The following is a 72089-nucleotide window of genomic DNA, read 5'->3' as shown; positions in this document are numbered from 1 at the left end:
GAGGAGTCTGGGCTTTGCCTCCCATGGTGACAGGAGCTGTGCTGGGTGTGCATGGTGGGTGCTGTCATCACCCTTTAATGCGAGCCGAGGGAGTCTGCACGTAAGATGACCGGGTGGATTTGAGTCATTGCTGACCTCTCAGCCACCGGTGTCTCGACACAGGTCGGTCATCCCCGGCTCCCTTGACAGCTGACGGAGGGGATGGGGCTTTTCCGGGAGGGGATTCACCCCCCCTCTCTGGGAAGGGATTGTGACACAGAGCAGATGAATCATGGGCTAGCAGGCGGCATCGGGTGATTAAAGACTTATCCGTGCCTATTTTAGGCTTGAGGAATTCCCCCGGTGGCACTGGCTCCCCACACGCGGCCTCCTGCAGCCGCTTTGCCCCCCCACTCGTGGCAGTGCATGACATACCCACCTTGCCGTTTTGCAGAGGGGAGAGCCTGCGCCGTCGTGTTCGACTGCAAGTTCATCGAGACCTCGGCAGCCGTGCAGCACAACGTGAAAGAGCTGTTTGAAGGCATCGTGCGGCAAGTCCGGCTCCGGAGGGACAGCAAGGAAAAGAACGAGAAGCGGCTGGCCTACCAGAAACGGAGAGAGAGCATCCCCAAGAAAGCCAGGCGGTTCTGGGGGAAAATAGTTGCCAAGAACAACAAGAACATGGCCTTCAAACTCAAGTCCAAGTCTTGCCATGACCTATCGGTACTTTAAGAATGCTGGACTCTGCCAGAGCTCGTGGCATTTCGTGGACATTATCTAACTATGTTGTGGGACAATCAATCAATCTATATTAGATTGGGCTATCAAAGTGACTTAGGTTCACAGCTGTGATTGTGATGATACGTGCTGGCATATGAACAGCACAGTGCATGGAAATATCTCTCTTCCTTAATTTTTGACAATAGTTTTAAAAGTATAGACCAGAATGACCCAAAGTTATGCTGGGAAGTGTTCTGGAATATACCCCTTCTTTCTCCTCTTCCCTTCCCGTAATAGTGTAAGAACCTTGAAAGATCCTGACTTGACAAGTGAATACTACATCCCTTACTCTTTCTCCTTGTTATTATTATTTCTGTTTTAAAATTGTGTAAAGAATTGAGGAACTGACTGGGAATTGTCCTTTGCCAGTTGGCTGGTCAGGCTTGAGCACCCACAGCTGAAAAACCTGCATTTTTGTAGAATAGCCACCAAGACACTTGTTTGGTAATTTTTATTTTATTTAAAGGATGGGTTGCAATGAGTTTACACATCTCTTATTTTGGAAATATTTAAAGGAAGAATCCTATAATCGAACAAATTTTCCTCTCATATTTTCATTTTATGGGACTGTTTAAAAATCATAGTAAAATTAAAATTACCATTCAAGTTGTATCAAAGTGCATCAAGTGCAGGATGCCAAACCTTTATAACTCACTTGAGCTTTTTTAAGAAACCATATGGACTTGTTTTATCCAGCCTTGGACTTCTTCTATGCCAGAGCTATGCTGTATTTATTGTTGTGCAGAATAATAAGCATTTTAATGTTGAGGGGAAATATATTTATTACCAAGTTTCTTAAAAGAACAATGTTAATTTTATTACTGTTTTCTATCTAATATCTTTTTTCAGATATGCAAGTTTTTACTTATATGCCTTGTAATAAAATAAATAAAAATATGACTGCCTTTGAGCCTCAGTGGGAAATCCCTAAGAATGTTTTCAAGTTGAGACAATATTTGGAATGCTGGGCAAGATTGCTACATGACAAGTACAGCAAGGATTCCTTACATCTCTGAACACAGGCTACTTAGCAACTTGAGATCACAAAGCAAGAATCATCCACAGCTCCAGAGCTATGAGGGCACCATACCCCTCATGTGCAAGTGGGGTTGCAGTGAAAGAGTTAAAAATAATTTGTTCCTAAAAGAGGTATTTGGCCCTAAGTCTGAAAACACTTTAGTAAATGAGTACCATTATCCCAGTTTTAGAGACCAGGGATTATTTTTAAGAATAGGGATAGAAAGCAGGTAGCTGATGTGGTGTGCCCTAATTCTCAATTACTTCTGGGCACAACTGTATTGTGTTCCTCCCGACCTTTGCTGGTTTCTATGGGCGCACAGCAGAGTTTGAGGTAGAGGCACAGTCATTACGTGTTGCCTGCAGATGGCTCAGAAAAGTCAGAACTCCAGCCTTGTGTCTCATCTTCCTTGATTCTGAAGACAACAAAATGAGACACTAATAAAGTGAGAATTGGGTTTCCCACCTCAGGCTGCACATGCTCTGGAAAGGAGTGAGTTTGCTGAATGTTTGCGCAAAACTGCCTCTGCTGAGGGTATGACTTTTAGCAGTTCTTTAGGGGTAAAATATCATCTTGCAGGATGATTCTGCACTTCTGCAGTCTTCAGATCTCCCCAGAAAGGAATTCCTCATCTAGAATAAACTGTTGGCAAGAACATAAACCAACATTTTGAACAGAGCACAGACAAGATCTCCATTGCTGGATTTTGAATGAACACTCTTGGCTTGTCAGAATGTAACTTACGGTCAACCCAGAGCAATCAAGAGCAAGAAAACTCACTCCAGTAACAGTTGTCAGAACTTTTAAACTTCTCAGAACCTTTTCCCCATTGAAGAACAGGAGCAAAATCACACAAATTACATGTTTAGGGTTATTTTTAAGAGCCATAAATATAGCTGAACAGAGTAGCACATTTCTTTAGTCTGTTCTGTATCTGTGAAGCTATGGACCAAACAAATCTACACCAAGAAGGTTTTGAAGAAATAGAAAATGTCCATGTTAATCACACAGCCTTTAGGGGTAAAAGCCATCCATGTTCACAGCATCACTGGATGCATAGATGGTATCCTAACAATTTGGAATTGCCTAATAAGATTTCATGCCCTCACTCATCTCCTTCTGCACCTTCCCAGGATAACAAGATTCTGTTCTAAAACATGATTTTTAAAAGAAAACCTCAATGTGATAGGCCCATTCCCGAGAGTTGCCACAAACTACCACAAAGAGACATGCAGTGGTCATGCACAGCATGCCACAACACCACTTTTTTTCTGTGGCCAGAGGGAAGAGTCACCACTGCAAGCCTGTCTTCTGGGGCTGCTCCTGGACCAGGGCTGGCCCCTCTCAATAGCACAGCACTGCCTTTGAACCCAAACCATTTAAAAAGCTGCCTCCACCTTGCATAGCATCATAGAACTATCCGGGTTGGAAAAGACCCTTGGGATCACCGAGTCCAACCATCATCCCTACTCTGCAAAGTTCTCCCCTAAACCATATCCACCAACACCACATTCAAACCACCCTTAAACACATCCAGGGATGGTGACTCAACCACCTCCCTGGGCAGCCTATTCTAGTGTCTGAATGTCCCAGTTAAGCTCCCACTGACTCTTTTGGTCTATCCTGCAGGCTCCTGGCTTGCCCTGAATTTTCAGAGACAGCATGGAGGAAGCTGTGGGGTGAAGAACCACCAGCAGAAGCATTCCCTCCATGGAGCTGTTTCTTCAGTTTGCTCAGACACCATTGGGTGTGTTATTGTCCAACCTCTGGATATGAAGTGAGAGGACTGGTGATGAAGATCCACACTCTGCATGTTTCTTGCTTTGGACCAGGTCTAGCCTGGCCCCATGGGCCAAATGCTGATCTGGGACTGCAACCACAGAATCACAGATTGTTAGGGGTTGGAAGGGAACTCTAGAGATCATCGAGTCCAACCCTCCTGCCAGAGCAGGACCACCTAGGATAGGTCACTCAGAAACACATCCAGACAGGTCTTAAAAGTTTCCAGAGAAGGAGACTCCACAGCCTCTCTGGGCAGCCTGTTCCAGTGCTCTGTCACCCTCACAGTAAAGTTTTTCCTCATGTTAAGGTGGAACTTCCTGTACTCGAGTTTGTGTCCATTGCCCCTTGTCCTATGACAGGGCATGACTGAACAGGGATTGGCCTTTCTTTCTTGACACCCACCCTTCAGATATTTTTAAACATTAATAAGATCCCCTCTCATTATTCACTTGTCTAGACTAAACAGTCCCAGTTCTCTCAGCCTTTCCTCATAAGACAGGTGTTTCAGTCCCTTAATCACCCATGTAGCCCTCCGCTGGACTCTCTCAAGTAAATCCTTGCCCCTCCTGAAATGAGGAGCCCATAATTTGATTAAATACTCTATGTCAGGTCTCACTAGGGCAGAATAGAGGGGGAGGCAAACCTTCCTTGACCAGCTGGATACACTCTTCATAATGTGTCCCAGGTTACCATTGGCCTTCTTGTCCACAAGGGCACTCACTATTCCTGTCCCATGGATACTTGTTGTCCAACAGGACTCCAACATCCTTCTCCACGGAGCTGCTTTCTAGCAGGTTGGCTCCTACTCTGTACTGGTGCATGTTGTTATTCCTCCTCAGGTGCAAGACTCTACACTTACTCTTGTTGAACCTCATTAGGTTCCTCTTTGCCCAGCTCTCCAGTCTGTTCAAATCTTGCTGAATGGCTGCACAGACTTCCGGTGAATTGACCAGTCCTCCCAGTTTAGTATCATCAGCAAACTTGCTGATGATACATTTTGTCCCCTCATCTAGGTTGTTGATGAAGAGGTCCAGAACTGGACCTAGCACTGATACCTGGGGGACTCCACTAGTTACAGATCTCCAGCTGGACTCTGCACCCTCTGTGCTCTGTTTAGCCAGTTCTCAATCCATCTCACTGACCACTCTGCTACCCCACAATTCCTGAGCTTGCTCATGAGATGTGGGAAACAGTGTCAAAAGCCTTGCTAAGGTCAGATAAACTACATCCACTGGTTTCCCTGCATTTACTCATTCAGGCACACCACCATAGAAAGATTTCAGATTAGTCAAACTGATTTCTCCTTGGTAAATCCATGCTGGCTACTTCTGATAACCTTCTTCTCTTCCATGTGCTTAAAGGTGACCTCTAGAATGAGCTGCTCCATCATTTTTCCAGGGATGAAGGTGAGGCTGACTGGTCTGTGGTTTCCTTCTTGCCCTTTTTGAAGACTGGAGTGACAGTGACCTTCTTCCAGTCCTCAGGCACCTCCCTGTTTTCCATGAGGGAGCATGGTAAGGCAACAACTTCAGCCAGCTCTCTCAGCACTCAGGGATGCAGCCTCCCATTGGTGCCTGTGGATTTGTGTATGTTCAGTTTACCTAAGTGATCTCTAACCCAGTCCTCACTGACCAGTGGAGAGTCTTCTTTCATCCAGGCTTCCTCTCTTACTTCCAGGGTCTGGGATTCACAAGGGCTGGTCTTAGGAGTAAAGACTGAAGCAAAGAAGGTATTCAGTAACTCTGCCTTCTCTGCATCCTCTGTTACCAGGGCTCCCACCTCATTCAGCAGTGGGTCCACATTTTCTTTATTATTCTTTTTAGCACTGATGTCATTGAAGAAGCTCTTCTTGGTCTCTACTTCTTTTGCCAGGTTTCACTCTAAGAGGGCTTTGGCCTTCCTTTTTGTCTTCCTATGTACCCTGACAATGTTCTTATAGTTCTCCAAAGTGACAAGTCTCTTCCTCCACAAACCATGAACTTCTTTCTTCCAGCTGACTTTTTTCAGCAGCTCCTTGTTCCTTGCAGTGCCTGAGTTGCTCTCAATCACAGAGCACTGAGTTTCACCTGGGAGGGACCTGGTCATGTGCTGTGTGCTGCACAGCTCCAGTGAGCTGTGGGGACAGAGAAAGGGCCAGGGTTTTGTTCTACAGCTTATGAGCCACAGCTGTAGCTGGTCATCACCAAATTATCAAATAAAGAAATGCTTACTATATATGACAGCTAGTGTACCTGGAATGACTAATTAATACTAATTTAATCTGGAATGCTGACATTTCAAACCCTTAATATCCACAGTCCCTCTACTCATCTCAGATGTGTGTGTCCCAAACCACTGAACGGATCAATCAGCAATTCTAATCACTGCTCTGGCTATTTATTCAGTCGGGGCTACAACGACAGATTCTAATGTGGTAATTACAATGCTGGCCTCAGAGATCTGGCAGTAGCTGTGGAATACATGAGTCACAGCAGTGAGCACATCAAGGCCAAAATGGCAAAACTGACAGAGTCCAAATAAAATAAAATAAATACAGGAAAAAAAAAAAGTCTAAGAACACACGGAATGCCAACTATAGTGTAACAGCTGTTATAAAAAGCTCTTTTTAGGAAGACAGGCCAGGTCAACAAGAGGAATTAGGGAGCATGCCCAGCTTTAATTAATTTAATCATGACAGATTAACTGCAAGCAGGAAGGTTTTCTTATACTTCAGGACAAAACTATACTAATGAATTTTTAATTATTAAGGCACTATGCACATTTGCAGGGTGCTACGCGAGTTCAGATTTGGAAGTATTATTAATAAAATGCAGTCAAGTAAAAGACATTTTCAATAAAAACAATGGATGCACTGTGGATTTAACCATCACATATACAGACCTTTCAATGCCAATCAATCCCTTGGAAAGCTTCGATGACCATGAATCAGCCTTCTGTGTCTTAGGTAGCTTTGGAATGCAGACATAAATGTAGACATAAATGGGAGAAAGGGCTCCTGACAGCAGCAGTCCTGTGATGATAACATGGTCTACAGAGGGCTGCAGCAGAGGAAAGGAGCAATGTTTTTCTATGCAGTACTGCCTCTATGATCAGCTAGAGAAGACGAGAGGTGGTAAGAAGTACTACTAGTGTAATCCTCAGACTACTAAATTCTGAAATCTCCAAAAGTGAACCCTGCAACTCAATCCTTGTAACACCTCTGCATACTGTAGAGCTGAATGTATCCTGTAAATCATTCTCATATTTGACCCACAAATGCAAGAGATAAAAGCTAGAACAACTAGAGACTGTTGCTCAGTTAGGAGAGCGAAACATCTGGGCTGTGGTTGTGTTCAGCACTTTGCTGGTATTTAACAGATGTGGCTTCCAGGAGCACAAAATAGTAATGAGAACAGTCCACCTTGCCCACAGCACCCATCACTTCTGGTTCAGTGGGGCAGCACAGGACTGACAGGGCAGGGCAAAACATGGTTTCTTTGGTGTTTTTGCAGTTGTGGAACCCATGCAATGCTCAGTCTGTGGTAACACCCAAGGTACACGTGGCACCCTGCGTTAACATTATGCTAAGTGTCACATTGATGGTCACATTCCACCAGAACTTTAAAATGTGGCAGACTCCATGGGAGATTTATATAACAACTTCTAGTTCTCTAAATGTAGCCTGCTGCAGTTAAAAAAGGGAACAAAACCTTGTTGTGCTCCAGAGAGGCTGTAGAGAATTCTTGCTCCTGCCATTGCTTCCAGAAGAGACAATGGGCCAGTGGACTGCAAGTGTAGGGACCTAACATCAGATGGCTGCAGGAGGTAGTGTGCAGGCATCAGCCATGACCAGGGCATGCACGATGTCTTGGTGTGAAGCCTGATACACCAATCCCCACTTATTCCCTCTTCATGGTGCTCTCTAGAAATCTACAGATGCTGGGGCGAGCAGGACCTCCTCTCTCAGTGACCACCCCACACAGGGGCTGGTGTTATTTCCATATGTATCTTCTGTGATCACATAGATAAGATCATCAAAGGCTTTTTGCTAGAGACACAGAAATTCAGTGTGCTTGTGATTTTAACAATTTTGGTGGCACAGGTGGCACAGTTTTTCACTCATTTTCTCCACTAGCTTTGTGAATTCCAAATCACCAGTAATTTCCCCTGTGGCCTTCTCTTCTCCAAATGGAAAAGTTCCAGACCTTTAAATGTCTCACATTTTCAGACCAGTCAATGGTGACTGGTCATCTGCCATCTTTTTACCCACTCACTCAGTTTTATAAGATCTTTCATAATAAAAAATAATTTTTAGGAAAACTATGCTCCATTTACATGCATTAGGCATATTTTTCGTGCATTGCTCTGACAATAACCAATTTGTGCCGCAAAGCTCTTGTCCTAATTAGGGATTTAAATACATATGTTTGGCCTCAGGGCACAACTCCTATGTTCCTTGTGCAATAAAATTTGTCTTCATAAGGATTATTGGATCAAGGCCTTCTTGCAAATAAAGATCTTATGTGGAAACCTGAACAGATGTGACAAGTTGGTGAAGGACAGCTCTACCAACCCTGTCAGTGCTCACACAATGAGCAGCAAGAGGGTGCCTGCTGCTGCTTCTTTTGGAAGTTTGCTCAAGCAAGTAGCCCAGCTGATGTTACTCACAATAGTGGCAATTTGAGGAATAGACAGTATCCTTTTTATTGCATCAAGTAAGGATGATGTGCCCCCAAAACAATCTGTTGTTTGGTTGTGAGTAAGAAGTTATGTCATCCCCCATCATGAAAAGGAAATACATCACAGTTTCATCTGGTCCATCCAATACTTTCTTTATCTCTGATGGGTGGGGATTCTTCTGGACTTTGGCACCCACTGAAACAGGAAACTGTATTGAGACTAAATTCAGACTTTTCTATAAACTCCATAGAACTGGAAGCACGTTGGATGGAGAAAAATCATATTTCTGTGCGAGTATAATTTTCCATTCAGGTTGCACAGGCAACCTCTTCCATAACTTGCAGCCCAAATTACCAAAAGCCATTAAAAATTACTACAAGCCACAAAACTGCATGTAGATCCACCAGTCAACTCACATTTCCTCTGTAAAAGTAATTTCATGCATAGAATGTAGTTGGAAAGAAGCTTCTCTGAGCTCACAGCAACCTCAGTGTTAAGGATGACATATTTATTTTATTCATAGACCCATAGAATCATTTTGGTTAGAAAAGTCCTATAAGATTATCAAGTCCAACTGTTAACCTAACACTGCCAAGTCCACCACTAAACCATGTCCCTAAGCATCACATCTACATGTCTTGTAAACATCTCAAGAGATGGACCCTGGGCAGCCTGTTCCAGTGCCTTAACAACCTTTTGGTGAGTATTTTTTCCTAATATCCAATCTAAACATCCCTTGGCACAACTTGAGGCCATTTCCTCTTGTTCTATTGCTTGTAACTTGGGAGAAGAGAGCAATCCCTACCTTCCTACCTTTCAGGTAGTTGTAGAGGGTGGTAAGGTCTCTCCTCAGCCTCCTTTTCTTCAGACTAAACATCCCCATTTCCTCACACACTCAGCATAAGACTTGTTCTCCAGGCCCTTCACCATATTTATTGCCCTTCTTTGAACTCACTCCAGCACTTCAATGTCTTTCTCATAATGAGGGGCCCAAAACTGAACACAGTACTGAAGGTGAGGCCTCACCAGTGCCAAGTACAAGGGGACAATCACTTCCTTGTTCCTCCTGGCCACACTATTGGTAGTATAAGCCAGGATGCCACAGACCTTCTTGATCTCTTCCTTGACTTCAGATCTGACTATAGCTAGGCTACATAACAAACATGTATCTCAGTTAGCCCTCTGCAAGCTGAGAGCAGTACCACCATCTTTTTCACCATATGTGGTTGAAAAACATGATTTTTAATGCCTTTGCAGGTCTCAGTGCTGCCTGCTGAGTTTAGGGAGGTGTGTTTCTCAGGAAACAGGCAGCCTATGGGCAGCACAGTGCAGCTGCTCCCCAGGGACTCGAGGATGATAAAAAACATGAGGTCTGCCATGAGAAGGCTGAGGACTTTTAGCCTTGCTAGGTCCAGCTCCACATCTGAGGATCACTTTAATAGTTCCTACCTGCAATATTTAATCAGCATGGTGATGGAACACTTTTATTTAAATAGACGAGAGGAATGACCAGAATGCTTTAGATCCATAAAAGGATTTAAATACATGGCTGTGGAAGGCCGGATTTGCTACAACTACTACAGGAACTATGCAAAACACCTGCATCCCTGTGGACGGCATCTGCTACAAGGCTGCTGAAGTACAAGCTACCAACAACAGTTTTGGTTTCCAGAGTGGTGATTTGGAGGGGAAAAATGTTACTTCCCAGTCTTGCTGTGAGAGTCAGAAGTTCTTGATTACAACAGTCTGATGTATGCTACCTGGTAGAGGAAACCTTCTGCAGAACTGAAACCTCAGACAAGGTGCAGGCTCTGTCACTGTGCATTTACAGCAGTGATTCTGTGTCTCCTTTGCATGTCTTTGCCAAAGTTTACTGAAATACAAGTAAACCTCTGTAATTAAAAAATTAGTTTAGCTTGATGGCAGGCCAGTGTGTGAGAGATATGTAGATATATAGTGTTGAGACTTTGACCTTGAACTACAAGATTAAAAATGGCATGCATCTTCAGAAGCCACATTATTATTTGCAAGCAGTATGTATTTAAAGCAGTAGAGAAATGAAGACCACATTCAGCTATTGACACCTATGCTAAAGTCTAACATAAATAAATCTAGCTAGAGAAAATGAAACTATTTTAAACCTAAATAAGAAAAACCCCACAGTGCTTCTAATGTGATTCTACACAGATCTGCAAAGATGGCAGCACAGCAGAAGCCTCCCTGCACAGCACCTCTGAAAACCCCCTGGAAGATCACATACTGCTATCACCTCCTCTTCCCATGGGGGTCCTGCCATCCTGAGCTGTGTAAGTAGCACTAATGCTGTTCACTTCATTTGGCTTCTTGCTTCCTTGTGATCTTTGCTGTTTTGCAACAGGACTTTGCATCAAAAGCTACCAGCAAAACACACGTGGCCAGAGGTGATGCTCAGCTGCCTGGCTGCCATCCTGCTGGTTTGACCACAACCCTGGGCTCTCATGGCTCAGCTGGAGCTGACCCCACTGCTCCACAGCTGCTCAGCCAACAAGGCACACAGAGCTAAAAACCACAGACTCCTACTCAAACTGGCAAGCAAACAAGGACCTTGAGGGGCATATAAGAAGTACAACTCTGGAAAGAAAAATAAAGAGTGAACCAGTGACCTGTTGGCTTTGAATCCTCCCAAGCCAATATAATTAAGGCCCTTAGGAACACTGTGTTTTCTTTTATTTATTTTGTTTTTCTTTTCTTGCCTTTCTTTTGTGAGTCTTCCCTTTCAAAGTGTATGTAAATGAGAGTTAGATGCAGTTTGGAACCCTAGCGCAGCCAGCCAGAAGGTTTCCCTTCTGCCTATAAGGATAGTAAGGCAATGGCAGGAGTGAGATTATTTTAACTGGTAGCAATGCACAGGGTCAGCATCTAACTCAGAAGTGGTGAGATGTCAGCAGGAGATGAAAGGAAAACAGGCTTGCTCTGTGTCAGACACCCACTTAGTTCCACCTTTCTGGCTCCTGAGGGTGACAGCTGTGCACAGGTTGTCACCAGTATGGCTGGTCCTACATGGTCCTCCTGGAAGCCCTCTTGGGGTCACACAGAATGATCACAGCTCATGTCCTCAGAACTAAACATTTTTTCTCATAAAACAATGTATTCACTATGCATCTAGAAACTTTGTTCCTCCTCTTACACAGCTTTACCCTTCCAACAAAAAGCCCTCCACATGCTTTGTGGCACTGGCCAAAAGAATTTCCCCAGTGACTGACTGAACTCCAGCTTTCAACAATCAGTAGAAACCATCGTAAAAGAAGTCCTGATTGCAGCCAACATCTGCATCTTGGGCTGATCCCCACACAATAGTCATTGTTGTCCAAATGCAGAGGAAAAAGTCACCTACAGAAATCCCAAATGGCATGGAAATATATTTCTGGGAGACCTCTGATAGCATCTTTGCTAAGTAGTTTTGTTTTTTTTTAGCTTGGGTAAAAATTAGTAACAAAAATTTAGAACAATACTACAGATACATGGAATTGTGTTAAAGGTACAAGATAAAGTGTTTATATTAGACATATAAGAGATAAAGAACTAATATTTACAAATAAAAAGCACATGCATTTATATGTTATATGTATAAAATATTTATTATTTATAATAGACAGTAATCACACACTATTTAAAGAGAACATATTTAACATTCATATAACGTTCCCTCCCATTTGTCCTTCAAAGTGTTTATGTTATGTCAAACATTTGTGTTTACTCAACAAACTGCTTTCCTTTCTGCAAGTAATCTAGAAAATATCTACATTAAAAACTAAACACACAACTTCCGTAGTAGCCAGATATTAAAAGCAAAGGAAAAAAAACAACAAACCTAAACCAACCAAAAGCGACATTCACTTTAAAAATGTAGCAGGAGGTCTTCAAATGTGGCATATTTAAAACTGGATTCCATAAGCAGCCAAAAAAAACCAAAAACAAACAAAACAAAACCAAACCAAAACAAAATAAGGAAAACTATTTTGCTTCTCTCATACTCACCAAGTTTAATTTAGTAGAAACTTCAATGACATGAAATTATCAGCTGTAAGACTAATTAATACTTTGTAGCAATTAGCTGTAAAAATCCTGTTGTAGTTAAACTGTATATACACAAGTTCAGCTTTAATTTTTACCTGAAAAGCTACGCCATTGTCAAAAACTGCTGCTACTCTCTCATGTCTGCTTTGAAAAATAACCAGAATAGTAAATGCAATAATAGCCTTGTGTTTCCTTATTTCTTTGTGAGTTAAAGTGTCACTGGAAGCAAAAGGACTCTTGCTTAATGGGGATTAATAAAATAATTACAGAATCATAGACTGGTTTGGGTTGGAAGTGACGTTAGAGATCATCTAGATCCAACCCACTAGCCCAGGATGTTCCAAGTCCCATCCAACCTGGTCTTGAACACTTCCAGGGAGGGGACATCCACAACTTCCCTGACTAACCTGTTCCAGTGTCTCACCACCCTCACAGTGAAGTATTTCTTCCTAATGTCTAACCTAAATCTACCCTCTTTCAGTTTGAAAATGTTCCTCCTCTAATGGAGGGAACAAACCTAATTTGCATTTTTTTTAAAGTAAATGTTCAGTTCTTACTAAAATAGACCTTTAAGATTTGAGTGTCATTTCAGAGAGAATTCATGAAAGTGTCAATGTCTGACAAAGGTGGTGTTTCCTCCAAATGATGAAATGATTCCTCCTTTCCTGCCCACTCTAATGGAAATCACGGAGTTTGCAGCAGTGCAGAGGGAAGGTGTCCAAGTGTCTTGATTAGTGTGATGCAAAGTGCTGCATGGTGCTGTAAATGAAGTTGACTTGGACAAAAAATGTCAGATTTTGCATTTAAAGCAGCTGAGGCCTAAGGGGATTCCCTCCTTCCAGCACAGCTGGCTGGGGTGAGGAGGGTCCCCAGCAGCTCCCACCTGGGAGTGCCTGTGTGCTGTGCAGGCTGGTGAGCAGCTGCCCTCTAAGCCACTGCCACAAGAGTAAAAGGGATGGGCACATCTCTTGACCAGCCTTTCTCAGTTTCTAAAAACGAGAAGTTAAAAAAACCAGCAAAAAAGTATTAAGAGATTTTCCACAAGTAATGCAGCACCGTAACCAAAGACACAAATAGATTAAGGATAAGAGAAATTCAGCAAAAACAACCAAAGGCAGAAATTTGAAGACTGACCTTAAATTTCAAACGGTTCCAAAATAAATAGAAATGTAGCTAAATATGTTTTGGGCAACTAAGGGTGAAAAAACCTCTCAAGTTTTAGAAAAAAACCCAACAAGTTACCACAAAGAGCAACACCTTGTCCTCATCCCATGTCTCCTGTCTGTGATCTTGTCACAGTAGATTGCATGAACATGAGAGGCATTGGACATGTGTTGCTTCTCTTTCTACATCAGCTCCTCATGGTGCTGTTTAACTTCCTAGCAGAACTAGTTAAGAAACAATTAATACCAGGACTGCAGTTTCACGAATATAATTCAAAGTCCTTAAACTGATAGCAGCTTCTTCATCCTTTAGATCAGTTAAATATAGGAGCTAAATATCTCTGTAGTTCCAATCAGCATACCAATTAATTTGAAGAATCCATGAAAGTTAAGACAAACAATTAAAAAATTATTTTAATTTTTATTTACATTAAAAAAACCCCAAAATATAACTTTGTTTTCTCAGCACGCTGCGCAGAAACAATCTTATTTGTTGTTTGATAGCTGCTACAATTCTATAAATATGTGAGAAGTTTCTTTTGGTCAAAAAACCCTCATCTGCATAATCATAAAGAAAACCATTATAAGTAGCACAGAAAAAGGTGAATAAAAAGGCATTCATTCATGTTGTTCTTGTTAAGACCTTTTTAAGCCTATCATGGTATTTTGGAGCTTCTATTATGTTTTATTTTAATTCCTGGAATTGGCAGCAGCACTTCTGAGAAAATAAGAAAATTTTTCTTACAGAGTTACTGCAGAATTGGATTAATCCAAGTCTGCAAAATACTTGGAACTCATATAGTTCTTTATCTAAATGCAAATGTAACATAAACCTGTAATTGATATAATTTATTCAATATCCCATGGACTGCTGGGTCCAATTAGAATTTACAGAAGACCCATTAAAACCAAGAAGTTCAGCCAAACTGTTTCTCAGCACGCTGGGTTTCGTTTCATAGATGAGCCAGTGTGCTGGTCTCCCTTTGGACTGGGAGGAGAATTCACCCCAGCGCAGGAAGCTTGCTGGGTGCCAGGAAATTATTTGCTCAGCCCTGCCCTGCTGTACCTGTGGTGGGGATAGGCCTGGGAAACAGCTATGGAAATGAAATGCAAAGCTGGGAGGAGACTAGAGTTAGTTTCAGCTTTGCTGGTCCCTGTGTTCCAGGATGGCTGCTGATACCAGCAGCCTAGGCCAGCACGGTTGCACCTCTGCTGATGGGCACTGCTATGTTAAAAGCACTGGTTCAGCCTCTGGCTGCACAGCCCTTGAGATGCAAAAAGGTAGGGTAGCTTTGAATTGACAAACTTATCCTACTAATCACCCTTCTAACTTGAAAGGTCATGGGACAGATGCAAGTTTGAGACTTTAAGTTGGGAGATAAGGAAGGGCATCCTGCAGTTTTCAGTAATGTCAAGAAAACAGAGGTATATATTCAGGGAGGCATTTCCATATAAGTCACAAATGAGGCAGGGAGAGATTTAAAATGGTTGCACTGAAATCTTTGGAAGTATGGAACAGAAGTACATACACTGACAGCCCAGTGCCACGGCTATGTAGTCACAGAATTTGTCCCTTGAGGTCCCAGTTTGTGTATGGTGTGCCAAAGAAAGCTGGTAATCCACTGCTGGCAGAAGTTAAAATTATGTGATATTTCTGGCATATTCTATTCTAAGCACAGGAATTGGTACTTTGAATAATGTTAATTTAGGTGGATGCAACACAAAATGTGTGCAGTCATCTCTTGCATAGGCCTTATCTTCTAATGGCTCATCCATGTGACTAGGAGACTAGGACAAAGGAGGTAATTGAAACAAATTAGATTATTACTGTTCAGCTTGGCCTCTAATGCATGTAAAATTTCTTATAATAGATAAAGGCCAGTCTCAGCATTGATTCAGGTCTATTATGTGAGCCACATAACTTGACTCTGAAAGTAAACAGTCAGATCCCAAGAAGGCTCAAGTCAACTCCTAGCACTTCTCTGAGAGTTCATAATGCTTCTAGAGGAAGGTATGGCTGCAACCAGACCTTGTGGTCCTGCTGAGATGAGAAATAGTAGAACGGATTTGTGATAATTTTTCCACAGTAATGTGGAATTATGTCTATGGCCATCTGGCAGCTCCTCTGAAAAGAATGTGCACTAAAACGAAACCTGAAATATTTAGTCATAACACATCTTTGTTGCTAGCCTGAATAAATGCAAATATTCAGTCCCCTGCTACCAATTCCTACCCTTCTCGAAGGCTTTATGGAAGCCAATTCATTGATGGAACTGCAGATATGGTTTAGGGAATGGTTCTCTGGGAACTAAGCTACCAGTAAGAATTCCCAATGAGCTGAAATTTGTTGCTTTTCTGGTTCTTACAGTTGCTGGGACAAATATTTGTGAGAAGTACTAATGCTCAAGGGAGCCACTTGGTATCTTATCAGGCTGTAAAAGTTCCACCCTGTGATGTAAAGCAGTGTCAGTCTGAACACTCACTATGTGGGGAAGAGAAGGGGTAAAAGCAGGGGAAAATTAGCCAGGATCCCTGCTTAGGGAAACAGCATTATTTCTTTTAACCAACCCCAGCAGAACAAGATGGTTACAAACTATAAAGCCAATGCAATTTTGCCTTCACTGGTCAAGCTCTCAATTTCTTAGGTTTATATTAGCGATGGCATAAATCCTGCCATTCAGAGAACTCACCAAGCTTGAGACAAGGGTCTTGGACTGATGCCCTGTTGCTGGTTTTACACAGCCAGGGCACAGTGAGAGTCAGGAGAGCCTGAACAGCAGAAACATTTTGTATTCAAAGCTGGGCAGGTGGGAGGGAGAGAGATAAACAGCATCACCTTCCAGTCACTTGTGATGGCTATTGAAAGGTGTTTTCATTCAAAGGCCAGTTTTCCAGGTTCCCAGCTGAGCTGTGGGACAAGAGGCTGCCCAGGCACTGCAGATTTGTGTGCATGGTGCAGTGAATCTTGGTTTGGCTTTCCTTTGTGAGCCAGTCACCATACACATATTACATGTATATGTAAGAACCATATACATATTGCACCGTATGTGTATTGCATATTGTAGTAGTACTTTTTAATGAGGAGGTTGAGAACCAGATAAAATAAAAAATACTGCTAGGCTTCTTTCTCAAGCACTTGGAGTAAAATGCAACCCCAAGGCTCCAAGACTTTATTTCTGACCCAGCTAGTGGGGACAGTGAAATACCTCAAGAGGGCAAACCCGGGAGGTGAGGAGGTGAAGAAGGGAGCTACGGATTGTTGGGGACCAGGGAAGGCCAAGCACAGGGCTCGACATGGGTGCCTGTTCCTGCTCTGGGGCTTGGATGCCTGCAGGAAAGTGTTTGTCTGCACACTTGGGACCCAGAGCCCGAGATGTCCCTCCAAGGTCTGTGGCGATTGCCTGGCCATGATTTTTAATGAGCAGAGAAGGAAAATGAAGAGCACCTGATTGTTGCTTCAGTTTTAAGGGGGAATCTTGGCATTTGGACATTGCTCCCAGGCTTATTTCTGATTTTTATCCAATGGCTGGTATATGTAACAGTCCAGGCAGCAGAATCTGTGCTCACAGTGACACATAAAGCCCTAGAGACTGTTTTGTTGTGCCTCTTTTGGTGTCCTACAGGTCGGCATATACATGCAAATGATAGAGTGCTCTAAGACCATCTGCTTCACGGGTCTTATGGCCATCTGTATTTACATACATGTGTGAATAAACAAAAAATAGTGTCAGCATGATGGTTGTTGCATGTCACAATACCATCATGCTTTCTAAGCAGACTGTAGCTGAGAAAAGACCTGGGTTTCCTATTTTCTTTGGAAACACTGTTATATATTTTGAACTGTGCTAATTATGGACATGTATTTATATATATCGAGTAATAAATGAAAGAGGTAACACATTTTTCTTCTTCTGCATTTATAAGGAAGAAAATAAAGATGCAGTTCATAATATCTAATGCATATACCATCCAAAGATGTGATAAGAACTTAGCTAGAAGACACCAGCAAGCTGAAAGAAAGTGAATTTCCCTGTGCTTCAATATGGAGCTGGAGTTTTAATCTCCTTTGGAGGTCTTGCAATAAGTAGTGTAAACACAAGTAATCTCAGGAATACGCATTGTTTATTCCAGAAGAGCCATTTGGTTCCATTATGTCATTGCATGCAAGAAGAAAAAGGGAAACTAAAATCTATCATGTTGACCTGGGCAAGTTTAATAGCCCAGAGTCTAACAGCATTAGGTCAGCAGCTAACAGGGGCCTCAACCTGACAGCAGCAAAAGGGGAAACTTCTGAAGAGGCCTGTTCTGTCAGCACTGAGGAGGGCAAGCCAGCACATCTGTGTGCGGTGGGAGAGCTCAGATGGTTGTGCTTCGGGCAGATGGACACTGTGGCTGGGAGCACTACATGTGTGGGGCAACTTCTGTGAGGCTGGGGCTGACCAAGGACTTCAAGGAGACTCTCTGGGAACAAAGATGGGGGTGTGCTTCCTTATCAGAGCCAGGCATGATGCTGATTCAGTTTCCTTTTGCTTTGAGGAGCCTGCAAAGGAAACCAGCTTGGGATATTACTTCCCAGGTCCTGGTGGGGATTTATTGGGCTGCATTGGTGCAGTAGCATCGATAGCATTGAGGTGGCATTGGTGTCAATGCTAGGTGAGAACAAGGTAACACATGGGTGAAGTACTGCTGGAGGAGGTGACAAGGCTGAGACACATCAGAAGCTGGGAGAACTTCATCAATATAGTGGACACAGGAGGTTTCACTTCAAATTGAGGACAAACTTCTTTACTGTAAGGATTATGGAGCACTGGAACGGGCTGCCCAGAGAGACTGAAGAATGCTTGAAGGTTCTGGGAATGTTTAGTTTGAGAAAGAGGAGGCTAAGGGGAGACCTCATCAGTCTCTACAACTACCTGAAAGATCATTGTAGAGAGGTTGGTGCTGGTCTCTTCTCACAGATAATTAGCAACAGAACAAGAGGAAGTGGCTTCAAGCTGCAACAGGGGAGGTTTAGACTGGACATTAGGAAAAAATTGTTCACAGAAGGAGTGGTTAGACACTGGAATAGGCTGCCCAGGGAGGCGTTTGAGTCACTATCCCTCGATGTGTTTAAGGGTGGTTTGAATGTGGTGTTGGTGGATATGGTTTAGGGGAGAACTTTGCAGAGTAAGGATGATGGTTGGACTCAGTGATCCCAAGGGTCTTTTCCAAGCTGAACAGTTCCATTGTAGAGTCTCCTTCTTCTGAAGACTTTCAAGACCTGTCTGGATGCATTTTTGTGTGACCTACCTAGATTCTGTGGTGGTCCTGCTCTGGCAGGGGGGTTGGATTCAATGGTCTCTGGAGGTCCCTTCCAATCCCTACTGTTCTGTGATTCTGTGACATGGACTTCTCCAAAGATAGCCAAAAAAAGATGCTGGAGACACAGAGCAGCAATAGCAGGGAAGGAGCAGGCCCCTTAGTGGGGTGGAAATGGCCTGTGAGTGAGTTCCCTGAGGAAGCACAGAGCCTGTGTCTTACTAAAAATGAGCTATTTGCAATGACAGGAAAGAAAGAAAGAAAGAAAAGAAAGAAAGAAAGAAAGAAAGAAAGAAAGAAAGAAAGAAAGAAAGAAAGAAAGAAAGAAAGAAAGAAAGAAAGAAAGAAAGAAAGAAAGAAAGAAAGAAAGAAAGAAAGAAAGAAAGAAAGAAAGAAAGAAAGAAAGAAAGAAAGAAAGAAAGAAAGAAAGAAAGAAAAGAAAAGAAAAGAAAAGAAAAGAAAAGAAAAGAAAAGAAAAGAAAAGAAAAGAAAAGAAAAGAAAAGAAAAGAAAAGAAAAGAAAAGAAAAGAAAAGAAAAGAAAAGAAAAGAAAAGAAAAAAGAAAGCAGAATGTCTCTGCTTCTGAGGCAGTGTTCATTTTAGGCAGTCCACCTGAGCTTCTGGTGCTGTTAACTGCTCCCCGAGCCACGCACTAAGAAACTGGCCAAGAATGAAGGCTGACAGGTCAAAGCTGAGTATCAAGTTCTGGGAAAAGGGATGAATCAGTCAAGATTTTCCTCATCCAAAGCATATGCATTCAAGGGTCATATCTCCTGGGCAGGGAACAGGATCACACAGCAGCTGTGGCTTCATTGATCCTGGCTGTCAAGCAGTAGTACCCTGTGCTGCTGGATACATCTCCTTAACCTTTTTTGTGCTCCTGTTGGCTAAGCTAGCAAGAGGGGTTTAAAGAAGGATCAAAGAGGGCTGATGGTGAAGCCTAACAGTACAAAAATTATGCAGGGAACTTGCTGAACAGCCAGTGTCATGCTTTGTTCCCATCCCAACATATGCCTAAATAGCTCATCCCCTTATCCCCTTTATCATGGTACCTATTGTTTTGGATGATTGCTTACAAAGCTGTGTCCATCTCCTTGGTTTGTGCTTTTTGTCCAAGTTCCCTCTCCCCAGCATCACATCTTGCACTGTAGAAACATAAATTATCTCAAGACGAACTGGGGTATAAACTGTAGAAAGGGCCAGACTATCAAAATAGAGAGATGTAGGAAGTTGTGAAGATCATCCGAAATGCAAGTAATACGGGGCCCTGTAACAATATGTCCTCAAGGTTATGAGAACCACAGAGGTTTGGCCAAATAATTTGAGACTGTATTGTTTGTATAGAAGGGTAAAGTGCTTCAGAAAGGGCCTTCAGGAAAAAAAAAGAAATGTTGATGGGGTTGAATATATGTATTTTGAAGTACAGGATGTAGGGGTGATGTGTCTGGTAATTATACCACAATGAGAAACCACAGTCATTGCAAAGAGAAAGAGGGAAAAGGAAAAATATTACAATGGACTTGAAAAACACAGATTTCTGTAAAATAAAATTATGAATGATAAGCATTTCCTAGGAAACAAACCAAATAAAAGCATGAGCAGGAATGACCAGCTCTCTTCATCAATGGAATGAAGGCCATAATATGTCCCAATACAGAAGTAGTATTAGGAAGGTTAGTAAAAATTACTTTGTTAAATCAGAGCTCACAAAGGAAGCACAAAGACAGTCACAAGTCACTAAAGATGAGTATATAGCATAGGCAAATACAGACAAAATCAGAATTATGGAAGTGCAACTACCAATGCAAGGCAGGTAACATAAAAATGTTTTGTAAGAACATTGGTAAGAGTCGTATTGCTTGGCAAACATTGTTTGTAAGAGCCTGCCTGTCAGCAGCACTGGGAAGGCTAACCTGGGAGAATCTAGGGCACAGCTCATCAGTGAAGACTGACAGAGGACAACCATGTGAACGAGCAGATGTCTGGAAGCACCACAATGGATTACTTATGGAGACTGGCAGTGGCCATTATTTGCTTTTTTTAAAACCAGGAGGTTGCAGGTGTCACTGATTTTGCCTAAGGAGAGGTAAAGGAATTAGATAAACAGAAACTTGAATGTCTTTTAGGCATTATTTTTCTATGCTTCTTTTTTCTCCACTGGTGCCAGCTTATTTTGACACCTGTTTTGAAATTATCCATAAAATAAATATTTCTAAGATCTATAAAATAAATATTTTCTAAACAAGCAGAAAGGGAAAGAAGCTGAGGTCAGGGAAGTCTCATTAGTTTGGGAAATGGAAGAGGTACGTGGAGAGACAACAAGTGAATCAAAACAAGGAGTAAAAGTACAAAGACAAAGAATGAAAAAGGAGCGAGAGAGGAACGACGAAACTGGTAAGTGGGAGGACTGAAAAGGATGTGACTAATGATATGAGAAGAGTTGTTTCTGGAAAAACTGACTCGTTGGACAATGATTCACACAATAAACACCTGGACGTTTGTCTTCTTTTCATCAGATTTACTCAGAGAAGCAGCTGGCTTAAGGCACCAGTCTCACTGCTGAGTTTCTTCTTGTGATTTTATCTGTGGCACCATGTCATGACTGTTGTAAAGACTTAAGTGCTTCTGGACTTTGTAATATACTTGACATGGGAGATTTTTTTTTTTTTTCCTGTGTGGTTACAATCTGTAAGCAGTTGCTCTGCAGCTGGGAAGTTTTTTTCAGCCAGAGCAAGACACTAGAGATGAGCAGGCTCACCTCTTCCAGTGACTTAAAAAAAATATAGGCATTCAATGAAGCATATTAGGTATCTTAAATTTTTATTTCAAGTAAGCCACTGCCCTTCCTAATAATTGGACTTCTAAGCAGAGACTCTAGCATTTGAGAGACAAACATCGAACTTGTTTATGAGGCTCCGACTTCTGACATCAGGACTTGAATGATTCTGCGCTTGCCATGTACAGATGGAATAAAAATGACATTATGGATTTGTTTATTTGAATTTGTTATTGCAGCATGAATTCTGGCTGTTTTGAAATGTATACTTCATGCTGAAAGTACTTCTCATTCATATCCAAGTACTACATAATTAATCTACATGTAAATAACTTAGAGTCAACATATTTCCAAGAAGTTCAGTTTGTTTCCCCTTATTATATTGACTTTGAAATCACTGACAATGAGTTCAAATGTTTTAATGGAAACTGTTGGCTTTGAGCTGTGGTCTAAAGATAACTCACTGCTAGCAGGCAGCTTTGAGAAAGTCTGAATCATTCTGAGTACAAGAGCAAATGGAGAACAGTTGCGTTTGAACTCATGCTGAAAGTACAGTCTAGAGGGTTTTTTTCTTGGAGAAACCAATGCTGATTTTTAGGAAAAAGTGTGATCTGAAGAAAAAATAGAAAGCTAACCTTTCCAAGAATTGTACACTTCCCAGCTGTATGAGAGTCTAAATGCTTCTTTCTTTGGATGGAAAATAATGTGCTGCACACATAATTTAACAACGCTCAAGAGCAATCTAACATACTGAGGAAACAGAGCAGAAGTTAGAACCTGGATGAAAAGTAACATTTCATGAGAGAATAAAACAAGTCTATTCAAAACTACTGAAATATGCATGATATGAAAGAGTGAGTTAGCAGAAAGCATAACATTTTAGGGTTTAAGATTCTTTTTTTAAACTTCTGTTCTTTCCTAATGCATTTTTTTTTTTTAGTTATTTTAACATAGTCCTTTACAGTCTTACTGATTTCAGTTCCCCCTACCACTGGTGCTATAGAGCAGAGACTAGCACGGACTGGTTCCCTGGAAGGGCTGAAAGCTCCACCAGACATGAAAGATGACGGGTGAGGAAATGATGACATCCATTGTGAGCTGACTATCTGGAAATGGCCAAGTGGAGTAATTTGTTCAATTTGTTGCAGAACTTAGGCAGAATTTGAACTTTCTAGTTGATGACTGGTGAAGTATGTCCTTCTTGGCTGTGTCCTTCCCATGCACAGATCTGCACAGTGAAAACACATCACCTTTATGTCCAAATTCTTGTCTCTGAATGGGCATTATCCCTGCTACTAGGCAAGTAGAAAACATTACCTTCGCCTGTGCCTTCTCCTTTCCACCTCCTCTGCTATAGAAATAACAAATTTTCCCCTGCAACTCCAACCTGTGCTCCCTGTGTTCATTCCTTGCAGCCCCACTGAAAAATACTGCATTCAGCAAGAAAATCCCAAAGGACATGAAGATACTGAAGGCCGAAAGCGATCTCGGAGTTACATTGCTTCCTTACGTGGCTGCTGTTTCATACCACACCTAGTCATTAAGAATCAATAATTCTCAATGCTGTTAATGTTTGAGCTGCTGAACCTCTAGGGCGAGTCTGAGGAACTATAAACTGTGTGCACAGAGGGACACTACCTGCGCAAAGGTGACTGCCACTGCTGAAAGGAAGAAGCATTTCTAGAGCAAAATAAGCCGCTCATGCTACAGGTAAGGGATGATCTAACTCATTTTGAGGAAAGATTTTAAAAGCTGAAGCAAGAGTTCTGATGAAGGCTTTTCTGGCAGTGTTAGGAACTCAGCTGTCCTTGTAAAATGGATGACTGCTGTGCTAAGGCTTAGTCTGGTTTGTGTTTGATTTGGATCAATTTCCTCTGTTTTTTCTTTACTGAATTTGAACATCTGAAATCAATCATTTAAGAAAATAATTTGTTGTGGTTTTTTTCTCATGGAACCAAGTACTTGTGATTGTTACTGATCTTTAACCTCTGGGAATGTTCGTTGTTCTCTGAGTGTTTATTATTGAAAGTTGCTGGGATATTTGTATGTTGGTTATCCTAGAGCTTTCTGTTCAGGCAGGGGAACCATATAGAAATATTGAGGATATAGCACCAAAATGAAACTAAGAAATGAAGGGGAAAATATTGCTCCAGTCCTCAGCCAGATCTCAGGCTGCTTTTAGTCAAGTTGATCCTATTCTAATCTGAAACTATTACTGAAAACTTTTGTATGAGTTTCTATATACTATAATTCTGTTCTGAGTGGCAGTAGAGTATGTATTTTGGGGATTTGGTCCTTGGCAGTGTGATGCTTCATGAGACTTGGTAGCAGCTTCCAGGCAGAAATTAATGTTCGAGGGCTGATCAAGCCTCTCATCCTGGCCTTGCAACAGGCACTGAAAATGGCATGACATTAGGAAATTATATTTATATTCAAAGAGGGGGGACCAGCGAAGGCACTTACCATCCAAACCCATAACCTAAGAAATGGTTGTACTTCCACTGCTGTGTCTTGGCTCAAAGTGTCTTCTCAGGTGGTTCAAAATGTCTTCTCTGCTTCTTTGTCTTGCCTGTGCCTGGCCCAGCTCTTGTGGCTGAAGGCAGCTACAGGGGCCTCACCTTCAGCCCTTATTTCCCAGCAAATGTAATTATTTTGCTGACCACCTCTGGTTTCAAAGGAGTGTAATTTTATTTTGCAGTACTCACACAGCTAGCTCCCACTCCAGGAAAGAGCCCAGTAATTTTGAAGGGTTGCACACACGGTAAGACATTGCTCAGTATGGGATTTGCAAGGTAAAGTCCTGTGGCATGACCTAAAAACAGTGCTGGAGACAAATGCAAGCAGTGTGGGCAGCAGTTTCTATATTTACAGGCCCCCTTTTTGGTTGGCTGTTGAGGAAAGAAAAGGGGGGTGAGGGAGAAAGGGATAATGGGAAGCCCAAGCAGGAAGGCATCTGGAGGGAACCGTGCCGGTACACTGCCTTCTTCTCCTTGGGAGCCTTCATGGGACAGAGCTGTGGTGGCTGAAGGATACCTGAGATGTGAGCCAAGGAAAATGGAGCAACACTGGAGATGGCAGCACTGTACGCCAGCTTCACCTCTCTTCAGAACAGGCCACGTCCCTTCTGTTAAAATATAGAAGTAGTGAGAAAGCAAAATTTCAATTTTGAGGAGCCCATCGAGTTTCCAGGAGGATGTAACACAAGTCACTGCAGTGTGTGCTCAGCATTTTTTGAAATTCAAGGAAGGCAGTCCTTCCTCTTTGGACTTGGAAACTTCCTTTCCAGCAGCCGTGTTGTTTAAGGGGTGCAGACACCCCCAGCTTTCCTCTGCCTCAGCAAGCTGCACTCAGCGGTTGTTTTTTGCAGCTGGAAGACAGAGGCTTCAGGATGGTCCTTGCAAGAACTTCATCTCCTTGTGGTTATAGTGTTTCCTGTGAACTTCTTGTCTTCAGCAAAACATAAATGAAAATGGGGCTTGTGTGACATAGGATCATTGCAACAATGAGATTGAATGGCTTGAAGTTGTGCACCAGTTTCAATCTCTGGCAGCTGTTAGAGGCTCTCACATGTGGCATCATCTGCACCACTGGGGGCAGACCTGAAGGGCATGACCTTCCTGGCCAGCCTGGTGATGGCAGTGGTCTCGTATCTCATGGGCAGGGCTGCTTCTGGTCCTTCAGAACTCACACCTCAGCTGCTTTCTCCTGATAGCTTTGGGAAAGCTTAGCTGTAGCCTTTATTTGCAGATAGACTGGGCCAACTCCATGGGGTTAAAGTGCCTATCACCTCTTCTTTGCAGGAGCTGAAACAAAGCATATGCCAGTATGTTTAAGCTGTGTGGACTTCAATTTCTGCTCGTCATTCACTCGGTGAGTTACAGCTTTCCCTGTGTTTATCTGGGAGCAAACTGCAAAGGTTGCCTAGCAGCTGTGACGGGCAGGTCAGGCTGGTGGCTGCAGTGCTGGCTGTGGGAGCTTGGCTCCAACATGCCTGTGACCCACTGGCCAAAAGTTAAGAAGATGTGTCAATCATCAGGAAAAAAAAATAATTAAAAAACCTAGAAGAAACCAGTTTACCTATTTTGCCTCTTGTACTTTCTTCTTAGAAAATTCTTTTTCCAGTTAGTGGATTTCATGCTAGAAAATATTTTAAAATACTGCAACAAATCATCAAATAGTGAAGACATCTGTATCATATGTTCATATGTATTATAATCTGTACATGTGCTGGCATTTGAAATGTGTTCTAAGACATATTCTAAGACATATAATGGCATAGTATTTAAACCATGTATATGAATTATTTATCCTCATTATTCCATCTATGTTAATCCCTTTTCAGAAGGCTTTCTGGAGCTAAAATGTGTTAATTACATTATTTATGGACCTCATCTATTGAATTAAATAGATTAATTGATGTCTGTAAAGTTTACAGTGGTGGCTTCTACTTTACCATTGAAATCAACAGAAAAGATAAGAAAAGAGTCAAATTCAAGTCTACAAAAAATAATGATAAAACAAATCCTCAGAATATGGAGACCCTGGGGGTGGGATTGATGTGCAACAGCAAGTTTTCCCTCCCCACTTCAAGGGCTGCTGCCCATGCCAGAGCTGTCCCCTTGGAGTCACTCTGCAGCTGGCACAGCTGCCTTCAAAAGGGATGCCAGCAGACACAGGCCAAGGGGAAAGCCCCGTTTCCCCTTTAGGCCCTTGAGTCATGATTCATACTGTAGACATACGTTTGGAAATATTTATGGTCCACATAAAGTAATTTTAATTGACAGGAAGAGATATCTCTTACTTGCTTCACAGCCTGCACTTTGAACCTTTTGGGTTTTATGGTGTCAGCCTTTTTCTTCCTCCATGGTGAGGAACATGCACGAGCAAAACCCCTCCACAAAATGGCCCTTGGGGAGCCAGTCAGTGTGACATGGGGACAGTTGTAGCAGGTGAGATCCTGGGTCCTGCATTGAGCAAAACCAGTAAAGAGTAGCTGTAAGGTTTTCTTTCTTAGTATGTGTACCTATTACATGGCTTTTTTGGATATTTTTCTACTGTACCAGTGCTAACCAGCATCCTTCCTTCCCCCATTCTCACAATATTCTAGTTTTGCTGCTTGCAAAAAGAGTCACAAACCCTTGTAGGTGAGGAGGGCAGCATCTCTGGCTATAATTAATCAGAATCTGGTGTCATTCCAACACCACTTGTGATACAGACACACAGAGCAGCGCTTTGGGGTAAATAGTGTTGAGCTTAGTTGTCTATTTGTCAGAATGAAGTTTTCCCTTGGTAATACGTAGGCTGTGTTTTTCTGTGAGAGGCTGAATAGCTGTCCCAGCAGCAATAGGACCAAATCCAGGGGAAAAGTCATGCAGCAGAAAACATGCACTCCCAGAGAGTCCTTGACTCCGTGGAGTGATGGACAGGGTGGCCATGACACTCTGAATTTATAAATCAGAATAAAGTCATTTTTGCAGCAGAAGAAAGTGGGTTTTAGCCATGCAGCCAAATGATGGAGCCCTAATTCTGGCCGGCAGCTCCTCAGCATTGGCAAGGTCTCGGTGTCAGGGAGAGAAGAGTAGACATTCAGGGGAGTTTGGCCTTGCCTTTGGAGAAGCAGGTAGATTATCTGAACAGTAGGCTGAATCGTCTTTTATGCAAAGGCTGGTTTGGTTTAGTTCGGGTGTTTTTGTTTTGGTTTTTTTTTTGTTTGTTTGTTTTTGTTTGTTTTTGGTTTTTTTCCCGATTGTTTATTTGTTTGAAAACAAGAACAACCTTGAAACATTAGGGCAAGAGTGTGTCCTGAGGTCTTTGGGCACTAGGAAAGAGGTGGTTGTAAAATTAACATAAGACTCCTTAGAAATTGGCCACAAAAACACCATGCGAAGGCATTGCCAGACATTAGGAAGAAAACAGAAGCTGAGACAGATTTTCATGACATTTTTGCCATGAAGTAGAAGCCAAAGATCAGTAGGACTTTGGTTTCCTCTGGCTATGGTTTGCAGTCACATGCAACAGATGTGAAGGCACAGGACCATAGTGGCTTGCCCAGATCAGTGAGGGTGGTGGGGTAGGGAGCCTGGGGAAGTCCACCTTTTGCCTTTACCAAAAAGGTTTAGTTTTATTGAGGAAATTATGAGGGGTGCAGCCCAAATTCCCTCCCACACCCGGGTGTGGCATTGGGTCTCCCAACACACTTGTGGCTGGGGGTCTGTGCAGCTCCTGGATGAGACATGGCTGGGCCTGCTGGGGACACAGAGGTGATCCAGAAATGCTTTTATGAGTTTCCTCTTGCTCTCAGTCTACACTCAGCTCTTTGGTGCTTCTGTTTGCTCTTGGAAGTAGATCAAATCTCATTTAATTATGTAGTGGTTTAGAATGGGGGCCAAATGTTTGTTTTCAAATTAGTTAAAAAATAACACTGCTTTGAAAAATGGATGTGCACTGAAGAACCTGGAGATGTTCAGTGCAAACCAGCAAGAGTCTCTCCCATTACACTACAGGAAAATAACTTGGAAGAGGCTCAGTGATTAATAACTGCTATTCACATATGGTGGCTGCAGACATCCCCCAGCTGCTTCCTCCATCCCTTTAGTCCTAAAAAGGTTGGATCAGATGATCCTTGAGGTCCCTTCCAACCTGGCATTCTATGATTCTATGATTGTCTCTCTCACAGGCTCTGTGCCAGAATTTGGGGGACCTGCATGTAAGTGGGCCTCTGAAGGACATGGATTTCTATATTCCAGAAGGAGGGGGAATGCGCTTCATTTACCAGGTAATCAAGTGGCTCTTGGTATCCTCTCCAGTCAAATTTGCAAACACTGTCCACATGGGCAGTGTTCTCATCTGTGTTGGTGGGAAGAACAGTCCCCCAAGAGGATCTGAAATTAACTTTGACTTCCTCTATCTGGGAATTCAAGAGTCTACATGCAAAATTCAACCCTGTTCTCTCGAGCACATTTTCACAGCATATCTTAAGACAAGGATTAATAAAATCAGAATTCCTAGGGAATGGGTTTTCATGTAACTTATGTCATCATTTTCCTTCAGCTCTGAGGTTTTCTTCCTAAAACCATAACCACAGAAAGACAGATCCAGCTCCAGGGCAAATGGAGGATGCGTGTCATTTTTTTCCATTCCCTTTCTCAGACAAAGCCCTTTCCTAAGCAGACGTTTGCTTTGGAAAGAAACCACAGTCAGGATTTCCTGCAGCATTCAGGAAATAATGCAAAAACTCCTCTGTTGAGGATCAGAAAAGAGCAGATTTGTTTGAGCAGACACTTGGAATATCATTCCCCCAGCCAAGCACATTGTTGGCAATAGATTTTGAAAGACACAAAGGCTTGAAATTATTTAGATAATAGTGAACATGTGTAACAAAATATTATTTTTCCCTCTGATTTTTATCCTTTCTAGTTCACACTTGAGCCACCTGCTGTGAGTTTCAGAGTGACTGGTGAAAAAGATGGAATAATTGACATTGGGCCACGGACAGGCATCCTGTATCTCAATGGGTCTCTGGACTGGGAGACCAAACCAGTGCACAAGCTGCAGGTAAAAAAAAAACACCATCAAACAATGAAAAATAAGACAGGAGAGTTATCTTTTTTTTTTTTTAAATTCAAAATCTCTTGACATTTCAAATAGTTTCTTTTGTCTATGTTTGCAGACAGCTTTTTCATTCTTAATATTGAGCTTTGCTGGTATGGTTTTATAGTTCTGAAAGTCTTTGCACAAGGAAATGCTCCTTAACACAGGAAGGTTATGTCAAGAAAACAAAAATCACCCTGATGCCAGCACCAACCCTTTCATTCTCCTAATAGGAGGAGGACACTTGACTGGAATTAAAATCTAGCAGCATAAATGAGAATCTCTTGTTATCTATCCCTGGATAGGGATAACACCTGATAGGGTGAATTCCATGGCTAGAATGAGGAAATAAACTATTGTAGTCTACTTAGGAAGATTACAACCTATTTAGCATCAAATTATGTGAGTAAATGACACTTAGACACAGGGACACTGATCTAACCTCTGTTAGGTAACAACAGAAAGATGTTTGGCAGGTGTTGAAGGCTATTAGAGGAAAAAGCACTGTGTACTTGTCCTACTGTTATACTCTTTTTATAAGGATCTCATAAACACTGTTGGGAATGGGACAGGAGGGTAGGTGACTTTTTGGTCTCAGTATAGCCTTATGCTCTTATTCTGTGTCAAAAATGGTATTGTCTTTTTCTAAGGCACTAGCTACTGACAACAACATGATAGTGAGAGCATCAATATCTGAGCAAAGTCCACAGTGATGTTACAGCTAGCCTTAACTCCCTTTCTAAAACCTGGCACTCAGGTTTATGCTTTCATGTTCTCAGTTCTAAAACATCCTAGGACTGGAATTAGAGAAGACAATTTTATACCCCCAGAGTTATTAATCCTAAACACAGGAATCCTTTACATACCAGAAGAAGTGATGACAGAACTGAAAAATTATGCTTGAATAGTCATAATTAATAATTATCCAATCTATTATGTGCAGGCAAAAATACAGCCTAACAGACATGATCATAGAATCATAGCATGGTTCGGGTAGGAAGGGACCCTAAAGACCATCTAGTTTCAACCCCTTGCATGGGCAGGAACATCTCCTACTACACCAAGTTGCTCCAAACCCCATCCAACTTGCCCATGAACATTTCCAGAGATGAGGCATCCACAATTTCCCTGGGCAGCCTGTTCCAGTGTCTCACCACCTTCACAGTGAAGAATTTTTTCCTAATGTCTAACCTAAATCTACCCTTCTTCAGTTCAAAGCCATTACCCTTTGTCTTCTCACTGCAAGGCCTTGTAAAAAGTCCCTCTCCAGCTTTCCTGTAGGCCCCCTTCAAATACTGGAAGGCTGCTATGAGGTCTCCTCTGAGCCTTGTCTTCTCCAGGCTGAACCATTAAGAGAGGGTGGAACTAGGTGATCTTTAAGGTCCCTTCCAACTCAAACTGTTCTATGTTTCTATGAACTCTCTCAGCCTGTCTTCATAGGAGAGGTGCTCCAGCCCTCTAGTTATCTTTGTGGCCCTCCTCTCGACTGACTCCAAGAGCTCCATGTCCTTCTTGTCTTCAGGGCTCCAGAATATACAATATGTACTTGCTATTTTATATATACTATATTATTAAATATTATATAGTATTATATATTATGTGTATTATATAGATTATGTGTATTATATATATTATGATATATATTTGGTGCTTTAAAGTCAAAGAAGGATGAAAAATAAGTCAAATTCCTTGGGACAAAAATGCAATTAGAACTAATTTCTCTAGCTGATATTTACAATAACACAGTTGAGTCCTCTGTTTTTCCCTGTTCTTTAGAAAGTATCTATTCCTATTTAAAGAAAATTACAAAGCCTTAGCTATGCAAGAATACTAGTCTGCTGAGACTGTAAGTGAGAAATTATCCTCTGAAAAGTGTAATCAGGAGCCGGTTATTTTTTTTCTTGGCTTTAGGTACTGTGGTGAATTATTGTCAGTGAGCTCCTGTGGTTACTTTGTCCTTGTAGACAGAGCCAGCCAGTGATGGCTCTCACCAGATTTGCCTCACAGTAAGAATGTGAGGCATTTGATGTCCAGATGTTCATGTATATCTTCTAATTTATCTATACGAAAATATTTCATTGATGTTCCTTTTTTTTTTTTTTTTTTTTTTTTTCAAAATAAAGGTGGAAAGTCTGGATGAAAAGGGAGATACAGTAAAAGGTCCATATGCTGTTACAATATATGTGGAGGATATAAATGACAACCCACCAAAATTTGACCAGACAAAGTACACTGGAGTAGTGAGGCAGAACTCCCGGCCAGGTAATAATAATAATAATAACAACAATAATAATAACAACAGCAATAATAATATAGTCTTATTATTAATAGTATATAATATATAATAGTGTAAACATCTATTATATGTTATGTATTATACAAATAACATGTAATATATTATATTATCTATATATTATCTATAATAAATACAATATTATAGTTAATAGGAAATTAGGTAAATTAGTTGCACAGTAGGATAGAGTGGGTGCTTATACTTTGGCAAGCTGAAAAAAGATCAGTTTTTGTCCCACAGGATTGCACAAAATCAGGATGCAAGCAGGTATAACATAATGAAAGGGCAAAGAGGTGACCATTCTGTGCTGTGAAGGGATGAGTGCAATCAGAAATATTTCATAGTACTTGTTGCTTTGCAACTATCCCTTAACAGGCAAATACACAGGGTATGTGTTTACTGTGAGTGATGTTTCCCTGAACATGGGCTGAACCTTAGTATTTAGGAGAGTGTCTTAGATTATGGATTGCAGTGAGCCAGTCCCGAAATAATGAAAGCATTGAAGAGCAGTTCAAGATTCATATCTTGGAAATGAAACAAAGGACTCAGCCAGCTGTTGTCACTGTGGCTACAGACTCAGGAAGAAACTTTTTTTGCTTAAGAATATGCATATAAGGCTCCATGGAGTCAGAAAACCATTTTACTGGATTCTTCAACTGCATCAGACTTGAATAGATTTTTAATGTTTTACTGGTTATAAACAGGCAAAAATTCATTCATGTTACCATGCATTTCCATATTTTTTTCTACTGTCTGATCATTCCTTTAACTATAACTGTGTTACAGCTGTTTGGCATTTTCTCAAGCTGGTTTTGGTTGCATTTATTTGTATAAGGACTGCAAAATAGCCTTAAAGAGAGAGACCAGTGAGCTACATTCTGGTGCAGGCATTCTCGGAGGGTAGATAGCTCTCTGAGTTAGCTCTGTTTCCTTCTTTATCAACTGATCTTCACAGCTATTGTGGTCCTACTAAGCAGACGTGGCAGAGGAGGGACCTGTGGGATGGTACACAGGCAATGTAACCTCCACAGACAGGCATGGTTTACTGTGAGACATGAGATGGAACAGTGGCAGCTCCCCGTAAGCTGCCTTCCTAGCTTGAGAGCTCCACTTGCATAGACGGTGTTGAAGTTTCAGTCTCCTCTTATCACCACTGCTTCTTCTCTAACCTGAACAGGCAAGCCCTTCATGTATGTCCATGCCACTGACGCAGATGATCCTACAACTCCCCATGCACAGCTGACCTACAGCATTCTCCATCATTTCCCCAACCCTTACACAGAAATGCTTTTCCAGATCGATAACGTAACTGGCGCAATCTCAGCCAGTAGGGCAGGTATGTAAAAAGATTCTTATTTGTCAAAAAGCAAGCATGAGTTCTTGGATGTACCTAGGAACAAAACAACACCACAGCTCTTGGGTTAAATTCTGAAGAAAGGTAGTCAGTGGGACATGATCCACTGAGGCCCTGTTTTTGGGGAACTTTCTTTGTGCACCAGCAAATTCAAGGGAAGTTAGCAGAAATGGAGATGGTGATCTAAAAGTACATTGAGAATGGAGGTGGATCCTTTGGTCCTCAGGACCATGCTGAGTCACCTATAGGGATTAATTCTTTCTTGAAATCTAGAAAACCAAAACCACTAACATGAAAAATGCAGAGCCAACTCAGCTGGTCACATGATCCCAACTAAACTGCAAGGATTTAAAACCCCTGTGCCTTCTGCTGGGCTGAACAAATTCCTCACTGGAGTGAGGGCTGTTCAGTGATGCATCTGCACAATATGAGACCACAGCACAGTGGTCTCATATGATTACATCCACAAGATCCTGTGCTGCGTTGTTCAGAGAAGCCAGAGGAGACAACTTGCTGAGACTTGGCACAGAAGCCCATTTAAGGAGTGATCCTGGAGCAGATGAAGAAGCATGGTGCACGTAGGAGAGACAATGAGAGGATGAAGCTTCTCCACAACCTCTGCCTCATTTCACTTGGCTTTTTGCTCTGTCTCTAGGCTCTCATTACTTAGATCCTCAAAAGCAGGACACCTTCACACTCGTTGTCACTGTGAAGGACATGGCAGGGATGACAACGAATGCTTTCACCAGCAGCGCTGATGTGATCATCACTGTGAAGGAGAGCCTGTGGAAAGCTCCCTCCACCATTCACATCCAAGAAAACTCAACCAACGAGTACCCTGTCGCCATCAGCCAGGTAGGGCCCTTGGCTGCAATCCCTGCACTTTTACTTGGTGCTGCAGAGTAATTTTGTCCCAGCTAACTGTGAAGGTGTCCCTGCTGCTCTCAACACCAGGCTTGTCAGAAGGACTTCGGCACCTCCCAGTTATTTTTTTATATAGTATTATTTGGAAATGGTCTTTAATGCAGGTCTCATTAACTTATTGCTAGTATGAAAGTTGATGGTTTGAAGGTGATTGAGATACAGTCAAGGCAAACATTAGAGTGACTGGACTTTGCCCTTAAGTTTAGAGATACTGTTGACAAGGCCTGTGAGTGAGAATATCCCATGAATAGTGAAAACTTTTGGAGAATTTTGTTCCAGTATAATGACTGGAAGAAACCTGGTGCTTTACAAGGCTATTTGGCACAATATGAAAGATAAATATGTTGAGACACTCTATGGAAGCTCCCAGACATGTGGCAGTTGGGTGCCTCTGTGGAAATGCTGTTCTTATCTCCCAGTGGGTTTCTTTGAGTGCTTCCAGCCTCGCTCGAACACCATGGGCCCTCCAGGGCAAACCAGCAGGGCTCCTCTGGACAAACCAAGAGCTAACCTGTTGAAGGTTGTTTTAAGGTTAGCTTCTTCCATCCACACAAGAGCCTGGCAGGGGACCAGCTCCACTGCAGCCCTGTTGTGGACAGCCCCCCGCACCCAGGGACATCTGCTGTGACCAGTTTTGGGTGATATAGCACAGCTGCTATATCAAAAATACCTAGGAAGGACTGAAATGTCCTCCTCCAGCATTCTGCATTCCCGCAGCATTCCTCTTTTCACAATGCAAACGCAAAATATTTTGCCGATAAGTGCAGACCGATAGCGATGTATGCACCAGTAAATATTAACTAACAGGCCAGCAGCCTTTCAGAAATGTTTGACTTTGAAAAATGCCTTGGCACTAACACCCCCAATGCCATCATCCCTTGGATGTGGCAGGATTCCTGGGATCCTGTTTGCAAGAGTAACTGACTCGGTGTTATTCCCACTAGCCTCAGTGACAGCCTGAGGAAGTCCAGAGTGAAAACAGGTGGAAGTAAAACTAACATGCAACAGTGCTCTTATTCTGGGTTCACTGGGATATAAATGTCACGTGGCAACGAATGATATGTTGCTTCTACCTAGGGGAAAATGAAATGCAGTTGCAATATATAGTATGAAACATAAAACAGTAATACTGACTCCTTCGTTGGTTTGGCAGTTGGTTTACTGCATTTCATTTGAAATCTGAAGCATCCCGATAAAGATCCTTCATCACAGACTTTGATGCATGTAAAGAGCATGCACACACATACATGCAGTTTTAAATGGTTGTTCATTTTCTTGTTCTGCATCTCTGAATTAGATAAACCAAAACAACAGTAAGGAACAGACGGTGTAAGGAGATCGAACAAATTATTGTCAAGGCATTCAAATACACAGAATGCTTTCTTCTCTTGTGTCACTGCTGAGCTCCACATCCCCAAACCCTTCCATAAAACAGTAGTGTGATAGTCCATCTGGACAGCTAGAGAAATTGAGTTAGAATGGCTTTGCCACAACAATTCAGACAGCAGAGGTGGTTCATCAGTCTGGTTTTCTGCAGCTCACCCCAAGACCCTGCCAAACTGTTAACTTTCTGTTTTATGAACCTAACAGGAATGCAATCTTTTCTGTTTGTGGTCCAGAAATGATCCCTGTTAAATCTCAGTCTACACTTCAGACTTCCTATCCTGACTTATTTTTGTGTTTTTAGGTGCACTCAAATGAGCCAGATGTAATTTATGACCTTTTTGAAAAAGAAAAGCTGCCCAGGCTCCCATTTTCCATTGATCAGAAAGGGATTATTTATGTGACTGAACCCCTGGACAGGGAAGAAGATGATAGTGTAAGTAAACACATAAAAACTCACTGATGGGAGAGACCATAACAGGAAGCTGGTTATTGGTGTAGGAGTAAATACAAGAAAGCTCACTCAAAAGGACAGAGGGAAAAAAAAGAAATGAAAGCTTTTTTTCTTGTAATTTCTCTTTGGGAAGGACTTGATAGAATGAAAGCACAACTATCTACTACAGTGTAACCAGCCTACAACATTTCTCCATGGGTCTGGCAGTAGCAATCACTGCCCAAAGTGTATATATAATGTACTGCATGGACCAACCATGGCAGGATTGCAGGTGCCTGAGCAAGAGGTAGGCAGCAGCATTTGTGCAGGGATTGCAGGAGATCTGGATGTTTCAGATCTATTCCAGATCCTAGGGGCCTCAGGGAGCTCTCCACAGCAGAAGCAGAGTTTAGCAGCTGCAACTGTAAAGTTACCCTGAAGTTCCCTATCTGGGGGTCTTTCAGACATAAAACCCTCTGTCTGCTTTTGTAAGAAAATTTGGGCACAGAATAGGCCAAAGATCAGATATGCTGGAGGAATCCTATCTCTGTATGTGACAGATAAATTTGCACAGTGACAAAAATTACATACTCTTGCCTTTCTTGAATTTTTGCAAGAGCAAGTTCACAGTACAGTGAAGTATTCAGGACTTTTAAATTCTTTTGAGAACTCAGACTTCAGGAACTAAGGAGTGATGGAAGAGGACTGAATTAAACAGAGTGAAAATACTGAACAAACATATGAAAGGATATTTAATTTGCATGGAATACTCCCATAGCTACACATTTAAATGCAAAATATTGTCAAATATTGTCAAAATATTGTCCAAAATATTGTAGATATTCAACTTCTCTAATCTCAGTGTTCCTATTGCAGTATACTTTCTTTGTGATCTCAAAAGATAACACGGGAGAACTGGTGGACAAGCCTCTGCAGATTCATGTTATCGTAGATGACATTAACGACAATCCCCCTGTGTGCCAGGAGGCTGTCACTGTAATTGAAGTTCAAGAAAATGAAAGTGGAGGTAAGAAAACAGCTTCTACTCTTTTAGAGATTCTAGTCCTGTTAGTGTTTCCAGCTGGGTGCAAGTAAAGCTAGAAATTCTGATCCCAGAGAGTGAAATGTAGCTCTCCTAATGAAACGTTTTCCTGTGCAAACAGCCGTGTTATTTTCACTTAAATAATTCATGTGGAAAGGATTTCAAAAACCTGAGAAAACAGGCCCAAGACCCCTACTGAAAATAGCATTTTCCAACAACCACAGTTATGGACAACTACTTCGAACATAACAAGAAAAACACCCCTTCTACTACTAATACAAGAAATGCTGCCTTAAAAGTCTCATGAGCCTAAGTTCCCCTCATCCAGATGCTCCTCCAGCACAATGCTTTTAACTGCAGTGGACCATTACTGAAATATCTTCCTAAGTCTTCACATCAGTTACTTGGTTTCAAGGCTCAAGGGTCTGTTATTACAGTCAGTTCAGATCAAAACACTCAGCCCAGTCCTTTTGGACTTTCCCAAGCCCAAAACAGCTTGTTGGGATGCTACAGAAAAAACTCCCAGGAGTCAAATTAATGTGTCCATTGTGGTATTTTCCATCTGGCTGTGTTTTTACTGCCCCTCTCCTCTTTGCATTGGTGTCACTGTTGTCAGTGTGTACCTCTGCAGAGGAATAGGGCCGCTGCACTATCTGGCTGACTCTGGTCTCTCCGCTGCCACAGGAAGTAATATTGGCACCCTGATTGCTACAGACATGGATGAGGAGAACACCCTTAACTCTCGTCTGCATTTCAAAATTGAAAGTCAGGTTCCTGCTGTTCCTGAGAGTAACCTGTTCCTCATTCAGCAAGACACCGGGATTCTGCAGTTAACTAGCCGCTCGTTAAACAAGCGCATTGCATCCAACTATTCCTTGAAAGTGCTGGTGACAGATACAGGTATGTAACACCTGCTGGTACACATCAGAACAATTTTGTTCACACTGGCGTCCTCTGTGCTTAGCGGGGATGAGAGGAGACGTGGAGGATTCACTGGACAGGCAGCTGGCTTGCTCTGGCGTGGTACATCTCAAGATTCAGGGAGGTTAATCATGATTCATAATGCAAGTATGGAGGGAAACCACTCTAGGGCAGAGTGTGGATAAATCGAGGAGCTTGCTGACAAGATCTCTCATAAGATATTTCCTTCCATGGAGGAAAAAAATGAAGAGATCATGATTGTGGTTTCCCCCAAAAATACTTCAAAGGGACTCACTAAAAAAATTAAATAAATTAAACACAGCTGCTCAGAGAGTCCAGATAATGTATTTTAAAAAATTAAAAGCTGAGATTAACCTTCAAAAATATTCTTGACCATTATGTAAGTCCCCAGCAGTCCTATGTGGTTCACTCAATGGAAAGGAAATTGAACTCCATACTAAAGCTGAAAGTTTTGTGCTGGAGTATTCACAGTCAGGCAAAACTTGTGGATGGAGGAACTGGCAGGTAGAGAAAGCAGTGTGACATGTCTGTAAATGAAACAACGTTGCTTAGGCAGATGATATGAAAACCTTGCAGAGGGAGAAGCTGGTGATTCGTTTTAGATGCTTATCTGAATTCCATCCAAACAGTTTTCTTTAGAATATTCCTTAACTTTCAGCTCATGAAGCGAGTCTGTGTAATACTAAAATCCAGCAACATAGGAATAGCACACGAGCAGACAGAGTATGCTTTTGAAATCACAAGCCCCAGTTGCTATGGGCGTGCCTGCTCTGGTAGCACTTAAATTTACACAGATCTGAAGTTTAAGTCCAGCTGTAATGAAAATGAGGGTGCTACCAGATGTCCCACTGAGAGGACAAGCTAACATAACAACCTGGGTCTTACTTTTTGACATGCAAAAGTGATATTGACAAAGCTGACACATCATAGCTAACATTAAATGGAACAGGATGGGACAATGCTGAAGAAACTAGGAAAGTGAATAGTAAGACAGAGAGTGGGTTGCTACTGACTAGGAGATATTTGAGATTAAGTACTTCTTAAACAGCAGGACTTTGCTTGGGTTGGGCAACTTGGCAGTGCTCACTTTTACTCACAGTGAACACTTTTGGAGGAAAGTTATTTTTGGCAGAAGGGTTGTTGTGACGTTGTTTGATCTCTTTCCATACAGTATTCCAAACAATCTGTGACGTGGAAATACATGTCATCGACATCAATGATCAGATTCCCATCTTTGAAAAATCAGATGTAAGTATTTTTAATGCTGTACTTGATGTCCCAATAATTTTTGACAAATGTTTGATCATACATTCACTGTCTACAGAATGTTAATGAGAAACTAACCATTTACAGAACAAGTAATGGTGCAATCCACTAATGGAAATAAGACATTTCTGCAAAGCCTGCATATAAGTTCCTTCTAGACAGTGAACAGTGGGACTGACTCATAGTTAATTCTGAAATATAAGGTACTTTTCTCAGAAGACAACTATGGGTACAGAAAAAATTATTCTATTACAGCAGAAATGTAAGTTCTGGAGGGAAAGGGGGAAGAAAAGGGTTTTAAATTAATTAAAATAGCTAAATGGAGAAAAACTAACATCTCCCAAATGCCCTTCCAAACACAGTATTAATGTATCTAGAAAAGCCAGAAGGTGAATGGAAATCAAAGGCTCTATTTACTTTAACCACAAACAGTGGTCCAGTGTTCCATGCCCAAATGCACACCTGCTGACCCTTGGCTCCAGAACAGGTGTCAGGCCCTCACCTCTTCTTCTGGTGGAGGTGCTGGCCTCTTCCAGAGGCCTGCAGAATTTCTGTGACTTCTGCCTGCTGGCCCAAACTTCCCTGAAGACACTGCAGTGGCCGGAATGTCTACATTTACGGGTCTAAGCTCCCTCTGTACCTGTGGACAATGTAGGTGGTAGGCTCAGGAGAGCTGTCTGGACCATCAGGTGTAGGTGTCCTGTTGAGGAAGCTGTGTTTGTTTGATGACTGCATTACCCAGCTCTCTGTTGATGGTAACTGAAGCTTAGACATATGGAAACCACATGCCCACATAGCAGGCTGTTGACTTTCTCATCTTAAGGTGATGGTCCAGGACCTGGTCTCAAGATGAGACTGCTGATTCAGGGCAAACATCAAACAGAGTAAATAGAGCTGGGATGCTAATGTGGCAATGTTCTATGGTGCATGAATGTGGAGGGTTTCAACAGAGGAGGTAAAGTTTGGGACTGTTGCTATACTAGTAGCTTACCCACTGACATAGATCCCATCATTGATAATTGTACAGCCAAAAAGAGAGGATATAGCAACTTTGCAGAGGCTCTAGTGTCCGTCTTCTCTGGGCAGCAAGGTAGCTCACCTGTACTCACTTCACTCATGCTTTTGTATATCTCTCTAACATGGCTACATCTCTGCTGTGAAGTGCACCCCCCCCTTCCCTCCCTCACATGCCTGCTGTGGGTTGAAATACATCCATGCTTGGGGGTCAGAAGCTTGTTGTTGCACTCAAGTTTTTATCCACAGACGGTGCTCGGTGTGTCATGTTTCAACAATCTCTCTCTCCTCAGTATGACAGTGTGACTGTTGCAGAAAGTGTCCCAGTAGGAACAGTGATATTAGAAATTCAAGCTACAGATGGAGACGAGCCTTTCACAGGGAGCTCCCACATAGTTTACCAAATGAAGGAAGGAGATCCAAACAACACATTCATCATAGAGACAGATCCTGAAACAAACCGTGGGTTTGTCAAGATTAACAAGGTAAATAGATTGGTTTATTCTCCTCCTTTATATATATGTATATGTGTATATATATATATATATATATTTGTCATAAGCAGTAACTGCCCAGGTGATGATTTGCAGAGGGACTGGTGCTGGCTGGTAGTGGGGTGAGGACACCCTAAGCATGATACAGACTGCAGGAGGTCCCACTCCTGGGCTCAGGCACTATGCTGAAGTAGACATATCCTCCTGCCTTTGCTGTTCTGTATCCACCCACTGCCACCAGCAGCTCCCTCTGCTAGCTCTGCTGCCAGCCCCCTTCTTCAGCAGAGCAGGCTCTTGTCGATGAAGTAGGACTTTATGCACCATAAAGAAAAAGGTATTGCATTATTTGAGTTATTTTGCAGCAGCTTTTCTGGAAAAGAGAAAGTGAGTAAACACTTCCATGGGCTGTGGTCATGGTGGTGGGCTGCCATGGGACAGATCTTCCTCCCTGCTGGTGCTCTGGGCTGTTAGTGGCTTTTGCAACGGGAGATGCAAGTGAGACCAGCATGTCTGAATGCAGGAACAGCTTGTTTCTGCTGAGGCTAACATTAACTGTGACAAAGCCAAGGTTAATATGTGTTGCAGTGCGTGATACATCCCATATGTTGAATGCTGGAGACAGGAATACAAGGGACACTTTCTACTGTATCCATGAATTTCAATAACAAAAGTGCTCTCCCTTTGATATTAGTCGTTTTGAAGGTCCTTGAGCTACAGGCGCAGAAAGCCTACCACTCATTTTCCAATAGATGACATGTTGCTTGCATCCAGCTCATCTGCTGCTGGCCAGGCCAAGGGCAGGTTGATGCAACGTTTGGTGGACCATCTTCAGGCTCAGCCTCAGTGTCATTTTTTCCCAAGGAGGAAATTGTGAGAAACTATGCAGTGTAACAACCCTCGCATGACTTTTGTCACCCAGAGGTCACTCAAGGTTTTCTTATACAGAGCTATAAATACTATTTCTGTAAACAGGATATAGTTATTAAACTTAGTTGGGCAGGTGGCAACATTATTAGCAAACACAGTTGCTGTGGAGGCCTCCAAACGGGCATATGTTTTCATTTAAATTGACTTTTTCCAGTGTCAGTTCACTCCAGACAGCTCTCCCTTATTTCAGCTGTATCTGGAATGCAGTCTTCTTCTTGAGAAGAAGGGGACTTCGAGGTTTTCAGTGGAGCTCCCCACAACAGCAGAGCCATTGCTGAAAGCACTGTTTTTTTTCTTTTTTCTTTTTTCTTTTTTTTTTTTTCCTGATTTATCCAGGCTCTTGATTTTGAAACACATCCAGTGTATAACCTGGTGATCAATGCCACAAACCCGGAACCATTGGTGACAGGCGTGCAGTACAACTCAAGCTCCCTTGCCTTGTTCAAAGTTTTTGTAACAAATGAGGATGAGCCACCTGTTTTCCACAAGACAGTTTACAAAGAAGAAGTGTCTGAAGACATTCCTGTCAATACCCTGCTTGTGACGGTGGAGGCCTATGATCCTGAGGGGGATGCTGTACGGTAAAAGAGAAGGACCATGACTTATCTATTGAATTTAGGATTTAGAAAATTGTTCTAAAAGATGCACAAGGAAAACTTGCCCAATATTTGGCATGCAGGAAAAGAGTTTTTCACGAAAGCCTCATTTCCTAGTAGAAGGTGGAGGTGTGGTACAGTGATGGCTGGTGACACCCCTGCAGCAGATTGCTAGGCAGTGCTTTTCTAACCAGCTTTCATTCTGTGCTGTGATAAGCATCAGCCAGTGGGACCTTTGAGCCAGGAAACTGAAAGGGAAGAAGGCTGATTGATGTCTCAAGGAAAAAGGCAGAGCTAGTCTGAGAATAAGAGGGTTTCCATGTCCATAATGCCTTTGACAAATTAATGAAGCACATACTGAGTATCCCTAGGAACCAGTAGGACAGTAGCTGCTTTTCATGTCAGATGGGAAACCGCACAGGGCTTGTTCTCCTCCAAAACTCACAACCTGTAGTGAAGCTTAAGTCTATAATTGACAATGTTTTCATTTCTAACTGCCAAAGATGATATGCCTCTTGCACTGAATATGCAAAGCTCTGTTCAAGACAACTCCTATGCTTGTGAGTGGGATGCAGGACCTCAGCCTGGCTCATTTGGTGGCCCAATGCCCTGGTGTATGGTCAAGTCACCTTGAGTGTCTGCCTGCTCACAGAGCTATGCACAGTGCTGTGCTACATGGTATAAATGTACCTTACACAGTAGGGCTGGATAGAAGAAATATTTGGGTCTCTTGCTGTGTGATTCCAGCCAGGATGCTGAACAGATCAACCCAAAACAAACAATCCTTGAAATTTAACTAAAATTCAACAAAACATCAAGGAGTTAATCAAGTTGCAGAATGTGACTGTTAGGCCTCCTGTGGATTTTTATTCCCAGAGGTTTCTCATCTGGCTTTCTACTTTCCCCCAGCTTTTGGGAACTTAGTGTGTTTGGCCATCTGTCAAACTGGTTTGAAAGTGAGCCACATAGTCCAGAAACTCTGGGGGATGATGACAGAGACAGATGACAGGAATTCATATTTACATAAACCACATTTCTGCTACAAAATAGGTGAAAGGACATAAAGTAAAAAGTATAAAAAGTTACTGATGTACAAGCATGTCAGCATGCTGGTTTTGCTGCAAGGCGTACTGAAAGAACAAAAGCATTGAATGAGAAGGTCAGGTCACATCTACTCCAGCAAATGCCTGTGCTTTAACTGGGTCATATGTTCGTGGTTAAATTTGTACAAGTAAATACCCAGAGACTTTAAGGTTTTTTTAAACAATAATCTAAAAGCAATTATGTGGTGATGTTTAAAGCACTCGCTGTTCCAGGGCTGCCCTGATGTTAATTGCAGGTTGCTCCAGACTGGCAGCAGATGACCACTGTAGTCTACCTCGGGGTCCTGGTCCCTTGCAGATCCAAAAAAGGGTGCCTGGCTGCACTGGTCCCTCTTCTCCCATCAAAACTAAGGCATGGGAGATGTGATGGGGAGAGACGAACATGGAGTTGGGACAGAGCACAGTTCTGGACCAAAAGCTCAGGAACACCCCAGATTCCCCAATTAGGAGGAAGGTGGAATTGCAGTACAGTGTTCCCACAGTTCTGCTCTCACTCTTTATTCTAATTATTTAGGCCTCCCTCTGCCTGTCTGCCCTCCTGGTTTGCAATAGTACTGAGACACTTTCAAGAACCTTCTCTTTGAGTAAAATCGTAATCAAGCCATTTGCTTGAAATCAATAAGGAAATATTTGCTTTGTCAGCATTTTTTTATGACTTGGAATAGTATATGTGACTTTTTCTTATTTCTTTCCAAAGATACTCCTTAGAAGGTGATGCGAGGAAATGGCTGAGAATTGATTCAACTACTGGTCAGATATACACTGCTTCCCCTTTGGATCGAGAACAGCAAGAAATATACACAGTTGATGTTGTTGCATCAGAGCTAAGTAAGTGATGAAACAACTGCACATACACACAGAGGAATCCCCAGCCCTTACTGTTTTATGAGGAATTCTCATACTTCCCCTGACAGGATCACGTGATGTATCCTTAGAAGCATGTATTTCTTAAGAACTTGTCTTTCTTGAAAGAAATCTTCATGTTCTAGATAGGAAAAATTAAAATAGCTTTCATGGTTAGCTGTCATATGCTGTTACATCTTCTTGAGCCACAAGGCAAACAGAGAAGGTTAGAATTTCTTCAGTGTTTTCAGCATCAACATTTTCTGCCACTTTTTATCCTCTGTAGCTATAAAGATTTTAGTCTTTCTTCTAGGTATGATTAGGCTTCCTGAAAACATACCTGAACAGTAACTTGCAACCTTGTACAGAATTTCATTTTATCATGAATAAAACAAATACAGTTATTAGTCTGAAATATATCATGGCTCTTATTTCCAGCCATTAGAATCTTTCAGATAGTCTGATAGTCTGTCTGGGGGGATTTCATTATGTGAGCTGCGTTGAATAGGGGTTAAAAATTCTGGACTGTACCTAATTGAAAGAGGTATAAATCTAGATTTCCCTTGTTAAACACAGATAAACAATAATGCTGGCCACTGTTTTGGAGGACACATGTAAAGACTGATTGTATGTCAGGAAAAAGGAGTGCTTCTGTGATCATGGGATGATTCTGCAGGAACAGGCTGAAGAAATGATAGGTCTCTGAAAGCTCTTCTTGGGCCCCTTGTCTTGGTCCCAAGGCAGAAAACTGACTTGCATTTCCAATATATAGGAGAGAGATGAGAAACTTAAGGAGTTCCATGCTTAAAAGTGTTCCAAAGAGCACTTGGATATGACCACTTACTAGATACATTAGATGTGACCACCTACCAGATATGATTGTCTATCTGCCTCCTTTCACTTGCTAGTGTTCTGCAGTTAGCCAATGCTGGGAGTAAATTAACCATACTTTTAAAAAAGTGGTGGCAGCTACCAGGAGTTCCTCAGGACCTGCTGAGACCTTGCCTCTGCAGCTTGCAGACATAATACCACCTCCCATGCCTGCCTGATGGTGTACCTATACAAAAGCTGCAAGAGCTACAACCCAGTGTATAAGTCCAAGGTGTGTGTGTGTGTGTAACTTTGCAATCTGTTAAACTCTGTAGGTAACGCAGCTCAGAAATCCCAGGCAACCATGGTGCTGCACTTACGTGATGTGAATGACAACCCTCCAAGGTTAGCTATGGATTCTCCTCCCTTCTTCTGCCACCCACTCAGTGGAGGAGAGAAAACTTTAATTCAAGCTACTGATGCTGATGAACAGTGGTATTTCTCAACGTTTACTTTTTCTCTTGCTGATGATATGGATACAAAAAATAATTGGGAAGTCTCAAAAGTCAATGGTAAGTTAATAAGCCTATTATTATCATTATATGGGACTCTGTTGGGCATTGTAAAGAAATGTTGAATTCCTTTTAATTTCTACTGTTGCATATTCAGTACTCCATGTAGAAAAAAAAAAAAATTATGTTGTTGAGAAATTATGTGCATTTGGCATGTATTCATTAAGTCATTAGTAATTTTTTTCAAGAGATTACATCTAGTATGTTGCAAGCTGAAATATCACTAGTACTTATGAAAGATGAAACATGTAAAAATAAAATGTACTCTGTGCGTAAATGGTTACAGGTCACCTGTACTAAAGAAACAGAAGTTCTCAAACTGTCTATTCCTGACATTTCATGTACAAAGGGAAGTCATGCCATGCTTCACAAACCAATTGGAGTTTTTTGAAGGGGATCAGTAAGCACGTGGATAAGTCCTTGACCAATAGAGCCTATCTGAAATCCTTCAAGGTGTTTGATGAAGTGTCCCCCTAGAGAGAGTTGGGTTCCCATGAGGTGAATGGGACAAGTTTTGAAAAGATAAACTTTATAATTCAGGAGTTGGAGTAAATGGTCAGATCTTGGACTGAAGGTGTGGTTTTCCAAAGGGGATTTTGCTAGGACCTGTGCGGGTAAAAAAATATGGGCATGCAGGGAGGAGGCAAAGTTTATTCATTGTAGAAAATTATTGGAGTAGGAACCAAGTGTGAAGAACTGTAGGACTTCCTTGCAAGACTGAGCTGGTTGATCAATAAAATGGCAGATTGAAATGAACCTCAGACTCTCAAATTCACATTTGAAATCATGGGTGCTGAGCTGGGCATTATGAGTCCCAAATGAGACCTGTAAGTAATTTCATGAAAATGTGAGATCAAATTATCAATAGTGTTCAGAAAAGCAGATCAAATATTGGGAATTAGTAGGAAAGAACCACAGAAGAAATCAGAGAACATCATTATGCCCCTGTATAAATCCATTACTTGTTCAAATCTTTAACTCTGGTCTCTCCATCTTCAAAACGATGCAGCAGAACTGGAAAGAGGTTCAGATAGGGAGACAAGGATAGTCAGACTTTTGGAGTAGCCCAACGTAAGGAAGAGTATAGATGCAGCAAAGTAAGCTAATATTTGTTAGCTTGAAAGAGAGTAGGGAAAAAAATACAATACAGGTCTGTAAAACAACAAACACTATGATCAGGGTGGCCAGAGGTTCATCATTTGCAATCTCCTCCAGTACAAAATCCCAGGAGCCTCAAATGAAGCTTATGGGAGTTATTTCCAGTGCAGATAGAAGGAGGAGGTTGTTGACTGTGGACTTCATTGCATGTGGACTACATACACAGCATATTGTGTATGTAGAAAGTTTCTACAAGTTCAAAGTAGGAAATTACATTTTGCTTAAGAAGCCCCTGAGCTGAAAAGGGTTGCAGGTTGGGAGAACATTATGAGAAAATAACTTCCATGCTTGCTTTCTTATTATAATCTCCACTTATTCTAGAGACAACATACAGACCTCTGGTCTGATCCCAATGGCTGTTACAGTCTTTTCCAAGTTTTAAAGTGTCTTAGATGTGATAATGTAAGTGTGCTAGGAGGATGCTCTCTCCTACTAAGATGTCTTGGGAACAATTTAAGTTGGTTATGTCTTCAGTGAGTGGAGGGTCATATTCTTGGTTTAGGTGTGATGCTATCAGTGCAGCACTACCCAAAATCAGATTTGGCCTGCTGTGGAAATTAGGAAGGAAGTTAAACGACAACATTATGCTGAAATCCAGACTAGGCATTCAGATGGTCTTTTTTGACTTCATGCCCGCAAGCCAATGAGACCTGGGAAGACATGGGGGAAAACAAGAACTTCCATCACATGCAAAGCAGCCTTAAAAAAAGAGCATTTGCAGTTCTGATGAATGTTGAGCTAGGGTTTCTTTCTTGTGCTGACATGAATGTCCCATTTCCTACTTGCAGCTACGCATGCTTACCTCTCTCCAAAACATACTAACTTTGAAGAGAAGGTGTATTATGTTCCAGTAATAATTAATGACAATGGAAAACCGCCTTTGGAAAACAGAGTGCATCTTGAAGGTATATTATGCATAGAATTATTCATTTCAAGACAACAGTTACATTTATGAATAATCAAACTGGACTACTAAACTACTCATTAACCTCATGGCATTTCTTTTTGCAGTCAACTTCTGCAAGTGTTCAAGTGAAAACTCATGTTTTATTGAAGTAGATCGTCAGCACTACTGGCCAACTGTTGGCCAGGCGGTTGGGATTCTCTTTGGGGTCCTGCTCGTCATTGGTACGTCATTTTTTTTTTGTTTATATGAACACAGGTCTCCAAGATATGATGGTGCTGCTGCACTTCTGACACTGATTCACTTGTTGGGTGAAGAAATATCATGTTAGTTGCAGAATGAGCAAAAGAGGGAGATCTCATTATGTATATCATAATTGTTGCAAACCTGTAAGTTTTTGGTCATAGGAATAGCTTTCTTTGGACTGTGCTTCTGCATGCACATACCATGGGACAGCAAGCAGCTATGACAGAAGAAAATGCTGCACTTACAGCAGATTGTCACTTCATTGCTACCTACTGCCTTTTTCCTGTCAGGGAAAGGATTGGAGCCTTGTCTTTGGCTTCTAGATTCTAGTGAAAATAATGGTACTAAGGGATATCATGCTTACAGTGTCCATACCTGTAGCTTACAGTTATGACTTTATTCACCTGTTTCAGCTTCGTAGGTTTCCATTTTTCAGCTGGAGAATTGCTTTGTGGGAAACTGGCACTTACATGAACATAGCTATGTGGTTAAGTGGCAGTGAACAGTATTATGTCCTTTGTATCAATTGCCTCACTAAATGCAGAAAACTGTATCCACCACCTTTCCTTCATCCACTAAGCAGGTGACCTTATCATAAAAGGATACCAAATTAGTTAAATAGGACTTTCTCTTTGTGAACCCATGCTGTCTGTAACTGATGATTACATAACTCAGTAGTACCCAATATGATCTTCTCCATAATTTTTCCAGGAACTGAGGTTGAACTAACAGGTCTGTAGATCCCTGGGTCTTCCCTCATGCCCTTTTTGTAAGCTGGAATAACATTGCCTAGCTTCCAGGCAGCAAGGAGCTCCCCAGACTCCTAAGACCTTTGGCAGATGATAGAGAGGTGTCCTGCCATAAGTTGTCTAGCTCCTTCAGTATTCTCTTTATTAGTGTAAGGGGGGAGGATGACTGTTGATGGGATCCAGTGCACTAGGAAGTGAAGAGCAAGAAGAATTAAGTGCTCAGTCCTGTTTTGAATGGGATGGTCACTAGAGCCAGACTGGGAAACTGTGACTCAGCTGTAGAGAAGGGAGGGAGTGTGAAAGACCCATGGAGAAAATCAAAGAAAAGGAATTAAATACATAGCAGACCTCATATTCAAAAGAGTTGGATTAAATTAGAGCATAAAATGGAGAAAACCCAAGAACTTATATAAGTTACCATTACTTCAATTCTAAAAGAGAAGAGAATGAACCACCAAGAACAAATTCAGTACCTAAAAAGACAAAAAGCTCTGTGTTGATTTTCTTTTGTAATATACAAATTCCAAAAGCAAGAGAAGGTGCCGATGCATATGTGATGCATATCTGTTTGCCTTTTGAAGATAAAAAGAGAAAACAAAATATTCAAAGAACTTAAAATGGAAGAAACCATACTTAGACTATGCAATTGACAGAGAATGCATTAAACTACATCTTTATAATCTCTGTTTAGGCTTCTCACATGATTTATTTTGGCCCAATGCCTTAGTCTGATCCCTCAGTACAGCATCACATTTAAGTGAAAATTATGTTGGATAACTCTCTAGAGATCTTTTCATTACAAGAGAGCTGGTCAGCTTCAGAGCCCGTAGCAGAAGTTGCTACTGCTTTATGACTTTTTAAAAAACACAGTGTATGTAGCTCACAAAGGGTTCAAAAAATAATTTCTGAAATTAGTATGCAGGTTTTTTCAATAGCAAGTTTTTTTCACTGTAAAGGCAAAATCAGATGATAGCCTCTCAGGTGGACTTAATAGGTATCAGAGATGGGAGTGGAAAAAACAGTGAAATATATGTAAAGGTTTTACAGTAACCCAGTGAGGTTACAAACATTGAGTTTGGCCTTGAAGCTCAGAAGTTATGATCATAAAACCAGCTGTCACTCAGTGGCTTGTCTGACACCAGAATGAATTCCTGCATGAGCTAAAGACTGTCAGCCTCAGCATCTTTCATTCCAAGTGCGAGGATCCTCAGTAGTCTTATTTCCATTAAAAGAAATACAGAGCATAGACACTAGAAAACAAAATGCAATAAAATAAAAAATACTCCACAAACCCTCAGGCAATCCATTCTGATGGGAGAACATCTTTCATCAAACACCTTAGACACCTTAGACTGGGTATGACAAGTGATGATAAAGGTTATAAGCACTTCTAATCCAGGCCAGAAGGAAATCTCAGTCTTTCTCAGCTACAGGTACAAATCTCTGGTGTCCATCAACTACTCCTAACAGGTACCGAGGAGTTCCTGAAGGACAGTTTTGCTGTCAGTAGTCTCATCTTTGCTGTGACAGAATTGACATTCCACTGGGGTCAAAAAACAAGGATTACAGTTCAAGACAAATATGACAAATCACTGCTTTAAGGGAGAGGTGATAAAAAAGACACTTTGCCATCAGGTCAGATCCTAGAGGAGAAATTCTCCTTTGGGAGAAGTCTCCTGAGTCCTGAGGCATCTGATCCTGCCCACCAGTGCCTTGGGCCCCTGAACATACTGTTGGTCCAATGCTGCATGGTCATTCCCCAAAGCCATTTGCTTCTGTTCAAGAGGTAAAGCAGTATGGATATGACAGTGTGGGTGTCAGGTCCAGTTCAGAACGTTTTCCTTTCTCATACTGAAGAGTGTTCTCTGTTTTTCAGGTTTAATTATAGGAGGTGTGTTTTTTCACATGAAATACAAAGAGAAAAATGAACAGACGAGCCATCAGAAAGACGCAATGGATAAGTCTGAACTCAATAGACTCGCTTAAGGACTGTTTCATCAAGAGACAAACATGCCCTTTGGATTGGGAAGGAGTGGGCTTTGTAGCTGCCAAAGCCCAGAAGTGTACTCTCACAAACTGAGGACACAAACATCCGAAAGTAAGCTCCCTCGGTTTTGGCCTCACTTTTTGTAGATAATACTATTCAGTCACAAAACAAAAAATGTGGGTTCACTTCAGCAGCAGCCATTAATAAGAACATCAGCTTTGACTGAAATGTTGACTCATGACAACACCAGATGCTGAGCTCCTGCGAGGATCAATACATGGGACCAGCCTTCTTTCTTTGGCAGCTGAAGTAAATACAGGCTTTTTAGATGACTACATTTTATCTAACTGCACATTCACCTCCTTCCATGTCAGTAAGTTACTGAATAGCAGAAAAGGGAATAAAGTCCCATGTTACATTTGAAGATGTCCCACAAAGTCTCTGACTCTCAGCAAATGAGCAAACCAGTTTGTGAAGCACCATGGCCTTTCATTACAGTCTCTAAGTTAAAAAATACATGCTGAGTCATATGGAATTGGGTAATGTGCTGTTTTATCATCCTGCTGCAAATATTCTTCTTGCCCCCTAAACATTAGATAAGAATAAAATGTTCTTTACAGTTTTCAGTGTGTGCTTTTTTATTTATATAAAAAAGGAGAGTGCATGAGAGCAAACTTGCTGCTTGGTTATCTGTTGTATTTAACCCTCACTTTTGTATAATTCAGACTAAAAATGGCTCTCAGGTGAGAGTGATACATCTGGCTGCTTCAAGATGCAATGATTGCTAGAGACACTTGTATCTTAGTTTCAGTAAAATGTATTTGAGCTCGGGATGACACTGAGAAGGAAAGCCTTCCTCCTGACAGCATGCCTATAGAAGGGCATTTTTGGTGACAGTTTGAGGGAGGCTTTTCTTTTAAGCTATAAATAAAAGCTGACAAATATTGTGTTAAACTGAAAAGACAATATACTTTTTAAAACACTGAAGAAAGGTCATATGGAAAAGCCTGTGTTTGTTTACGCAGGGGTATTTTAATAGCTTTTGCATGCAGCATAGACCTAGGGAAAAAAAAAAAAAGGCACTTTTTTGGGTAGCATTGCATTATAATAGGTTTTCCTAGAATGCTGCCAGCAAAAACTTTGCTTTTGGGCTTCAGCAACACAACCCAATTGTTATACCTCTTTCCCCAGCTTCCCCAGCTGTTGGAGCTCTGATATTTGCTGTGGGGCTCACTGCTGGAATGTATTTATTTTATGAAGGGAATGCAATCCATTATATTTGGAAAGTATGACATTCAGTTACGTCACGGTATCCAGGGATGGGGATTAGTACATTGTTTAATAAATAAAGGAGCCAAAGTTCAGGAGTCGTTGTACTTGTGTATACCAATATGGCCTTATCTGAGGATGGGGAAAATGTGCAGAATTTCCACTTTGTTTTATCTCCCTTATCTATCTTTCTGTTTGCTAATTTTACCCAAACTCCTATTTGACCTGAAATCTCCTATTTTCACCAATTTCTGTTCTGGAGAAGGGTCAAAAATTTCTAGTCTTATTTACCTACATTCATGGCTGAGTCGATAGTAAGACCTTATCCCTTTCCTCAGCCTACAGATGCATGGCTGTAATTTCTTGTATTTCATGGGGTAATTCCACTGCTCTTAGGCTGGTGGGCACCAGAACTTCTAGGACAAACAGAAAAGTCCCCCCTCCGCAGGGCCTGACCATGTTTTCAGTCTTGAAAATTTTAATTCTCTGTGAATTGAGAGTCATGCCTCCCGCGGGCATTAACCTACAAAAAGAGGTTTGTGTGTGGTAGGAGACGTCAGAATGAAACCACCTTGGGGTGCTTCCTCTGAGGTGGCTGCCCTGGGTGAGCATCTCCAGGGGCTGAGCATATTTTCCCTTGCTGCTGCAATGACCCCCTGACAGCCCCTGCTCCTGCCAGGGCCTGCAGCACCCTGACCACCTCACCCCAACCTGCATCCCCTTCCCCACCTGCCCAGAGGCCCCTGCACTTGAAGGATGTGTCATGTTCATGCTTCCTTTTCAACCCTGCCACAAATATTCTCATTTTCTTCACCCTCCTACTGCCTGTCTGCCTGCCAGGAGTTCCCTCCCCCACCAGCCCTTCAGGGCTTTATTTAAACCAGTCCTGCTCTGGTTTAGTGGTTCAGTCTCTTTTGGGAGCCAGACAAAAGCTCTCACCCAGCCTTAATCCTTCCTCTGCAGCAGACTGCTGCCCCACTGCTGCCCCTGGTCTCCTTTCCAGAGGACAAATTCAGCTTTGCCTAGGTCTCTGGAGAGGAAGAGAAGAAATACTTATATTGTTCCTTCCCACCATGCTTTCCATATGCCTCAGCTTGTTCCCAGGTCCTCACAGGAGCAGCAGATACTGGAATGTTTTGTCCTTGTACATTACATTTTGCTCTGAATCCAAGTTTTAAAGGATGAGCACTTCTTTTTTTTTTAGTTCCTCAAATTGCTGTCAATGTCTGTTGGCCACTGTATCCTTCAAAGTAGGTTCCCTGGCACGTCTTGTTAAGACTTAAAAACACATAAACTGCACTTTACAAGCAAAAGTGCAAAGATGCAGACAGCACTGAAAAAAGAATTTAGCACAAACCAAAACAATAGTTTTCTGAAAACTCATATTGTGAGTTTTTTCAAACAACTTTGAAATATTGGCTTATATAAGTTTCTTAATTCTTGAATAATAGCTATGGCACACCAATACTATTTGCACATGCACAGGATTTGCTACGAAGAAACTAGTAAGGTCTGCAAGCATTACAAATGAATTACTGCTTTAAGTGTGAGATACTTCAAAGAAAATAGCAGAGATGTTAAAACTCTCCTACTTAACAGCCACAAAATACTAGGACAACTTTATACATTGATAGCAAAAGGAGAAAATTTGAAAACAGTGCTGATGGCTTGGGACTCCAGTTACAAACTTCCTGCCAAGAACAATATCACACAAGAATTCCAATGATGAAATCTGCTGAGAATATGTCCTCTGCCATTGCTCCGTTCCATGGCCCCTCCTCCAAGCACGTAACATCTCATTACCAGTTTCACAGAGAGCAAAAGATGTTTCAGTGCTTTCTCATTTTTTTCACAAGATTAGAGAGTTATCAGGGGATGGATTATCTCCAGGAATAATGACTTACATTAAGTAAACTGTCATTATGCTTGTTTTTCAACTCTTTCGTAAATACCAACTTGAAAAGTACAAACAAGATTTTTATCTGGGTTTATAGAACAAATGCCACAGAATGGCAGCTCTTGGGGGAAAAAACAGTGACCTTAATCCATGTTTTGAAGCACAGTTCATCAGCTCTGCTCACATGATCTAACACTTGAGGCTGTGTCCACCACACATAGCTACTGCTTTGCCTGTCAACAGGGGTCAAGCCCAGGCAACCCCCAGTGGCATGGCCATGGGTAGGCTGTGGTTCCAGCAGTACAGCTGGGCCTGCCGTGTCACCCAGCCAGCTGCAGCCACTGCCACTAATAGAGGGACAGATATCTGGACCTGGGGAGTGAAGGGAGAAGTGTGGCTTCACTTGTAAAACAGCTTTGTAACGAGCTGTAGGCAAGCATCATGAGTTAACACTTCTTCCAGACACCAGAGATTTTGTGCCCACTCTCTAAATGTAATTTCAAAGGCATTCACCCCCTCAGAGAAGTCCTCCTTCCCTGTTGGATGGCTCCAGACGTTGAATAGAGGACCCAGAAATTTACAGATTAAAATACAAGACAAAGCCCTAGAGTTACAGGTTGCTGCAACAGCAAGGCAATGTCCTCTATAGACAGAGCTTAGAGAAGAGAGGCACCACAGCCTGTGACCAGAGGGTTACAAGGTATATAGGTACATGAGCACTCATTAGTGTGGTAAAATACCAGGGAAATGTTCAGAAAGACAGACGGCATCATCATGTTAAGGATCCTAAGCCAGGAAAAACACTTCCAGTCACTTAACTGCATATTCCTAAAGCAAAACAGAAGATTAAAAACAAACCAGTGGCAGATCTTTGAACTCGTTGCTGAACAGCATGTTCCTCCCCTGGTAGTGAAAGATTGGACCATGCAGGAAGATGAACTACTGGAGTCTACTCTGTTTACAGCTTGGGGGCCACAGATAGGCAATGGGTACAGCTGCAAAAGTGTGTTATGCCACAGAGGAGCTCAAAGGGAAGAAGTGTCACGTGTTTGCAGCTGGGAAGATGACAACCATTATTGTCGTGAGCTACATGCATACTAACATGCAGTTCATCCAGTTAAGATATCAATATCATAAGTGGACTCATCTGGTCATTCCTGAACCATTCCATAAGGCATATGTTAATGCTGAATATGGTCAAGAAATGTGTTTCCACAACCTGTTTCTCCACTGTATTGCTCCTCAGGACTAACATTTAACTTGCAAATCTTCTAACTAAGTGCAAGTCTAGCACACTATCCCTGGTTCTCAGAACAGAGCAGGAAGAGTAGAAGCTGGAAGCTAGAAACCAGGGGTCCTCTTTGGTGCAATAATCTCATTGCCAGGTGAAGAGCTGGGGCTGGTGTCCAGTTGCTAACAGTCAGCATAGGCACACCTTCAGCCATATCTCCACCTGCCAGAAATGGCCTCTTTGAAGATTTCACACCCTCAACTCTTCATTGCAGAGCTGCATACCCTATATTTAATTATTTCTCTTGCTAGGCAAAGCCCAAGTGACATTTCTTCAGGTGAGAGTGACAGAGGGTTTATTGCACCCCTCTGTGCACCGCAGTGAGCTCTCATGCACCGTTTCTCCCTTCCTGGCAAAGCACCTTGTCTCTCCTCAACCAGCATGAAAAAAAGCAGTGGAGGACTTAGCAGTGCTAGAGCGGAGCCAGTAAAGATTCACTGACTTGATTTACCTGAGTTAAAACTCAAGAAAACTTTCAAAACCAGCTTGTCCCAGCTGGCTGAGCAGACTAAGAAGAGGTGGGCACTGGCATAGCTGGTGTTGTATTGCTTTCACACATTCAGTTTAGACAGCAAAGGGTTACCAGAAAACATGGTGGTGGGAGAGCATCAGAAGGCAGAAGGAACAAGAAGACAGCACCAAGCAAGACAAGTAAAATAAAATGAGAGCAGAAGTGTACTCTGAGCCCCAGCATGAATGGCCATGCCCAAAGGCTCTGCAGCCCCTCTGAACCATCGCTGTCTTTCCTACCTGGAAGAAGGTTGATGAACTTCAGGATGCCTAAACATCCTTTAGAGTCTGGTGGCCGCAGGAGGGTTAGGGGCAGCCAGTGGCATCTGAAGTTGGGGGATTTCCAGCTGCCACTCCTCTTGAGCTCCTTTTGCTGGTAGCAGCTGCTGCCAGACCTGACTGAGAAGGCGCCTATTTTTCTTTCATTTTTGGCCAACATATGAAAGGCTACAGATTTTTTTCTTGTCCTGTGGATAACTCTGTTGATGTTAAAATCTACTCTTATGAAACATTTTCCATTTGCCCATTAAATATTTTGTGTTAATATATTCTTATCCTTTCCTTATTGATTTTATCTGCAATGCCTTTTGCCAAGTCTAATTTTTAGAGCCTTACGTTTATTGTCTTAGGTCTCAGTCCTTACGTGTTTTGCTGGGCTCCTGTTTTTTTCTTTCCATGATGCACAGTGCACTCCTCTCAAATGAGGCACAGATGAGAGGGGTTTGTTATTTCTGTGTAAGTCAGGCTGTCAGCGTAGACTGGCAGACAGGCTGAATGAGTAACAGATAGGTCATCTACCAAGATGCTTGTATCAGGGGAGCTGAGGCTGAATAAAAACTGAATGATGGCTAATTAGTTAAGATAAGAAGGAAATGGGAAGGGCATGCATGGGAAATTGTAGGCAGTGACCGGGTTTGCTCATGCTTCTGATTATGTGGGTTGAAGCATTAGTAAGTCATTTTGTACGAACAAGTCATTTAGTTGTAAATATCTTCAGTTTACGAGCATCCTGGATGTTGGGCTTGCAGGTTTGCCACCTGATAACGTTTCTTACCTTTCCAGAGCTCTGTGAGGGTGCAGGAAAGGGTGACACTGGGGACAGGGGACTCTGAATGCCCTTGAGTTAGGGCATATTACAACATTTTATCCCTCCAACTGTTCTGCATTGGTCACTTGTTTGCTTAGCAGACATCAGCCCAAGTGCTTGTCTCATTTTTTTAAGGCCTAGCTCCTGAGAGCTTGCAAGCTGTAGTTACAAAATCAGATGTCTTCTCTATTGGGTGCATGCCTTATCTGCGGAAGTCAGACTTGCTGAGAAATGCTAAAATTCAGCTCATGGAATTTAATCTCCTGCACAGGGATGTGGGTGTCCCCTGGAGAGCCCTCGCTAAGCAGACCCTGCTTCCCCCTCACCTGCAGGGCTGAAGCCACCAAGCAGCTCCTCTGGTGCTGTTTGAATGGATCTACCCAGCTCTGACAACAATGACAACTTTGTATGGACCAAGTGAACACCTGACATAAGCAGCAGTGGGCAGAAGTGGTGTTGCAGTGGGTCAAGGTGGGGTGGCCACCCCAGCAGAACACCCTAGAGCAGTGAGGAGTCCTACCTGGGAAAGCATTGGCACTGGGGGTGGAGGGAGCTTGACCAGAGGTATCAAGACACTAAGTGGCTCAGTGGATACCATGTAGAGGATGTTCAGCTTGCAGGGATGTGGAAAGAGCTGTTTTCCCAGGGGCTCAGGGAGGTGTTACCACGACAGAATACTGGGAGGGAAGATACCCTGGAAGTTTAAATATTATTGATACTAGCAATCTCCAGACCTGTTTGATTTACAAGGCCCTAACACCCTGCCTCAGTCTGCCTTTGATGTGCATTCTTGCATATGGGCAAAGCACATTCTTTTCCTTTCACAGTGTTTTCATTTACTGTTGGGAAGCCTCTTGGCCCTCAGACAGTCCTGTGGCTATTCAAACTGTGTCAGTAGTTTTCATATCACTGAGAGTCTTAAACAAACTCTGCTAGTTTTCTACTGCACTGCATACCAGTGTTTCACCATGCTCTAGAAGAGTTTTAAATTCCCACAGTAGCACCTATGGATTCTCTTCAGAAATTACCCACCATCATCACTGCAGCTGCCCAAATATTTTGCTGAAAATTGAGCTCTTGCCAACACCCACTCTGGTGTCCTACTTTTTGAGACTATAGTATAAAACAGAGCTTCTGTCTCCAAAAGAGGTATCAAAGGGTGCCACCAGAGCACATGATAGGAGGAATAAGATGAGGCACAACTCAAATATATTCTGAAGTTATTCTTCAGATTGCAGGTAGCAATATTAGCTGCAGGTAGTCTTAACAAAGAAGTGTTTCCATTAAACACTTCCACAGGAAACATCCTTGTAAAAACAGACATTTACGGGAGACAAAGCAGTTGTCAGTAGTCAAACTGTTCCCTGTGCCACTTCTACTTCTGCTATTTTTTTATGTTATATGACGGTTGCAGCAGAATGACCACAATCAACCTGCCAGTGGCATTACTGCTTCTTGGGGTGCACCACTGCCTTCAGAAGGTGGTGGCACAAAAAGACAGACAAACATTTTCAACTGATGTGTGCTACCAAGGATGTAGGGTGGCCCAGCTGAAACTGGAGGAAAGTAGAAGTAATGCAAGTAGACAGTAGGGTTTCAATCAAAACAGGCTGGGACAGAAGCCAGAGTGGAAGTGTGGAACAAGGTGGGCCCATGGTTGAGGGCCAGGTCACAGAATCATAGAATGGTTAAGGTTGGAATGGACCTCAAAGATCATCAGATTCCAACCTCCCTGCTATGAGCAGGGACACCCCACACTAGACCAGGCTGCACAAAGCCTCATCAAGAGCAGGCATCAGCACCTCCAAGCCATAAGCCTATGGCCAAGTCTGCTTCTTAGGAGCACTTGGGTATCCTGCCTTGCCTACAGGGGATGGGCCAGGAGGGTGCAGGTCTCCCCCAGATCCCAGCTCAAATTAGAAAGGCCCAGGCAGATGGAAATGGCATAACCCCTCCTACCTTGTGAGAATGGGAGCTTGTGGCATTACCCTTTGGGGTTCAAGATGTGTCTAACTCTGAAGCCATTATGACCCTGGATAATGACTAATGGGAGAGGAAACTGAGGAGGGTCTGAGCAAAAAGAAAAGGGTTAAGCAGTCTTTCCTGGACTCTTGTAGTGTCAGGCAAGACAACAGAGCATGCATCAGTGCTTTAGCTGAGAATAAGTTCAGATAACAGTGGCAAGTAGGTCTGTGGTTTGAGGACTTCCAACAGCTGAAAAATAAAGGTCTTTCAAGGAGAAGCAATGCATATGTTCTTGGCAAACTTTCTTGGCCTGGTGGTTGATCAGCTTTGCTGCAGCAGAGATTTGAGCGGAGCCAGTAAGTGCAGAGTGGAAGCAGGGAGGAAACCCCCAGCTGACAAAGAAACAGCCTGGAAAGCGAAGGCATGGAGGGCATCACCCTGAGCAAGTGTGGGCAAGGGTTAGGTGTACACCACACCACTGTGATGAAGTGTGAGAAGGCAGTGCTGTTACCTAACAGAGATTTCTATTGTAGGGGACTAATTGACAAAGCGATGTAGAGTGATTATAAAATGTTTAGAAGACTAAGGATTTACCACCAGATACAAGAAATGAGTGTGGGCCTCATCCTGGAATTACTCTGACTGACATTGCAGGGAACCAGATGTTCAAAAGGGCAGTGGGCTTTAGGGGATGCTCAGATGGAGCCATCTGTCTATGAGCATGGTGGTCACCAGATTCAGTTTTGTGGTCAAGGCAGCTCAGAGCTGATTTCTAAAGGCAAGGTCACTTATGTCTGTAGGGAACAAAGTGCTGAGGGCCTCTGTGAATTGATGTGATCTTAGGTACTACATGAGTCAATAGCTATTAGAACCAGATCTCAGGTTCACATGTCTAGTCACCAGAAATTGCCCATATTCCAGTATTTTCAGCCCTATTTTTTCCTCCAGGATGAAATCTCACCCTTTTGTGACACAGTAGCCTTCAAGTCTTAATTTAAATCCAAGGTAGCTGTTTCTGTCTGTCAGGGTAGGGCAGATCTGTACTAGGATTTTTGTGAGAGCTATCTTACTAGGATAATTCCAGTAGAACGAGCTCTGTAACGTGCACATTTTTCCACTGTTGTAACTGGGAGGCCTCGGAACAGTCTAACTTGCACTTGCCCTTTACGGGGCGTCTGCCTTGCTGTTTTGATTACTTGGCTGATAAGTAAGTTACAGAAATCTAAACACTGAGGAGAACAAGGACCATGCCGCCGGTTGCTTTGATAGCACAGCCTTAACTGCAGTTAGAAGCATCTGCCCCCACAAAGAGGAACTCGGCTGGGTTTTGGTGTGTACATGTAGGGATGAGGTGATCACCTTCCTCTGCTGCTCCAAAGCTAAACGAACTCCCCTGGAACATTTAATCTCCTTTTTGGAAAGTACAGCCAGAGAGGCCACTCACTTGGAAAGGCTTTGATGAATCCATAACATTCACCAACAAGGAATCATGCAGTTTTTAATTAGCTGGAGCAGCAGCCAAGCTCCCAGTATCAAAACAGTGATATAGAAGAGGAATGTCTGTTGTCTCCTGGAAGAGGTTAAGCAGAAGTACCACAACTGTCACTTTGTTTGGATTAGATAAACAGATTAGCTTGACAAATATGTCCTGGGGCAAAGGAAATGTAAAGATTACTCTAGTTTTCCAACCAAAGAGGTGATTATTGTATCATGTCACTACACACCAATCGAATGCTAAGACATTATGAATAAAATTTTGGAATATCACTGGAGCATTTAAAGACATTTGAGTACTTGGGTAAGTCCATATCAGAAGTAGAATATGCTCTTACATCTAGTGCTCTGATAGATGCAGCTGTGTTCCCTGAAAGCCAACTTAAATTTAAGATCAGTGCTTCATGCTATCTTTGGAATCCTTGATTTCTGAAAAGCAGAGGATGTAAATTTCCAGATTTTACTTGATTCAGAATCCTGTTTGCCTACATAAATGAAAAACAAACCAACAAACAACTGGACTTACCCTTAGTATGAAGTTCACCTTTCACTAGCAAGTTTTAAAGCATCTCTGAATACACCAGCAGACTCTTAAGGATTTGTTCATGGAGGGGAAAAATATTCCTTTAGTGTTGTTAAGTCAGTAGAACAGCATGATATATGGCAATGCAGCAGCTAGTCCATGATCTGGCTGAATATCTACAAAGCTTCTCCACCCACCAAAATAATATTTTGTTTTGTGTTTCTAACTTTCTAAACCCAGGACCAAGATCACCCTAGCCCAGGTACTGTATCAGGTGTCTGGACTACAGCAATGTATGGCAGTAAACAATAACAGCAGCAGCTGTATCAGAAGAGGCTGCAAGGATGAAACTCTCACATTTCAGGATCTGTCACTACCTGCAGGACATGTGAGGACACTAAGGACAGCTCATGCAACTGCAGTACACAGGGAGTGGAAAGGATTTCCCTTGACTGACTAGACCAGGCTTGGTAGAAACAAAAGGAAATCAATGAATAAAAGGTTGTAAAATAGGAGCTTAGATTTCTCTGCAACAACTGTAAAGAAAAATGTTAAGGATGAGGAAATGCAAGTATGGCAATTGAAATTAATTCTTTAGGTGGGAGTGGAGATAACTCCAGAATGGATGTGATGGCAAAGATAACAGAAGTAGCAAGGGGGGTTACCTGACAGCAGCTCATTTTGCGTGTGGCTGATGGAACTATGGGCCCACAGGTAAGATGTAACACTGAAGATGGACAGGACTTGCAAAAAAGCAGATAAGCAGATGCATGAGAAGGGGAGCAGGAGAAGTGTGTTATCAAGAGAAGAAAACAAACAGGGAGAAAAAAAGAGTGAAAGTTTATACAGGAAGAAATATAGTAGTAAAGAGGATGTTGTTGCACTGAAGAATAGAAGAGCAACTGTCTCCGACAAAAAAAGAGTAGGATAGAAATGATATGATCTCAAGAAATCATGCTGAGAACTGGTAGAAGACCATCACTGTATGTCTCAGTTGTCAAACTGAAGCAGAACCTAAATGTTTAGGAGGTAGTGACTCACACATACGCAATTGTGTGAACATGCTCTAATTTTGCAAGTTCAGTTTGAAGAAAAAGTTCTAATGGAGCTCATATAGAGGTAGTAGCCAGATGCTTTCAAAAAGTTACTGAAGAAACAAAAGCAATACAATTTTAGCCTTGACCTCACTAAGTGGATATTATAAAATCCTGATTATAAAATATAACTTTAACAATAATATTAAAATATTGTATTTTCTGGAAAGACTGCCAAAGTCATGTCTATAAACAAAAATGCAAGTTCTAAAGCATGAGCTTTGATAAAATAAACAAAATTGGTGAAGCTAGCCGAACAAAAAAACTCAGAGGACCAAATGCAGAGTGATCTTGATGCATCTTTAAGTCTAAGATGCAAAAACTACTTGTAGGGAGAGACAAACTTACAGAGAAGCACTCCAGACTTAATTGGCTGAGTATCCTCTCAAAGAAGACTTTATGAAGAGTCCTTAAAGAATACAAACAAATTCTTAAGAGCAAAAAAAGCTATGGTCCTTAAAGAATAAAAACAAACTCTTATGAACAAGTAAAACTGTTTCGTATATTGGGATGTGCAAAGGTGAAGTAAGGATAAGCAAAAAATCAGAATAGATTTAGATGCTGCAATGGAAGTTCATTTTTTTTCATTAGTATAATAAAGAAAAAAAAAAAAACAGGAGATAAAAAAAAAAAGTGAAGCCACAATGGAGCAAGGATTAAATAGCTGAAATATGAAATTAATATTTTTTTCTTAGCTCACAATGAGAAAAATTAAATAAAGCATGGAAAAAAAGCAAGGAAAAACCAAGGCAACTAAAGGAAATTATTACATTTGACACATAAATAAAAGTTCAGGTGATCTAAAAATGAGCTTACATCTCCTAAATTCTAGAAGAATTAGTTACATGCAGCCATAGTTTTGGCAGCCACAGTTTTGGTAGCAAGTTAAAAATCGTGCAACAGTGAACAGAAAATAGCAAATATTATGTCTCTGCTTCAGGAAGGAAAAAACAGTGTTCTAGGCCAGGACCAGTACTTCGACTTCAGGAGCAGACATGGATTTAAAGAACTGCTTAAATAAAAAGAAAGAGTAATTAAAGACATTAAAATTATAACTAAATGGGATAAAAGGCACATGGGTTTACAAAGTTTAATTATGCCAGACTGAGAAAAATTAACTTCCCCTGAAGAAGAAACACAACAGACCTAATCCCATTGAGTGTCAGCTGATATTTTGATACACTGCCAAATGGGAAATGGTTAATATAACTGAGGAAGACAGAGGATAGAAGTGGGATTAAAAATCATAGCAGGGTTTCACAAAGAGGATGCAAAACCAAACCATCTTGAAAAGGAAACTACTGGCCTGAAGTTCATCCTTAGTTTGTCCAAGATCAGTCTTGGTTTAATCTAATTAAATACTTTCCTTTGGGACTTCAGAAAAAAATGTAATATTTCCAATGACATTTGCTAGAGACACATGTAGTCTGTAATGGTGAACACAATGCAGAACCAGTGTATTGCAAAGGAATAAAAGGTGACCTTGAGAAATAGATAATAGAAATGGGTTGAGAGTTAATAATATGAAGGGCACCACCACTTGGGGATCAAAACCAATTTCTGCTGCATCTGAAACAACAGATGGGAACAACTTGGGCAGAAGCCTGCTATCCAAATGTGGTGCTGGACGAGCCTGAACCACTACTGCAACTCAGCCGTAACAAAAGCAAATCTGTGCCCAGTGTGTATCAGAGAAAATGTGTCATTGCAGACAGCAAATTAAGAATATTGGTCTCCAAGATGCTGTGAGACTTTATCTGAAGTACTATGGACATTCCTGGTCATCCCCTGTCAAGAAGGATTATTAAAATGGGAGCAGATACAATGATCAGACTGATGGACACTATCCTACAGGAGGGGCTGGAGCCTCCTTAGCAGGGAAAAGAAAAGTAACACAAAGAGTTCCTAGAAATGCATCAGGAAAGAGAAAACACCAGGGGAAGAAAAAAGCTATATAAGGGAAAGTGGTGTAAGCTGGAAATACAAAGTAGTTAGAAACAGCATTAGTGTAGACAATATAATTTGGTTTTTATGCCTCAGAAGATCAAGGCAGTGGCACATCCTCCCAGTAGAAGCAGGGGAACAAGAAATTTGCCTGAAATCAACATGTGGCAGGTTCCCTGCATAGAAGAACTGCACCCAACAAGATTGCCTGAGAAGCAGGAGACAGCAAATGGTGGTCTCGTATGCTCCTGGAGGAGGAGGCAGGCCCCAGTTTCTGGTGGTATGGCCACCTGTGGTTCCTGCATCTGAGCTGTCAGCCTGGTTTCACCAGAGCTCTCCACTTCTCCCTAGTCCTTGAATTGCATGTTGTATGTGTGGAAATTTGAAAATCCTCATCTTCTGCAGCCACCAGAGCCTCTCACTCCTGCTTCTGCTTTAGCAGCATAATTCATTCCTCCCATTTGAACGAGAAGTTCTCCGCATAGATCTGGCTGTTAAGCATTGTGCATTATTATATATATTGTGTGATTATACTATATCACTGTTGGGGTTGTACCACTGACAGCGTTCCCCAGTGCAAGAAAACGGTGTGTGCTCCCTTTTTGGGATTGCCAGTTGTCTTAGCTGCCAGGAACATGTATTCCCTTATAGACTACACAGTAACAACTTCTTGTGGTTATCTCCATTTAAGTGACAGAAAAAACATATTTCCACAGGACATGCATTATATAATAAAGCTATAAACTGTGCGTCATTTTGCAGCATATTTTCCTGGTGACAGTAAATGTCTTCAGTAGTACCAGGAGTGCAGTAAAACAAAAACAACCTACATTTACTGTCTAAATGAAACAAAGCATAAAGCAAATTAAGTACTACCATCATTTTATCATGGGCATGTGATTAGGAGAACCGCTTTGTTTAAAAGTCACAAAATCTTTTCGAAGTCTAAGCTTGGATGAAGCTAATCTGCATAGGAAGCAATCACCTTTCTTTGTATGTTGTTGGGTGTTGTTCTTCCATTTCAGCTCCCCTAGAATTTGTGCCTTTTTAAGCAAATAGGCTGCTGGGTAGCTGTATATTTTGTGTTATCATCTTGCATGGTGATGGATGTGTCCAAAACTCTTGGGTTTGCTCTAGGGCCCAGTCCAGAGCACAGGACCTCAAGAGTCATATGTTCATACTTCGTACTCACTGCAAGTATGTGAATAACTTGAGATTCACTGGGCCCTGGATTTAGGTAAAAAAGAAGAGAAAAATCAATGTTTGTGGCAGAGAATGTAAGTACGTGAGAGGAAGCAGCTGAATTGCAACCAGCAGGGAAAGCTTGAATAGCAATTAAAGGAAAAGCAGCTGAAAGAACAGAGAAGGGAAAAGGAACAGAGAAGGGAAAAGAAACAGGAAGTGAAGCTAGAACGTCATACGAATACAGGAGGAGCTGGTGTAGGCATTCAAGGAGAAAAGCACTCACCCACAGGAGCTGGATGGGCAGGGAAACAAAAGACAAAAAATTACAGAAATTTCCAGAAGTGGTTTGCTGACTGTGCAAAGCAGGTGCCAAAATTAAAGCACATTTAGGTGGATTCAGGATAATAGGTTAAAATTAAGCACCAATGTAATTTATTTTATAATTCCCATCTTGGAACAGAAGACAGGTTAAGAACAGGAAAAAGGGTATTACTCCTTGAATACCCAGATCACCACTTGGTTTGCAATGCAGTTTGTAACAGCAAATGTCTTCAGAGTGAGAGCTCATTTATTCAGCCCTCCACCTTTTCCCTTTCCATGAACTCAGAAGGAAAGAGCAGTGTCAGGAGAAAGTACCCAGAGCTGCCTGGTGTCCAGGGACTAAGCAGGCACTTCAAATGTGCTGAGGATATGGTTCATGCTGATACCTTTGCTGCATTTCATTATTTCTTCCCTACTTCCAGTCTCTGTGTTTTGATCCTAGAGCACTGTGGGAACCGGAATATCTGCTTGGGGGAATTTATTTTTTCTAATTGGAACAGAGCACCATGAAATATTTGCAAAGCAAATTATAAGGGTAAAACACACCGTTTCCTTTCCAGAAGAATATTTCTGTTTGACTTTTGCATTTCCAGTAATAAAAAACCCAAATATATTTTAAAATGTTATCCTGAAGTGAAAGAAAAACACTGCATTTTGTGATGGTTTGGTGGGTTTTTTTAGTAGTGGGGCAGGGACGGCAGGGGTGGCTGCTGTAAGAAGCTGAAGAGCTCCTCCAGCTCCAGAACCAGGCAAAGAGCCATTAGAGGGACAACAGATGTGCCACTGCAATTAACATTTGAAAGAACTGAGATAACACCTGAGCAGAGCAGCAGTGGAGAACAGAGCTGAGCCGAAGAGGCAGAGTTGGTGCTGGTGGTTGGTGAGGAAGAAGGGGAAGAAGGTGCCCGAGCAGAAGTTTCCCTGCAACCCATGGTGAGATGGCAGCTGTCCCCCTGCACTCATGGAGGATCATGGTGGAGCATTCCTTGAAGGTACCAGGAGGGGTGAACTTGGATTTGCTGCCTGTGGACTTGGATTATGCAGCCATGGAAGGGGAGTTTGTTCCCGAAGCAGCCCGTGACTCTGTGGGAAGCCCACGCTGGAGCAGCTCCAGACCTGGTGGGAAGGACTCATGAAGGAGAGGTTCATGGAGGACTCTCTCCCGTGGGCGGGACCCCGTGGGGAAGCAGGGAAGGACTCTAAGGAATCCTTCTTCCTGAGGAGGAAGGAGCAGCAGGAACCAGCAGCCTGTGAACTGACTCTAAACCCCATCCCCTGTCCCCCTGTGCCGCTGGGGGGAAGGAGGGAGAGAAACCAGGAACAAAGTGATTTGGGCCCGGGAAGAAGGGAGGGGTGGGGTAACATATGCAAACCCTGCTCTGTGTGTGTCTGTGTCCTGTGTGTGTGTGATTAGTGTGAAATTAAATTGTTGTTTTTTCCCCAAGTTGAGTCTGTTTTGCCCGGGACCTTAATCAGTGAAGATCCCTCCTTGTCCTTTGTCTTGACCCATGAGCTTTGTCCTCCTCATCCCAAAGTGTGTGTGTGGGGGGGGGGGGGGGGGGGGTGCATATGGGGTTGGAGTTGAGTGAGAGGCCACGTAGCTGTTTTTTTGTTGTCGTGTTGGGCCCAAACCACGACATATGTTGAGAATTAACAATAATAATCATCATCATCATCATCATCATCCTGAAATATTCCATCTTCCTCAAAGGCTTCTGGAGGTTTTCCTTTTCCAAAATAAAATGCTCTTGACATATCCATGTTTCCACGGAAAGTTTCTGTTTTGAAATTTGTGGCATTGTTTGAACAAAAAAATCAGTCTTCCACTGGAAAAAAATTTGACTAGTTCTTCTGTGGACATTCACACCCTTCTCTTTCTCATCAATTTCTTTTTCTGCTGTTCTGTTTGTTGCAGTGTGTACCCTGAGCTGTTCATATCAACCCTTTGCCCACTGAGACCCTGCACACTGCAGGTTTTCAACCACTGCCTCCTGCTCTGCGTTTGCACTATGGGACTGGCATGATGAGTCAGGATCAAACTACAGATCCCATCCTCCCACCATCCTATCCCACTGGTGTGGGCAATGGGAGTACCCCAGTTGGGGTGGACAGGTTCTGCTCCTCAATAAACACAGAACATTTTGTTATGCTGAGCTTCTGCTCTCTGGTTCCCTTAGCTGCCTCAGGGTTGAATAATAAGTGCTGATTACTGACAATTAAAGGAGATCTGCCTGCAAGCAGCACTGATAACACAGGTCTGAGGTGGGTGCTGGTATTTACAATTTAACTGCTTCTGCACCATGTGAGGAGGATTTCTAGGAGCAGCCAAGGTGGTTGAGCATAACTTGTGCACACAAGTATGTCAAGAAGAGGTGTTGCACAGCAGGTCTTGGTTTCTAGTGCTCGAGAGCATCATTAATTCCACATGATCCAAAGACAGGTGAGCTCACAGCTCCAGCACTGCTGATGTGGAGCCTGAGAAAGATTTGTTGCTGTTACTTGTGTTTGTTAACAGAGCACTTAGGCACCAGTGGAGGACAGGGCCATTCCAGTAATTGCAGTGGAAAAATTGCCCGTAGCTGCGTGTGTCCCGAGGAGTCGAGCAAGGGGGGCTGGCTTGGCAGCCCAGTGCCCCCGTCTGACCCTCCAACCACCTTCAGCTCCGCGTTAAAAACAGGCGCTTGGTTTAAAACATCTGTTACAGAAAAGTTAAACACAGCTAAACATCACTCAGAGCACAGCTACCACTTGGCTTCGGGTTATGACTTTAAGAGGGGGGTGAGGACCAGGGCAGGATGTCTTGCTGCAGAACCCAGCTCAGCCCAGCTTGCTGTGGCATGAATGCCCCATCCCCAGCATGAGGCGGATGGTGGGTGACTCCCTGGACAAGAGGGCTGCTCTGCAGGGCCAGAGAGGAGCAGCAAGCTGTAAATCTCTCGGAGTGGAAAGAGCAAACACAGTGATGTAGCTCCTCGCTGCACCATGGCTGGAAGGCGTAAGCGCTGCCCTCACAAACATTGGTGGAACTACTGTTGGTATGACTGAAGAGGGGCTGGGACTGCTGTGGAGATGACAAGCATCATATTTATGGGTCTGTAGTGGCTTAAAAAGAAAAAAGCTATTTAGCAATCAACTTCTGGGTCTCTCTAAAAATACGAGCAAGCAGAAGGGTATCTTACCCCTCAAGTATTTTAAAATTAACAGGTGCTATCTTTGCCAAAATAAATCTTTAAAGTTTTATTATATTTATTCTTAATAATTTGCATCTTTGATGAGGTATCTGTCCTTGAGTCCATGTTTTGAATGAAAATTAAGAAACATGTCTGCATAAAGCAAAACTTCATAAAACAGCATGTCATGCTAAGCAGTGTCACCACTCAGGCACTCCTTTAGGGCAGAACTGTCTCTCCTCCAAGTATCAGAAGTACCCTTCCCACCAGAGCTTTTAATTTCTGCTGAGCTCCCAGCATCATATGTCCTGAGAGTGTCCCTGGTCTCTACCCTGGGGATGCTACAACACAACTACAGTGAGTGAGATCTTCCTTTGTCACTGATGGCCTCCTCCAAGAAGTGCTGGGCACATGTACTGTGAGAACTGGCTCAGTAGTTTTCTTTAACCACCCTCATGGCAAGGAAGAAGAAGTTGTTTTTAGGACTTAACCGTGGGTAGCTCAGAGGTGGTATTCCTCTAGCTCCTGACAGGCAATAAACATCACCCGTGGAAGGGACAGCATCAACCCCAGGGAGGCAGAGCTTGAGGCACTCCTGGCTGCAGGGGAGCCCTCAGCAAACATCGCTGGGCTTTAATGCCTGAGCTGAATTTCTAGTCTGAACCACGTGTGTCTGTCCCCATCCTTGCAATGACACAGCAGTGCCACAGCACGAAGGTAAAGTCTACGGGGTTTCTTTGCACTCAGAGCTGCTGGCAGGAACATCCAGCAGAGGAGAGGGAAGGAGCCTGCCCTGCAAATCCTTCTCTTGACACAAGTGTTTCTTTCCTTGTGTCAATGGAAATGTTCTCATCATTTATCCTGGGACTGGGCAGCAACAGCAGCAAAGCCAGAGGTCTCATTTGTTTGTAATCTCTGCTGAGCAGATCGTTGCTGTGCATCATCAGATCATTTCTGTTTTATAACATCTTGTTCATTTAATTTAAAAAAATCCAGCTTTGAGTGGAGTAAATAAATTTGCTTTTTTTCTTGTCCTCACATTCCTTTTGATATTTAGAATGTGATTTCCACTAAAAAGCAGAAATACTGGTCTGTGCCTGTGGCCAGCTAGCATCAGGCCATGGGCTGTGTCCAGCACAGCACTTTCTGGGCACCAGCCACCCTTTTGTAGATGAGCTCCTTTGAAACAGACTCCTCTTAGTTATCCAGTTCATAGCCTTTCATCGCTGACTTGCTCTTTCATCCTTCTGCAAAAGCAAGATAGTTCTGGAAAGTTTATTAAGCCAAATCCTCTCTCTCTAGTGGCAAGTTTAAACCTTCCTTGGCCTTTTTTGTGAGCTCACCTGGGTACACCCTAACCAAACTGCCCTCCAGTGTGCATCAGCTCAAGCAGCTCAGCAGCTACCTTCAAATCAGGAGAGGAACAGGTCTCAGTGGTACTCTGTTTTGAGTGTTCACTGTACAAAAATCTCCGGAGGATGCACTAAAATGAAAAGCATGTGTTGGTAGCCATTGTATTGTCCAACCATACCAAACCCAAAAAAGACCAAAGAACCTCAGGCCCACCAAGATCAACAGGGATCTTCCTCAGACTTTGCAGTGAGGCTTCTTGTATCAGCTGTGAATTTCTTTGGCTCAGTGTAGCAGTAACAAGTAATCTGCAACATGCAGCTGGTGGAAAAATAACAGTGATAATGATGGCCTGGCCAGAACTGTAATGCTGTAAAGCTAAATAGAAAATAGCCTGTGGGATGGAAAACTTCAGTGATGCCCAAATATACATACTGATACTGGGACTAAGACTGCATTTTGTGCCCCAGCTCTGAGCTCCCAGGAGCTAAGACAGATTGTTGCACACTCTCCTGCTTTGCTGTTCCATGCAGGTTATTGCAGTACATCTCCCTTCTGTCCATGCCTCCCTCTGACCCATGCCCTTGCAACAGCACAAAGGGGCAGCAAAGGCCATGGTGATCTGGGCTGTACCAGATATCCTAAGTTTTAGGGAGATCTCCTAACCATCAGCTTGGCATTGATGCTGTACACTTTGACCACTGATTTCTGTGAGCCTGACCTAAACATGAAAAGAAACATCTCCCAGCTGCTCGCCCATCAACTGCAATGTCTTGTGTCATCTACTCAGTCTGAGCTTCTTTGGGACTGATGCAGAGATCTTTCTGCTAGTCCAAACCTCTGCAAAGCAGTTAAACTCACTGGTGTGCCCCGTGGCTGCAATTCACAGGGCATGGCAGGTAGAGGAGTTTGCTTGCAGTTCTTTAGCCATGGCTGGGAGTCCACAATTTTCCATTAAAGAGAAAAAAATATTTTTGAGTGTGGCTGATTTTTAATAGAGAAAACAAAACCCCAAGAAAATGTTGTGTGTAAAGACATTTGTAAACAAAATGTGTTTTGGAGTTTAATTGAGGTTTTGCATGCACATACTAATGTCAAGCTTAATTTATTTTGTTTTGTTGCTTGAAAAATCATGGAAGGAGCATCTTCCTGCATGTTAGTTTTTATATAAAAAAGGGGAATTTGTTAATAGGGTATTGAACCTTAGATAGGTTAGGAGAAAATAAATCCCTTCACCTGTGTATGGTCATGTAAGTCTATGTAAAGCAGGAGCTCCTGGGACAGTTGATGCCTGACTGCATCTTCGTACAGGGCCTGTTGTGATGCTGCCCCTGCTGTGCCTGGGGTTGCTGCTGTACCCAAGTCTTGTTTTATAACAACATGATTAATAATGATATACATTTCAGAAAGAGTAATCAAGGTTGTTGAGATCATCTTTATGATTCAGCCACCACTTTATCATTATTAGCCAAAGTCACACCTTCCCCTGCTTTAGACTGTGGTGAAATAGGAACAAGAGAGTTTTCTCCCCTGGCTCTCCAGGACTGTGGTGGGGCCTTAGGAAGTACAGAGACCCTCCTTTCCTGTGTCTCAGTCAGTAGAAGACCTTCAGGTTGGGAAATGGTGTATCCTTCTAGGTGCCAGAGCCAAGTGCCAGAACTTTCAAGATTTTGAGGGGAAGTCTTGACACACAAGGCAAGCTAAAATTGTCAGACAGTACAAGTCACAAGTCACCTTTGCTTCTCTCCAGAACTTCGTACCATAGTATGACTCCAAGGAAAGGCTAGAAGGGCAGTCAGGCTAGTGAAAGACTTTATTTTCCATCTCAGAGACAAACACCTGAGTCTCTGAAATACAAACTGGTTTATGCAGTTTGCAAAGCCCAAAATTATAGGGGAAAAAAATCTCTACAAGCATTGAGCCCTGTGGTCAGCTTGTTGCTCTGGAGCACTCTGTCTTGGGCTTGCTCCATTCCCACGTGGCATTGGGCCCACATGGCCCAGGTCATGCCTCATGCTATAGCAAATCATACCGAGCTCCCTCATGCCTTCTGTGTGGGACATATCCCACCTCTTCCATTCACACTGCCAGCATGGGTCATGCTGGGCTCTGCACCCTGGAGAGGAGCCAATGGAAAGGGCCATGATAATGGAGCTGCTTGCTGCCTGCATCCGAAGCAGCCTTAGCTCTTGCAGTGACTCTGCTTGCTTCTGCCCATGTCAGTCTCTTTTCATTTATCAACTCCTTTCTTGGAGGCTATTAGGGAAGGCCAGGCCAGCACCCACACCACTCTGGGCAGCTGCCCTCCCACCTGCCTGCTGCTCTCAGAGCCTCCCAGCCCCTCTGGCACACTCCCACCCTCCCTTCCCTTTCCCCCAGGGGACGTGTTGAGGCTGAAGCAAAAGGGCAAGAAAACTCTGTTAACATTTTGAGAGTACATTATGGTAGGTGTTTGTACATAAACTCTTGGAGGTGTTTGTACATAAACTCTTGGAGGTTCACCAAGTCAGTTCTGTGTCCTGATGAATACAACCGCTTCTGGGACTATCGCTTCATTTCACAGATAAGATTTCTATTTGCTAGTGAGTCTTCTTCTGATTTGTTGGTTGTTACATGTTCTCATTTTGGATCGGTTTGCAATGTTGCTTTATTTTTCCTTGTCAAGAGGTAAACACAATCTCCAATTAAGTGTTTCCTTGCCTGCAGCTCAGGGACACTGTTGTAAACAATACCCCACAGCCAAGTCAAGTCAGAACCATGGCTCTGCATTTTGAGATTGCTCAACCATGCAGATTTGGCAATGTGTTTTAGGAAGAGAGACCTCTTTTCTTAAATCACTGAATACCATC

At 42.4% G+C, this 72089-nt stretch overlaps 2 protein-coding genes across 2 annotated transcripts in view; both read left to right on the top strand.

Moving 5' to 3' along the window:
• Positions 1-1664, top strand: part of GEM (GTP binding protein overexpressed in skeletal muscle) — a 9105-nt gene extending 7441 nt beyond the window's left edge. Inside the window, exon 5 of the mRNA XM_051610583.1 lies at positions 434-1664. Within this exon, the coding sequence (XP_051466543.1) occupies positions 434-711 (278 nt within the window). The 3' untranslated portion in view covers positions 712-1664. The remainder of the gene's footprint in view (positions 1-433) is intronic.
• A 21494-nt stretch (positions 1665-23158) lies between these two features.
• On the top strand, positions 23159-50762 carry CDH17 (cadherin 17). Its single transcript, XM_051610679.1, has 18 exons — positions 23159-23220; positions 25311-25380; positions 28187-28285; positions 28927-29064; positions 31224-31362; positions 32571-32729; positions 33403-33602; positions 35359-35490; positions 36364-36514; positions 37214-37429; positions 38643-38719; positions 40045-40236; positions 41509-41753; positions 43569-43699; positions 44860-45096; positions 47043-47159; positions 47266-47382; positions 50030-50762. Exons 2-18 carry the CDS (start codon positions 25336-25338, stop codon positions 50137-50139), a joined length of 2505 nt encoding a protein of 834 aa, XP_051466639.1. The 5' UTR covers positions 23159-23220; positions 25311-25335; the 3' UTR covers positions 50140-50762.
• Positions 50763-72089: the final 21327 nt, after the last annotated feature.

This window comes from Apus apus, chromosome 2 (assembly GCF_020740795.1).
Source record: "Apus apus isolate bApuApu2 chromosome 2, bApuApu2.pri.cur, whole genome shotgun sequence".
Taxonomy (NCBI): Eukaryota; Metazoa; Chordata; class Aves; order Apodiformes; family Apodidae; genus Apus; species Apus apus.
The sequence above is the reverse complement of the archived record's forward strand: the minus strand, read 5'-3'. Positions and strand labels throughout refer to the sequence as shown.

Coding starts and splice junctions, on each gene's coding strand:
- CDH17 (XM_051610679.1), top strand. CDS start 25,336: ATGTTTAAGCTGTGTGGACTTCAATTTCTGCTCGTCATTCACTCG. Junction 29,065..31,223: donor AACCAGTGCACAAGCTGCAG/GTAAAAAAAAAA, acceptor TTCAAAATAAAG/GTGGAAAGTCTGGATGAAAA. Junction 40,237..41,508: donor GGTTTGTCAAGATTAACAAG/GTAAATAGATTG, acceptor TGATTTATCCAG/GCTCTTGATTTTGAAACACA.